The sequence below is a fragment of the Juglans microcarpa x Juglans regia genome, chromosome 8S (genome assembly GCF_004785595.1).
Source record: "Juglans microcarpa x Juglans regia isolate MS1-56 chromosome 8S, Jm3101_v1.0, whole genome shotgun sequence".
Lineage (NCBI taxonomy): Eukaryota > Viridiplantae > Streptophyta > Magnoliopsida > Fagales > Juglandaceae > Juglans > Juglans microcarpa x Juglans regia.
The window spans coordinates 14,544,897-14,611,688 of record NC_054609.1 but is presented as its reverse complement, the minus strand read 5'-3'; the positions used below and the strand labels follow the sequence as shown (position 1 = coordinate 14,611,688).

General features: G+C 34.0%; 5 protein-coding genes, 1 long non-coding RNA gene and 1 other non-coding gene across 11 annotated transcripts in view; 5 read left to right on the top strand and 2 right to left on the bottom strand.

The window, feature by feature from the left end:
* LOC121245126 overlaps positions 1-8,660 on the top strand; it is an 11,858-nt gene extending 3,198 nt beyond the window's left edge. Inside the window, exons 2-5 of the mRNA XM_041143443.1 lie at positions 1,569-1,749; positions 2,311-2,706; positions 7,431-7,845; positions 8,302-8,660. Coding sequence (XP_040999377.1) covers positions 1,569-1,749; positions 2,311-2,706; positions 7,431-7,845; positions 8,302-8,503 — 1,194 coding nt within the window. The 3' untranslated portion in view covers positions 8,504-8,660. The remainder of the gene's footprint in view (positions 1-1,568; positions 1,750-2,310; positions 2,707-7,430; positions 7,846-8,301) is intronic.
* Positions 2,713-4,352, top strand: LOC121245127. Its single transcript, XR_005936543.1, has 2 exons — positions 2,713-3,062; positions 3,648-4,352. It is a non-coding gene; the product is annotated as an uncharacterized LOC121245127 (long non-coding RNA).
* A 5,078-nt stretch (positions 8,661-13,738) lies between the features above and the next one.
* TRNAL-CAG lies at positions 13,739-13,819 on the bottom strand. Its single transcript has one exon. It is a non-coding gene; the product is annotated as a tRNA-Leu (tRNA).
* Positions 13,820-41,669: 27,850 nt separating this feature from the next.
* On the top strand, positions 41,670-46,319 carry LOC121245125 (L-Ala-D/L-amino acid epimerase). Of its 5 annotated transcripts, XR_005936542.1 has the most exons (9): positions 41,687-42,320; positions 43,273-43,383; positions 43,638-43,854; positions 44,026-44,359; positions 44,477-44,538; positions 44,648-44,720; positions 45,514-45,562; positions 45,687-45,948; positions 46,134-46,319. XR_005936542.1 is itself a non-coding variant. In XM_041143439.1 (8 exons), coding segments are annotated over exons 1-7 (1,353 nt in total). In that variant the 5' UTR covers positions 41,670-41,825; the 3' UTR covers positions 45,515-45,562; positions 45,687-45,791. The 5 variants fall into 5 exon arrangements, 3 of the variants coding, with proteins under 3 accessions (XP_040999373.1, XP_040999375.1, XP_040999374.1); XM_041143439.1 differs by lacking the exon at positions 46,134-46,319 and having other exon boundaries at positions 41,670-42,380; positions 45,687-45,791; XR_005936541.1 differs by having other exon boundaries at positions 41,689-42,320; positions 45,514-45,948.
* Positions 46,320-50,448: 4,129 nt separating this feature from the next.
* Positions 50,449-51,135, top strand: LOC121244246. The gene has a single exon (XM_041142263.1). The coding sequence runs from the start codon at positions 50,449-50,451 to the stop codon at positions 51,133-51,135; it is 687 nt and encodes a 228-aa protein (XP_040998197.1).
* A 6,937-nt stretch (positions 51,136-58,072) lies between these two features.
* On the top strand, positions 58,073-58,470 carry LOC121245124 (non-specific lipid-transfer protein 2). Its single transcript, XM_041143438.1, has one exon. The coding sequence runs from the start codon at positions 58,180-58,182 to the stop codon at positions 58,456-58,458; it is 279 nt and encodes a 92-aa protein (XP_040999372.1). The 5' UTR covers positions 58,073-58,179; the 3' UTR covers positions 58,459-58,470.
* A 1,360-nt stretch (positions 58,471-59,830) lies between these two features.
* On the bottom strand, positions 59,831-66,480 carry LOC121245121 (kinesin-like protein NACK1). Its single transcript, XM_041143437.1, has 15 exons — positions 66,265-66,480; positions 64,901-65,247; positions 64,681-64,770; positions 64,497-64,597; positions 63,787-63,903; positions 63,608-63,689; positions 63,446-63,513; positions 63,303-63,362; positions 63,084-63,208; positions 62,333-62,531; positions 62,124-62,234; positions 61,931-62,023; positions 60,845-61,801; positions 60,379-60,701; positions 59,831-60,302 (listed from the first exon to the last, which is right to left on the bottom strand). The coding sequence occupies exons 2-15, from the start codon at positions 65,136-65,138 to the stop codon at positions 59,975-59,977; spliced, it is 2,892 nt and encodes a 963-aa protein (XP_040999371.1). The 5' UTR covers positions 65,139-65,247; positions 66,265-66,480; the 3' UTR covers positions 59,831-59,974.
* Between the last annotated feature and the right edge of the window lie 312 nt (positions 66,481-66,792).

Here is a 66,792-nt window from a genome sequence, read left to right as displayed (position 1 = left end):
ATAAGTTCAGTTATAAAAAAATAAGTTGGATTAAAATTGATTAATATAATTATATACTCATAGCTAGTTATGACACAAATCCAAACCAAACCTAATATTTCTTACAACTAGGAGAGACAGACATGTACTTAAATATTGAATATTATTTGCAAATGATAGACTCTAAAATTAAATATCATAGATTCCCATCATATATTTAAGTATTTCTAATTACACTAGAAAAATAAAATTGTTTATACAGCTACTAATTTCTAATGACAGTTTATTTTTATAATAAGCATATATTTATACTTCGAGGCTACCTAAATTGTAACTTAAAAAAAAAAAAAAGGTAATTAATGTTTAAGGCCTCATTTAGATACTTCAAATATTTTAGAATATCTGCAAATAATAGTGAAATAATTTGAATTAAAATATTTTATTAGGATTTGGGGAATGAGAAAAAAAAGTTTAATAAAAATATTATTTGAATATAATTTTTGAATATTACTTTTGTTTTGAAATTTGAAAAAATTGTATTATTTTTTGTGTTTATTTAGAAGTTTGAAAAAGTTATAATGATTAGGTAATGATAAAATAAAAAATTTGAAAATTTATAATTAAAAAGTGTTATGTATTTTAGTGATGTTTGAGAATGAAATATACGAAAATACCTGAAAATTCCTATGTTCCCAAACCGACCCTCTATGAGATTTTGACTTTTGACTATTACTTGTGGTTAAAAATAAAAATAAAAATGGCCCCTATGGTCAAATTGGTATTTCAAATTGGTTCATCCGTGAAAATTCCATTAGTTCAATGAGCAAAAATTTTTTGGTGTGACACATTATTACCACATCATAACTAATCAAAAGAGGACACATGTCATAATTATGCATTATAATTTATGAGTTTATTTTTGTAAAATTTCTGTCTTTATAGTAATTTTTTTTTTAATTTATGTTTTTGTAATATTTTATGCTGGCTGTGGTTTTATTTTTTAAAATTTATAGAACTAATAGAGTTCTAACAGAGGAACCAATTTAAAATATTATGCTACTTTCAGGAGTAAAATGATACTTAGCATCCTGTTTTACGATCCATTTTGACAATCATCAACACTTTTTTTCAATCTTTTTATAATTTCTAAAAATTATAAGACGAGATTTTTTTTTTTTTAAATATTCGAAATACACTTACAAAAAACTCATTACCGAGAGCTTAATGACTCAAGATTAGTCGAAATTTTATTTTTGGACACAAGCGCCAATAAAAAATAATTACAGGTTCAAAAGATGTAAATAAAATTTAAAAAAAAAAAATTCTCTTCTATTGATAATTTTGTATTATGTTTTTTTTTTTTTTTAATATATATATATATATAAAAAAAAACAGAAAATGATATTTACACCGATAAAATGTGCAAGCGTGCTGTCTCGCTTTACTGAAGACACAAACCCCTTCAGAAACCAAATCAACCTTAAACCCCTCTCCTTAGAGAGATCGATAGAGAGAGAGAGAGAGGAGGAGCAGCCATGAAACGCTTGCTGCTCAGAAATGTCGCATTCTACACTCGCAATATTCTTAAGAACCCAAATCCATGTCCTCTCCTAGCCCCACTCGCGCCGTCGACTACTCGGCCCCGCCTCAGATTCTACTCCTCCGAAAATGACTCGTCCGGTGAAAACCCTACCCCTGCTCCCGAGACCAGCTTGGCAACATCCCAGAACAAGGATAGCTCCATCGCAGTTGAGGACGTCAGCAACAAAGGTAAAACGATAGTTGGGATGCTCTGTTTGGATGCTGAGTAAGTGCAAGAAAACACATACGAAAATTGACGTTTCTATTTGATTTTGATGTTGCTATTGGTGTTTTGAATCCTTGATAGTTTTCTTATAAAAAAAAACGAGGTGCTAATCGTTGTATTGGGATCAGTTAAATGGTGGGATCCAAATTTTGAAGTTCTTTCCGCTCACCTTCAAGAGACTTTTCGATTATGTCCCTGAGTTGTGGGCAATATGTTATTTGGATGATTCTGTATCGGAATGTGGTAATTCTGTTTGAAGGAAATTGTGAATCGTTTTCATTTATTGGTTTCAGGACTTGAACTGTTCGTTAGTTGATGTATAACTTTATCATATTAATTTGGAGTAAAATATTCAAATTTTGATTTTGATTATGCGGTTCCTAGATTTTCTGGAAATAAGGTGGATTTTTGAAAGTTTTGCCTATTTACTTCATCAATAAAATCTTATTTTACCTTTCAAAAGATAAATTTGTGAAAGTTATTTGGTTTTTTTGAGACTTCATATGTAAGTTTTTTGTCCTCAGACCTGAAAACAAGGATAGAGAAGTATTTTAAAGGCGATGAAGAGGCGCTCCCATCAATACTTGAAGCAATCCTACAGAGGAAGTTGGCAGGGAAACATGAGGACACTGATGATGAGCTGATGGAAGAGCTCCGAATGAAACCTCTCGATGATGTTAAGGACAAAGAATTTGAATCAGATTTTGAGGAAATGCATGAAACGGATGAAGAGATTGATGATTTGTACAATGCAAGGGATATAGTGATGAAGAGAATGGTTAAGGACGAGTTCTTCAACATGGATGACCAGAAGTGGGAGGGGCTTGTTAAGGAAGCAATCGACCATCAGATCATGAAGGACACAAAGGAGTGTGAGGAGATTTTAGAGGATATGCTTAAATGGGACAACCTTCTCCCAGGTTTATCTTTTGCCTTAGTTTGCCTCATTTTATTTTATTGTTTATATGATGTATTTTTACCATAAATGATATATTGTTTCACGTTATGCTGTCTGCTTTTATGCTTGATTCATCTTAATCATCACTGTAATTATTTTTCATTTTAGTTTTTGAATCAGAACATCTTTTCCTGAGTAGTGCTAGATACAATCATGGGTTATGCAAGCGTCACATACTCCTTTTAAAAAAGAGTAAGGTCCACCATTAAAAAATTAATTTTTTCATGTGGGTCCCATATTTACTTACTTTTTTCAAAAGGGGTGTGCGGTGTTTGCACATTCCATGACTACAAATATCATTTCTCTTTTCTAAATCTTGTATCATTACTTCTAACTTGATTTCATGCACTGCCATTTGCAAATGCTAATATCACCATGTTGTATTGAGATTCTACTTATGTTTCTAGAATTGTGGGCTGCTTGCTTAAAATCATAGCTTTCAAACCATCCAGTTAATTGTTAGTGCTAATATTGGGAGAAGACTGCATATTCTCAGAAGGCTATAACTTTTTTATTTCTTTAATCGGTAAACAAAATTTTATTGATCATAAGAATAGGCAAAAGCCCAGGCTTACAAGGCTATAGCTGCATTGTCTGTTTTCTTATTTATGATATGAAGGAATCTTAAAGCATCTAAAGACCCAACATTTGAGGTTCTTGTCTTGATTTCTGAGACGAAGTACAACTTGTAACTCCAAAAAGCTACTACATCCATTGTTTTCAATTAATCCAGGTCTATTAGATATAATTTTCTAGGGGTTAATACACACTTTGTTTTGTGTTTGGCTTGGTGTTTTGACGCTGCCATCCTAGGTGGCTAATGTATCACAGGACATAACACGGTTAACACCCCAGTCCCACATTGGTTATAAGAATAAACCAGATAGAGGGCAGGTTATAAAGCTTTTCATGGGTGCTAACTGCTAAGTCCCATGTTGGCTACTTAGTGAAACCGGTTCTATAAATTATTTTAAGGAAGTTTCAAATTGACTAGTCTTGTTGGGATTATAGTGTAGATGTGGCTAGTGCTTTCCCTGCATCATTAAAAATGGTATCAGAGCTAGGTTTCAATCTTGGGATTCATAGATTATGGCCTGTCAAAAAATTTAAGAGGGGGTTTTGTAACACCCTAGTCCCACATTGGGGAGTACAAATAAACCACTTAGAGTCATAAGTTATGAAGGTATTCATGAGTGCTAAGTCTCTCCTTTACTACTTATTAGGTGAAGCTGAAGTTTATAAATGATTCTAGGGAAGTTTCAGATTTGTTAGTCTTGTTGGGTTTATATCATAGATGTGGTTGGCACTTCCCCTGGGTTGTTATATATAGTATCAAAGCTGCCTAGTAAGGCTAGCCATGTGACACTCAAGCTCATATGACATAGCCCTAAAGAGGATGTTAGGAATATAAAGGGGGGAGTTTGTAGCACTCCAATACCACATGAGGAATGTGAATAGCCATATAGGGAAAGTTATAAAGGTAATCATGGGTGCTAAGTCCCACTCTACTTGGTGAATTGGAATTTATAAGTGATTTTTTTTTTTAATAAGAAAGAAATTCCATTGATCGAACAAAACTAGGCAAAACCCATGAACACAGGAAGTATACAAAAGAGAGACACCTAGTTACATTCTAGAAAGTTGAAAAGATAGCAAAAACTCATGAACATTCCCTCCCTTTAAAACTATAGCAGAAAGCCATTGAACCAAAGAAAGTACAAAAAAATTCCATAATTCCCCCATAGCTCTCTCCTTCTTGTTGAAGCACCTCTCATTTCTTTCCATCCATATACACCACAATAAGCACAAAGGAGTCATCCTGTACGTTACAGCCAGATGAGGGCTATGATGATGCCTATTCCAACATGCTAGGAGCTCCACCACACTCTTGGGCATAACCCAAGTCAACCCGGCTCTACTAAATAATATGCCATCCCATAACTCCCTTGCCACCTCACCATGTAGAAAAAGGTGGTCAATCGATTCACCATTGTTCTTACACATATAATACCACTCCATTACGATCATCTCCCGTTTCCTTAAATTGTCAGCTGTCAAAATCTTTCCTAAAGCTGCTATCCAAGTAAAAAATGCAACTTTGGGAGTTACATGAACTCTCCCAATACCCTTCCATGGAAATGCAATGGGCTGATAATTTGTCAGCACCTTATAGAAAGATTTAACAGAAAATCTTTTACTCCCCGAAGGTTTCCACAGCATTCTGTCGCTCCCATTACCTCCTATCCTTTTGGAATAAAGCAAGCTGAAAAAACCTGCTATCACCTCAACTTCCCAATCTTGCGCATTTCTAGAAACGATCATATTCCAGTGCACTGTACCATTGAGTCAACACAGCACATCTGAGACAGCGGCCTGCTGATTTCCAGCCAATGTGAAAACACCTGGAAAAATAGAAACTAGAGCTCTCTTACCACACCATTCATCAAACCAGAACCTAATTCTTGTGCCCTCTCCAACCTCAAAATTGATGTGTTGCAAACACCTTCCACCCCTTTCTAATAAATTTCCAAAGACTCACACCATAAGACCCCCTACCCTCCTTGGAACACCAATCCCCCCAATCACAACCATACTTCCGACCTGCAACCATTCTCCACAACGAAGTCCCTTCCAATTGACTAGTTTTAAGGAAGTTTTACATTGACTAGTCTTTTTGGGGTTATAGCACAGATGTGGCTAATGCTTTTCCTAGGTTTTTACCCATGAGGGATGGATTTGTTATCTGTGAAGTGAGTAGTTGAGGCCAAGCTGAGAGTTTTTTGCCTCTATTTGACGGGTTAAATTTATGGCCATTTATATTAGTTGTTCTCCCTTGGTATTGACTTAAGTGATCATATAACTTTTGATGAGTGGCTGGCATGGATTGTCAGGCTAAGGTTTAATATCTCTTTTAAGCTAATGACCAATTGTAATACCTTAGATTGCGTATAGGAATGTGGTAAATGGGGCCCCACATTGCTTGGGAGGGAGACTTTCAAGCCCTTTATAATGATTCTTAGGGCCTATAGTGACCTTGGTTGGTACTTTTGTAGTATGGACTCAGATGTGGCTTGGGCCTTTCTTGGGTCATTACACCGATGATCCATGTTCACTTTGTTCCTATTTCTATTCAACTGTTTTAAGTGGATTTTGATGGATATGTACGCATAATTTGTGCAAAATATTCTGCTTTGATTCAACACATAAGTAAGTAGTAATGGATATTACGTACAAGATATGTATATGTGTTTTTGTGTTCCTGCTATTTTTGTCTTCCACTTTCTCCTTGCTTAGAACCTTCTATGGAGTCATTGATAGTCTTAGGTTCAGATCTGATTAGTCAAAAGGAAGATTTGGTATCACGAGTGAGAATAATTATCATGGTAATTTAAAAGGGACCTCCAATGGTGACAATAACAATGGACAGCAACAATATAGCTGCTGAGGAGGTTTGGGATTTGAATGCAGGAGATGGTGGGGAGGAAATTATCGGTTTGTCGTTGGTGCCTTGTGAGGAGGAATGCTTAGGGTTGGGAGTGCAGTTGGGAGCTGTGTCTAAGGAAAATGTTGTTCCCCTGGTATCTCTTCCTCCGATAAACAATATAGTGGGTTCATCATCGGATTGGGTTCTGTATAAGGTTAACGAGATTCAGCAGTGTGTGGGGATTTCATATGAAGGATGTGACGACCACTTTACAGCACTACTCATTGCGATTGAGGCTGGCCACTCGCTTGAAATCAAATCAAGATTTAAGAAAAATAGGGAGTTAAATCTTCTTTCTCAAGCAATCAACTACGACGCTGAGAGAGGTAGTTCAAGTCAAAGGAAGACTAAAGGGAGGGCATTATGAAGCCATCTCGTAAAGGGAGTTTCGGGTGGAGTATTAGTCTTACGGGAAACAAGTGGTTGGGGTTGGGGAGGTGTATTCTGTTCCCATTCGGGCTTGGTGTATTTTGGATAAATTTCTAATTTTCATGGCCTTATTGGTCATTAATAGGGGCTCTCTAGTATGGGCTAGGTGTTTCTTGTATACGCCCAGTGTACTTGGTTATTCCTATTGATATAATATATATATATATATAATATTTTTACTTATAAAAAAAAGGAGGTAAATGGGATAGAAAAAACTTGTTGGAGCAGCAGATATGTTATTTGAGCTCGAGTTTTTTGTCCTAGTGGTTTTGGATAAGTGAAATTCAGCATTTCATGATCTTAGTTTGTATGAGATTGATGATAGTTGAAGAGCTATGACCAGAAGCCATGATGTAGGGGAACTCAGCACTGGTTATCAGTTATTTTCGAAGCATAGTTTTGATTACTTGGAAAAGCTGTTCCTTCTAATTAGATTGTCATTCGCTTTCTGTGAGTACTTTTCTAGTTATTGAAAGAGTTTCTCTGATGGAATGCCTGATTTTTCTATGTCAAATATCCAGCTTTCTGCCTACAGACTGTGTAACCTTACATTTCTATTTATTTATTTGTTTGTGCAGTGTGTCTGGTTTCTTAGAGGCCAGATCTTTCGTAACGTTTAGCTCTGAAACAACCAACTGTATATAATCAATCATTAATTTTCTTGGTTGTTTGCATAAATGTATATTGTAGTCAATAATTCTGCCAATCAATGCATCTTATTTTGATGCAAAATGGCATCTACTGGATATTTCTTTAACTGCAGTTTTCTTCAGATGAGATAAAGAAAAAGGTTGAAGAGAGGTTCAATGAGCTAGGGGATATGTGCGAAAGAGGAGAGATTGAGGCTGAAGAAGCTTATGATCTGTTTAAGAAGTTTGAGGATGAGATGGTCACAGAATGTAAGAATATAATGGAAGCCGAGGGCCCCCCCAAATTTGATGAGACTGATGTGCCAGACATGAAAAAGGACTTAGATGACCCACCTGGTGAGGGGCCTATCCTTAGGTGGCAGACACGGGTAGTCTTTGCTCCTGGTGGTGATGCGTGGCACCCCAAAAACAGGAAAGTGAAAATGTCTGTTACTGTGAAAGAGCTTGGCCTTTCAAAGCATCAATTCCGCCGACTCAGGGAACTGGTTGGAAAAAGATACCATCCGGGGAAAGATGAGCTTACAATCACTAGTGAGAGGTAAGATCAACAAACAACAGCATACCATCTTTGTTTTTGTTTTTGGTCCTTGGCCCTTTTCTGAAATTCTAGAAATCACGGAGACGATATGACCAAATAAAAAATGGAATTCTTCAATCTTCTAGTCATGGATATCTAGTCACGAGATGAGGGTTATGTTTTTTACCCATGAACCAACTGTTTCACAACAACCACAATATTTGCATTCTATGCATCAACATTTTTCTGTAAGATATTTTCTTCTAGGAAAATGGAAAAGACTCACATACCCTTTCTTTTTGTAAGGTTTTTTTTTTTTCTTTTTTTTGGGGGGGGGGGGGGGGGGGGGGGGGGGGGGGGGGGGGGGGGGGGGGGTGTATTTGGGTTTGTAACTGTTAAAAACCTAGTTGTGCTTTTCAACTCTTTTTAATTATACATATGCACTTTATGCCATGTGTTTCTTTTTCTGGACTGAAGGTTTGAACATCGAGAGGAGAACAGAAAGGATTGCCTTAGGACTCTCTATTCCCTCATCGAAGAATCTGGGAAAGCAAAGAAGCTGGTGGAGAATGCCCGAACCTCATATGTCAAGGAGAGACTTAGAGCTAATCCTGCATTTATGGAGAGGTTGCGTGCCAAGACCATGAGAACACGAGAATCTTACATTGCGTCCTCTTGAAAATTTGCTTGGAAATTGGCTGGCTCAGGGAATAATAGAATTACTGGTTTGATCGTATGATTCCTTGATATTTGCTTTGTTTCACATGATTGATGACTGCTCCACAAGTATTTTAATTGCAATGGAGTTTGTTCTCAAAAGTTTTGAGGCAAAATAATGTTCCTGTCAGTTGATGACTTTATGTTCCCATTGCTGAAAAAGCCCCTTGGATGCTAAATTATTTCTTGTATCTTGGTTTATGCTGTCAATGCCAAGACTAGGAAGGGACCTATTTTTGCCTGCCCTTGTCGCCAAATATTTTCTCAACTTTCAAACCTTTGGTAGAGTGAAGAAAAGCTTAAAAGTGTAGGCCAAGCCTGTAAGAAAGCAAAGATGCTAACAACCCCTGGTGCTAAGATTCGTCATTCGTCCATAAGAAAACTCAGCCACTGGTCCTGTCTCTCTGGTCCTTGCTGCTTTGCTGGTGGAATCCAGCACCTGCAAGGCATTTACATAATATTCAAGCTTTAGGTTCGAAGTCCGAAAGGCAACACAAGTTGAGAAGAGGGCGGAAAGAATAATTCTATTTGAAAGTCTTTACATCACATATCATTCACGTGACATGATCTGATTTGAAAGATAAATTTTAAAATTTGAATCTTCAAATCAAATTATGCTATACAGATGATGTTTGGTGTAAAGACTTTCAAATAGCACTGCTCGCTCATTTAAATTTTTATAATAAATATTATAAGATTCATTTATAAATCTATTGTAAATCAATTTCTCTCAATGAACTCTTGGGGTTAAGATTTGGATAGGAGTTTAAGAATATTCCGATTAAATAATTATTAAGTTGTTGTAAATTACGAGATACATGATATCTCAAATTAATAAAGGATATCATATCAATAAGACCCACTAATTACATAAATAAGTTCTTATGGACGAGATATATTTATTTATGAAAAAATATTTTTATAAGTCTAATTTTAACTGTAAAAGTTTTCTACGTCAATTATGTTAAGAACTGATAAGTGTTTTGACTTTAAACATTGTAATAAACTCACTTTAAATAATATGTTATTACACTGACTTATGTGCAGTAAAAAAATTTATTTATCGAATTCTTGTCTATTTAATTTGGCTAACAAAGACACGAAATAATATTTTTTTGCACTCTAAAAGTTAAGAGTAATGTTAGATATAATCATAAATTGTGTAAACGTTGCGTATTTTTTTATTATAAAAGAATAGAATTCACTATTAAAAAAATTAAAATTTTCATACGAATCTCATATTTATTCAAGGAAAATAATAGAGTTATCGAGAGTTGGGTCTCGACATGGCTTAACATTTTTTTTTTTTACTTAGTGATTAAAAATGTATTTTTTAATAATGTTGTGAATTTTTATTTTTAAAAAATATTTAAGAATATAAAAAAATTTATAAAAATAAAATAAAAAATGAAGATTTGGCCTTCGGGTGTAGCACTACTCTTTATTCAATTAAATAATTTTATATATAACTGTGAAGTGTGTAAACGTCGTGTAATAACTTTGAAAAAGAGTAAGATCTATTATTAAATTTTTTTTTTTTATGTGAATCTTATATTTTATTTATTTTTTTAAATAATTATTTGACAATTTATAATTATAAATATCTTTTCTGTAAACAATATTAACCATCCCAATCAGACCGCAGCTTATGGGAAATAAAGACGGCAGCTTGACAAGGAACAAAGAGAAAAGTAGAGGCGAGGCATCGTTTATTTTTGTGGTTGAAATGAGTTTATTTTTGTAATTGAAATGTGTTTGAGAGTAAAATTAAAAAATAAATAAAATATTATTAAAATATATATTTTTTAATATTATTATTATTTTAAAATTTAAAAAAATTAAATTATTTATTTTATTTTATTTAAAAATTTAAAAAAATTATAATGATTATATAAAATAAAATAAGATGAATTGAGAGAATTGCGAATACAAACAATTCTTTTATCTGGGGAGGTATGCTTTGATTCAGATTGGTGAATGATGCTCTCATCGGGAGCAATTATAAGCAAGGATTTCTAAGGAAAGTTTCTATTTTTCGTTACAACATTGGGCGTCGTAGGAATTTTGATTCGTTAATCTGTCCGGCACATGTCGAACAGTACGGTCGTGCACTCGTCGGCAGAATGGAAAGCAAGTTCCTTCTCAGAGATGAATCAAAGGCAGTATACCCTCATGCCAATACAAGACATGGTCACATGGAAACAAGGGTTTCCAAGTCCCGTTCCTGTTCAAGTTGCCGTCATCGGGATTCGCAATGCTGCGATAAAACGACGGAGTGTCTCTGCACCGCCTGCTTGCTGTGTGTTTGTTGTCCTCTGGCCGTGGTGTGGGGTTGCATCAAACTCCCGTGCAAGATAGGATTGCATGCTGCCAAACGTGCAAAGCACTGGGCTTGTTGTGGGTCTGACAAGAGGGATTTTGCATCGTATTCTTCGTTTTCTGACATCGATTCGGATGATCTGCCAAGAGATACGCACGGAGGCTCAAAGACTTTGGCTGATCCGAAGAAGAGAACGACACAGACGGCTAATGGATTAGAGTTTTCCAGGACTACATCTGGCCGGAATTCCAGGTAGAAATTCTGGGTGGGTTCTATATTCCTCCAAAGTCACCCAGAAAAATCCGGCTACTTAGTTTATATCTATCAATTCCCGATCTTGATGCCCGATTCTTCATTGTTTCGTGATGTCGGATTGCGTGATACCAAGTATTTGATCCCTGTATATAATTTTATGGGGTCTGTACGAGTGGGGAAACTTTTTGGTTTTTGATTTAGATAATTTTTGCTCCATTCGGGTTTAGATTGCGTAGAAACAATGTGAAAGGTGCATATGCAATTGATACACACTCTTTTCTGCTCATTGTCACAAGTGCGTGTTCTCAAATAATCGATAAATTGCCTGACACCACGCGTTCGAAAGAATGCGAAAGAGGCTTTCAACGGGCTCACCTTGCACTTCAGTTTTATGCGGAATGAGTACATGTATTCGTGGGGCCGTATGTATGAGTGTTTATATGTAAATAGTATGCATTCTGTTATTTATATTGGAAATATATATTATTTTTAGTATATATTCAATTCCATGTCATGGCTAATCAATGTATAACAAACAAACCTTATATACCAATGTATAACTTTTAATAAAGCTGGAAGTGGTTATGGAGGTGTCATCAGGATTGTGAATCCTTATGGAGGGTAGTGTTTGATTCTAAATGTGAGAGTTTTTTGGGGGGAGGGGGGATGGTGATCTCATGAGGTAAGAGGTACTTACGGTGTGGGGCTGTGGAGAAACATTAAGAGTGGTTGGGATGCTTTTGCAGAACATGTTAATTTTGTGGTAGGTGATGGCTCCAGAATTTGTTTTTGGCACAATCCATGGTGTGGTAGTAGGGTTTGTTGTTTTTCCAAACCTTTTTGGAATTACTCAAAATCTGGATGCTTCAGTGGCTGAGGTTTTGGACTGTTCTAGTGGTTCACCCTATTGGAATGTCCACTTTACTAGAGCTGTGCATGATTGGGAAATGGATGTAATTTCTGATTTGTTTGGCTTATTATATGCTACATAGCTTGGTCAGTCTCAAAAAGCATGGATTAATAGTTATCGATTGGTATTTCGTACGTAAAAAATATGGTGAATCGGCTGATCATTCGTTACTTTATTGTGAGGTGGCACGGGTGACGCCTAGGAGGGTGGTGGATCTTTTTGGAATATGATTCCTTTATGTGTGTAGTGTATTTGGGTTAGGCGAAATGGTTGATGCTTTGAAGATAGAGTTTTGTTAGGCACAAGCAAGTTTGCATACTAATCTGCGTACTAATATTATTGCCTTCATATTCTAAATTTAAATTAGCACTGTTTTCAATAAAATCTACTTTCTAACCAATCATATTGAATCGATGCATATATTAGTGCGTAGAACTACTTACAATTAGATTTTTCTTTGAAAGATAAGGGGACGAACTTAGATATTTTTTCGTTAGTACCTTATTTCTGTAGCCTTCTGCCATTGTCTTTAATGGAACTAGTGTCCATGCTTTTCTTGTTTCTTTTTTCACTTCCTGACTTGTAACTAGGTTTCGGTATTTGAATACTTTTTGTGCATTTGGGTTTTGCCTTGTTACTTGTCTTAATAAAATTTTCTTATTCATAGAAAAAAAATATCAAATTGAACAGTAAATGGATCGCATCATATTTTTGGTTCATGTAATTTCTTGTGAAAAAAAAAAGAACTGATTGAAGGGACTTATACAAGAACAACAATTTTTTAGGGTTTATAAAAGGAGAAATGATAGTTGTAGTCGTGAGTATATAAGCGCCGCATCATCATTTTGAAAAAAGTGAATAAATATGAAACCTACATGAAAAGAAAATTAACTTTTTAATAATGAATCACTCTTTTTCAAAGCGACTGCACAACGCATATGCACTTCACGATTGTACATAACATTACTCGATTGTAAAAAATATAGATACATTATATCTATATATATATATTTGTGAAGACTAGAAGATCATAGATGGAGTTAGAAGATGATTTTTAGATTTTGGAACAAGATCAAAAGGTTTTCCTTTTTAAAATCGTTTGAAGAGGTTAAATGGATTTTTTTCTTCCTAATTTTCATTTGAATTAAAAGAGATTTTTAATATCTTTTTAAGAGACTAACTCGTTTGTTTTCGCAGATGAGATGAGATGGGATGAGATGAAAATTGAAAATTGAATAAAATATTGTTAGAATATATTTTTTTAATATTATTTTTATTTTGAGATTAAAAAAAATTGAGTTGTTTATTTTATTTTATATAGAAATTTAAGAAAATTATAATGATTAGATAAAATGAGATAACGAAAAATAAGTTAGTTCCTCCGATGCTATCAATATACATAAATCCAACATGTAAGAATATAGTACAAATTATAAATATATTTTTTATTTAAATCACTGAAATAGAATACTATTTAAAAATACTTATTCTGTGATTATAGATGAAAATCTATATAGCTAAAAATTATATTTTTCTAAGAAAAATGAGAAAAACATTAAATAAGATAATCACTTTTTTAATTTTTTTCATAGGAAAAGTAGTGCCAAGTGTTAGGTGAAAAATGATTTAAAAAAAAAAAAAGTGTTAGGTGAAAAACACAAAAAATAAAAAATAAAAAATAAAAAAGAGAGGAAAAGGAAGTAAAACGGTGTTGTCAAGAATGGGATTCGAACCCATGCCCTTTCGGACCAGTACCTGAAACTGGCGCCTTAGACCAACTCGGCCATCTTGACATTTGTGAAAGGGCTGAACATAAAGTTATACTTAAAAATAAATATTTTTAATTCTATTTTATATAATGCTAAATGCAAATTATTTCTTTATGTTTCTTTTTCAATGGCAATAGACAATAATATTTTAATATCTAAAATAGAGCTGAATTTTGTACGAGCTAAATTATTAAAAATAATTGATAGTAGTTTTGTATCCAAGGAATAAATAATAAATGGATAATATATATAAAATAGCGATATAAATACAATTGTTTATTTATATCGTATGATTCATACCACACAGCATTCACATGATATAATTTATGGTATAATTTGATTTGTAAGATTTAATTTTAAAATCTATCATTTAAATCAAATTATTCTACGAGGATGATATGTGGTGTAAAGCTTTCAAATAGATATATTCTTAATTTTGAGTTTCCACTTGTTCATGATGTTGATTAACTTGATAATTATTTAAAGAAAAATACTTTAGCTACAAAGAGATCTCACAAAAATATACTTTAAATAGCTTATATATAGCGGAAATATATACAAAATAGATTGAACTCCATATACATACATTCAATATACATCTATACATACATACAAACTAAATAAATATATTTATATAAACTCAAAATTAGTTGGTGAAAGTCTGGAGACAAAAGTCTTCAGATATAATTTCAATGTACATACAAAAAGGGAAAAAAAAGCTTCTAAATTTCCCAAAACTACCAATTCTTTTCCTTTCTTGCGTATAGAAAGTAGAGCATTCCTTCTCATTAACCTATGATTTGCTGCAGTGAATTAAATAGGTAAATCTGCAGATACAGTTTAACCCCAGCAGAGATTATGCAGAGGCCAAACTGCTATACTCTTGGCTAGAAGAAAGTATATATAGAAAAGAACAGTAACAAGAAGGTGTAACTGAAGCTGCATGATGATAATATTATTAGAAACAAGCTTCTCCAATTAGAACAAGCATTATAGAGACTACAAAAAACCAATTATAAACAGATCAGTAGTTTAGCATCTAGCTAGGCTAGCTCTCTCCTAAGCTGCTTCAATATCTAATCATGGATATCCAACATCTCCTTTGGTTTTGGGATTGGGAAAGAATAGAGGCAGAAAGGAACTCATCCGCCGCATGCTGCACCGCATCCGGTGGCACATCCGGCGCCATAGAACTCTGTGTCGGTTGTTGAGTTCTTCTCCTTGGAGACACCACCAGCACAGGAGAAGATTATGACTGAGATTAAAGAAAGGGAAACCAGAACAGCCCAGAAGAGTAGGAAAGCATTACAAAAATCACCAACAGTACTACCTCCCTGATCACCAATTAGATCCCTCACCATCTACTTCTCTCTGGTACTCTATCTGTGGTTTACTAAGTTTGCTCTTAGTCCTGGGAAGTGAGCATCTTAATTTTACCAGTACTTGAGCTTCTTTATATAAGCTCCAAGGTCAAACCTTGGTCCATAAACAAGTACTTTGATCTCTCTCTCTCTCTCTCTCTCTCTCTCTCCCTCTCTCTCTCTCCAAGTTCTTCTAAAGTTTAAGACTTTTTTGATCAATGATGCTTTAAAATTTAAAGTTGAGATATAAGAAGATGGGTGTGGTGCCCCATACAAAAACCCTAATTTGTTTCATTAAATTTTTACAACTACTACTACTTAGGCTGTCTTTTTGGCAAGAATAATATAATTTATGGATGTTGCAGTTGATGAATAATATAAAAGAATTTGGTAAAATGACAAGAGAAAAAAGGCATTTTTATTTCCATTATGGGGGTTTGGAGGTTTCCCATATAAGAATTCGACAACTATATATGCTGCCATACGAATTTCCACTAACAAGTAAACACATCTTTAACGATAAAGATCAGAAATTCTGTAGATTATATGCATGCATCTTGTAATCCTCCAAAAAGCTGTTAGAGCAGATGGTTTTGATGATGCTAAATTTCATTGGTTCATATATTTAATTTGCATATTTCTATAAATACTTGATTAAGAGACAACAATATTGGTGATTAAAAAGGTTTAAAGCAGGAGAGATATAAACATATTATATGCTGCCTAAATCATTTTTTGAACACATAATGTTGTCTGATTAGTAATTCATACATACATCGAAATAAATGGTGTATGAACCATGTATTTTATGTATTTATAATTTATCTCGCTGTCTTATAAAAGTCTTAGGCCTCATTTGTTTTCGTAGATACGATAGGATGAAAGTTGAATAAAATATTGTTAAAATATATTTTTATAATATTATTTTTGTTTTGAGATTTGAAAAAATTGAATTGTTTATTTTATTTTGTGTGAGAATTTGAAAAATTAGATGAGATCATGAGATGAGATGAGTAGAGAAGAGTTGTAAAAACAAACAAGGCCTTAAAGTTCATACAAGACATTTAGGACATGATCCCATAAATATTACATGAAATCAAACTCCCATATATGATTAAAGATGGGTGAAAATGAAAATGAAAAACTCCCAAATGAGATGAATGGGACAAGAATTATGTCACATTTATCTTATTAGTGAGTTTTATATATCAATTTCTAGTAGATTTATGTGGTTGTTTTTTTACTTTTCTATTTTAGTTAGTGGTTGGATCTTGACTTTATTTTTACAATACACTAATGGACCACTCATCTAAGTTCAAATTCAAATTCTCTTTCCCATCTTTTGGCTCCTCCTCTATATATATATATATATATATTCCTTCCCACATTTATGCTCTAGACTTCATGTCTTTTCTTTGCACTAGAATTGGCAGGCAAAACCACGAGTTTTGACATAAGAGAATAGTGGGTCAATATTGCCACCACAAACTATAATGGTTGGGGACACTTTCTTGTCATAAAATGGACATGGGTGGATGCAATATGCTAGCATTATTACATAGCAAGTGTCCTTTAGATTGATCCAACGGCCGGATAATGATGGTACTGGTGCATGTCGACCTTTGGTTAAAGAGTCTAGTCAGCACATGCAATTATCAAACTGGCCTTCATGTTTTACATGATGCTCAATAATTCAAGACTTTTTAACTCTCCCCTAGATGTTGATGACTTGGGGAGGCTGGAACTAGTCCTCCAATAGAATCTCTATAAGTGTTCCTAAAGGGATTTTTGAAATATAATTACTAGCAGAAGTGGAGTTTTCTTGCAGCCAGCTTTCTGAAAAAGATAACAATAATAGCACTAAAAAAATAACATTATTATTAGGGTTGCACATTGCCAATTAATTACTAATTAAGGAGATTGTGGAAGCCAATAAGGAATTCATGTCACTAGCAATAATATTTTCAAGACAACTCCACAAAGCTTTAAGGATACTTGTAATTAGTTTGTTGATTTGCCACACATGCAAGATAATCGTAGCTATCTCCTTGTTCTTTGTGAATCTGGTCTTGGTCTCTTTATCTTTTCTCTTCTTTTTTTTTTCCACGTGTTTCTGAATGACTTTGCCTCTTCCATTTTACTTAGCACTCACCAAATAAAGATTTATTTACATGCCCAGCTGATGCAAGGGTTTCCCATTTATCAGGATTTTAATGGGTTATTGAATAAATGCAGTATGAGGTAACCTTTGTGCTGTGATTTTTATCAGCAGATCTAGGTTCAGTTCATGCTGTACGTCAACCAAAATTACCAGTAGATCAGTCTTAAACTGAAGCTACTTTTGTCTTCATGTTCAACCAGATTGATTGAAGTTTTTGCAGAGCAAAGTCTACATGACTACTTTCGGGGAATTAAGCTGCAGATTCAACGTCCACAGAAGACAAAATCAAAAGCTTCTGTTTTGTATATATATATATATATATGCACATTATAAGGAAGCCCCACCCCTCCCAAAAAAAAAAAAAAAAAAGAAGCAAAAGGGTTGAGATCTCATTAGCTGTTGGACAACTTAGACTGTTGGAACTTTTGAGCTCCACTTAAGCAAACACAATCTTAGTGGAACTGTTGCAGCCCGACCAAGTCAGTGGTACTACTGTTTCCAACTAATTAGGCTATATATATGTAATTGAATTATAATTTGCATGCATCGGGCCGGTGGTCTTTAATTTGCATGCATGTGCCAGTGGATCAGGACTGTCTATATGTTATTATATATAGAACATGCAGGTACAAAGGAATGTATATGTGAATGCCGATTGGGGTGAACTATATGCTTTGAAACTCTGAGCCGCTCAACGCCGAGAACCATGGAGAAACTCAGAAATTGTTACAAGGGGCCGGGCTAAACTATTCTAATTAAAGTTTTAACTCGATTGTAACATTATTCTGTCATTTCCGAATATGGCCAATCTGCCTCTCTCTTTTGATGGCCGTTCTACTCACATATCCTTATTCGATGAGTTGACACATCATATATAATACTCATAGGTATTAACTTAGGGTTCGTTAATTGAGGATTGCGATGAGATGAGAATTTTGTGAATATTAGTAAGATAGTTTGTGAATATTAGTGAAATAGTTTGAGTTGAGTATTTTTTAGGTTTTGAAAAATGAGAGAAAAAAATTGAATAAAAAATATTATAAAATTAAAATATTGTAAGAATATAATTTTATAATTTTATATATTTTTGTTTAAGATTTGGAAAAGTTAGATTTTTTTTTTATTTAAAAATTTGAACAAGTTGTAATGATTAGTTTAAAAATTTTATATTTGAATTATGTTTAGAATTATTATGTCTCATTCCATGTCCCAAACCCGACCTCCTATAGGTCGCCTCCTTATTTGTGAATCAAACTTGTAGCGTAGTGTCTACTCCAATGCTATTTGTTAAGCGTCTAAGCATTGACCTAAAAGTCACTATTACAAAAGAATATAAAATACAATAATATCTTTAATTAATTGTAAGCTGCTTAACTGATCTTTTGGAATGAAAATTTTGACATCTCAACAAAAATCAAAATTAATTCCTCAAAATATAAAGAGTTGAAAGTAAAAGAGTTAAAAGGTGAATAATATTTAGCCAAAGATGCAAGTAACAAAGAGTCAGTAGATATCATAAGCTAAATAGTTTTTTCTTTATTAAAAATATAATAATAAAAGGATGAAAGAGTAGTTAAGTGGTAGGGAATAGCTAATGAGAGAAGTAATAAAATCAATTATAGGTACGTACTACTAGAATATAAAAAGTCTTTTTTTCCTCTCTATTATATTACTAACCTTTACACTTGCATATGGTACTGTTTGAGAACATAGTCTTGGACTAATTTTAGGGGTGTACAGGTCATCAATACTGAGTTTCTTGCAAGTACACATAGGGTACTTGATCAAGGGAACGTTTTCTCAGTCTAATGACTCCTAAAAATTTACACTCGAGATTTTGTCAATTTGAACCTTAGGCTTTGTTTGGTTACTAAACTTAGCTGAGTTTTTAAGTTAAGTCTAATATCTAAATATTCAACTCTCAAATTACTAAACTCATTCCAACTCAAAACCTTATTACACATGAAACTCACAACCTTTTTTAACTTAAAACATCTTTATATGTCGTACTCATAAATTTTTTCAATTTCTCATAAAAAGTACTAAACTCATCTTAATATTCAAATACACTTTAAATTCAGTTTAGATGGATCTCACATAATTTTATTTACTACTTAACTTATTATTATTTATAAAAAAACTTAATTCAGTTGACTTCAATTCAACATTCAAACGCAACCTAACTTAGAGAGAGGTGGGTTGAAGGAGAGCATGTGTTCCTTCAACCTTTTGGATTGTTTTGTGGGACATAACACTGTCAAGAGCAATAATTAATACATCCAAATACATTAATTTATGGGATATAATTTTCTTTCCCTTTCCCTTTTTTTTTTTTTTTTTTTGGGAGGGTTCTCAACACATACAGTACTGTGAAAAACAAATCTTTTTCAAAACAATATAATTAATACAAAGATGTTTATCCACAAAACACACACATGCAGTCTTCGTACAAAACACTAACTAGTTTGGACAGATCGAAACTAGCAAAAAGGTTGTTGAGGAAGGGGTTTGTGAGCCAAGTTTCCGGCCCGAAAGGAAAGCCTCAAAGTGTTCATCCACAGTAATAAAAATAATAAAATCTTTGTTTGATTATGTAGTTCAGATGAGATAAAATATTTTATTTAAAATTAAATAAAATATGTTAGAATATAATTTTTAATATAATTTTTATTTTATGATTTGAAAAAATTAAATTATTTATTATGTTTTGTGTAAAAATTTAAAAAAATTATAATAATAAGATAAAATAATTCTGTGTATCTAAATTGGATCTAAATAACGGTCATGGTAATAAATAGAAATATTAACTCTAGCAGAAATTAAGCAAATAATGACCATGCGGTAAAGTTTTATCCAAAGTCATATGCTAGATCAAGAGGTGACAACTGAAAAGTCCTCTGAATTATTATTATTATTATTATTTTTTACCTTTTCTTTTTAAAAACCTCATATTATTTCATTATGAAAAACAAGCTGGAAATTTAGGTTCACATAATTTCTTTATCCCATTTTGAGTGAAAGATTTTTGAAAAAAAGCACCATATACATAGAGGCCGTCAGGTATATTAAATACAATACAAAATAAGTAGCATAAATCTGTAGAGCAAGGAATTATTATGCTTTTTGTGAGTGCATGTAAGATAGGATTTAATTAAAATATATCAGTTAATTATGTCATTACAATTGATGCGGCTAGCACCGATTAACATATATAAGAAAAACTAAAAATTTAGGGGTAATAATATGTAACACGACCCACGAACCCAATGCGAACACGATACAAAATTAATGAATTTGATATAAATAAGTTTGAATCAAAATGGGTTGACTTGTTAAGATAAGATTAATAAACAGGTCAATAACGAGTCAACGCGCTTAATTCGAAATCAACTCGCAATAACTCATTTAAAATTTATTTCAGAATAACAATTTTATGATTTTTGGATTGTAATATTGATATTTCTTAATATACTTATACTTTTATTATTGAGATTGTAATTCTGAACCTATGTTCATATTTATTATTATGGGGTTTGTAATATTGATTTTATTATAGGTTAAAACTTGAAGAATATTGATATTTTTTTTAATAAGTAGTCTTTTTTTTTTTTTAAGATATTGTGCCTACTAATAAATATAGATTTTAAATTTTATGCAAAATTATATTATTCAAGTCAAATGAGTTATTCGTGTTAGTTCAACTCATTTATATGAAATAGTTTGAAATGAGTCGTGTCATGTTAATGTATTGCTAATTAATTATTAAACAGGTCAAAATGAGTGACATGACATGACCTATTATTTATATTGGTCGGGTTAAGATTTGAAAGTTGACACATTTATGTTAATGAGTCGGATTTGAGTTGATCCATATAGTCGTATGTCCATAACTTGACACGACCCAAATACGACCACAAACACGAATTGGCACCCCTATAAAAATTATCCTTATAATTGGTTTAGTCCTATAGATCCATAGCTGGCACGTAGGGGTGAAAATATATGACATGACTTGTAAACCCAATATGAACATAATACGAAATAAGTGAGTTTATGTTTTATATAAATAGATTTGGATAAAAAAAAATTAATCCGATAAGATATGATTAATAAATAAGTCAATTACAAGTCAATACAAGAAACTCACAATTAGCCCATATAGCATGAAGAATTTATATTTTCAAATTCTATAATTATTTAGTTTTATATGTCTTTATTATTGTTGTGATGTAATATAAAATTATTAATGTTAGTATTTGACTACTTACTTATTTTATAGAAAAGTACTGCTATTCTAAGGTCTCTACACTATACATTGCTTAATATATATATATATATATATATATATATATTATTGGTTTAGATATTGATAATAAAATATTTAATCTTGAAACCAGTTGTAATTATGAATGATTTATATAGTTATACATGTATTATATACAAATTGTAGTAACTGGGTCCAAATAAATATATTAGTTAGTTCAACTCATTCATTTGAAAATGATTATACGGGTTGAAATGAGTTAAACAAGTCCTGTTTAGATTAACTCAATAGAAGTTAACTATTATACGGTTATGCGGGTAATGTCATGTCACCTGTTATTTATATTGGTTAAACTAAACAATAACATAAAAAGATAACATGTAACAGATAGCCAAAGCCATCGACAAAAATATGTGACCTTTAGCGATGATTGTGTTAACATGCAGGATCTACATGCCGGCCAGAGGCGGAGAGGTGGAGTCAATTGAGTTTGAGAAGTTCATGGCAGCTACATGTTCTAGTGTGGTGCATGGTAGAAGAAGACCGTTTTTGTCACGATGGAGCATGGATCTCACTTGCAGGTTAAATCGTGCTTGAGTCTTATGCGTTGATCGTTTAGTTTATCTTTCTTTGTTAGTAGAAGGAATGGCATTTTGACAATCTTGTAGAGTGGCGCGTGTAGGTAGGTAGTAAAAATTTGTAAATCAAGTCATCTTCAAACTATAGACAAAAATGGAAAATAAACAAAAAACAAAAAACAAAAGTAGAACCGAATAATATAAAGGCACATGGGGATTGGGGGAAATAGAGGGAGGAAGCGACTCTTACATCTTATGAGGCTCGCTTACTTGGAGAGAGAACATTGGGATGTGTCAAATCTTAGATGAAATAATTAAATTCATCTTTTTTATTAGAAAAACTCTAAACACAAACATGAAACACGTAAGCACCATGCACAACAGTCCATGTGGATTAATGAAACTCGACATTTAGCTCATAGGAGGTTTCAGAAGAAAATTTAAAAGCACGCAGGATAGTCCTCCCTTCTCATGAAATAGTGCTTTTCATTAACCCTAACTCCCCTACCACTACTAAGCCTGTGCCCGACGGTCTCTCCCTTCTCCATTTCCCTTTCCACTACAGAACCCTAACCCTAACTCCCCTGTCACATGCCCTCCATTTTCCTTTGACAGTCCCTACTTCTTATGGCATGTTTTCATTTCTTAACCTTAACCTTAAGCTCCCTGCGAAAGTCCATCTCATTCTTCTTTGTGGATTCATTTTCGTTCGATTATGTTGCTGGCAGACTAAGCTCCATTTGGTTCTATTCACAAGGTTCCTCTTCTTCCTCTAATCGATGAGTTCTCTCTTTCTAACTCTTAACTTCTATAACATCTTCTAAATGTATTTGATACGTTGGAAATGTTGGTATCTCGGCTGTCTTAAGCTCTCATGTATCTCAAATTCTTATTGCCATAAGATAGTGAATCACTTCGTTGTGTATGAGTTAATAATCGAGGTAAATGCGTATAGGAAAAAAGAAATCCTAATAATTACTCAAGTCATTTAACAATAATTGGTGCCTATTATTCACTTTACCCGTCTCCAAAACAATAGCCACTAATTATGCGCTCATTTCTAAATGGTAGCACTCGGTGAGTTAAAGTTATCATGTAATTTATATAAAATACATGTTAATTAATCAAACAAGAGTAGAAAATCATTTGTTTTCAATTACATCTACTCTTTATCAACGAAGAAGGTAAATATATTATGTGGTAAACTCTTGTTGGCAATGTATAAAGCACCTTCATAGTGAATTTTGGAATTAAGAGACAACTATTGTATTTTTTTTTTTTTTTTTTTTGTATATTTATGTAGGCTTTTTTGAAACTTTAGGAGCCATGGTCCCCTAGTCCTCATGGAGAGTAGACTAGTGGGAGGAATCCTAAAAGCCTACTGCTGCAAGAATAAACAATTAAAAGGAAAAAAAAATGATAAAATCTTAATGCAACATAACTTGCATCAAAATTGTAGACCCATTTGATAAAGTTGAGAAGTGAAATACTCTATTCATGGCTTTACAATATCTCCAAAGACTAGCATAACTCTTATTTAGGAAGGTAGAAATAAATCATTGGTTTTTCTCAACTTCAACTTATGCTTAAAAGAAGTAATGCAAAATCAAATTAGTAAATACATTTTAAAAAATTAAAGGTTGTCACATAGAATTCAAATCTCTTACTAAAAATGTAGTTTCAATGTGTTAAGTTTGTTTTAGTTTGTTATTGAAAACTCTTATCTCTCATGGCGCACACAATGTATGCTTTCATGCATCAGTTGATATATAAGGCTTATCTATCGGGCGTTTTTCTCAATCATAGAACATGGGAGATTTCACTTTTACTAATATAAAATGAATAATTGAAAAGAATATATTTCCTCCACAAAATAACTTGTAAATATGTGACTTTGTGAAACTGTGACTTGGTGAATTTGTGAATACGTGCTTGTGATGCAGTTGTTGTAATTCCTTGATAGATTTAGAATGTCATCATCAGTTGCTTCCTGGCTAATTCTTCTAAAACTATAGAATACTTGAAAGTTACATTGTTACAAAACTTTGAAGTTAAATGCCTACGAAAATTCATATAATAGCTAACATACTACTTGGAAATGATAATATTAATTCAAACTAGTCCTTCCTTTAGGAAAGATCATTGATAGCACAAAAAAAGAAAATCTAAATTATAGAAAAAGAAACAAGAAAAGTTTCTTATAATATATATGTATATGTATATGTAGGAGCTGCTAACCTTGTCGAGATTTTTGTGGTTGATTTTGATACTCTTTGGAAGTGTTCATGTAATTACTAAAACCAGCAATATTGAGAATGTCACTGTGAGAGAGAGCTCTAAGACCTAAAAGGTCTCTAGTCAAAACTTCACCACTATAACTCCCACTAGTTTAGTAATTCACAACTATGGTTTAGTGATTCATTTTCTTTAAATTTTGAGGGTGTGATTGTATTCTTATCTTTAGTGTGAATTGCTTAGACTCAATATTTTCTTTCTCTCCTTAAATTCATTGACTTAATAACAAACAACCAACAAATTTTAAAGATTTTTAGTTCCTTTTGTGAAGTATAATTATAATCTAACCATTCATAAGCCGTTGATCATCAAACCCAACCAAGAAGCCTTCTACAACTTAATTTCTTAAAAGGAAGAAGAAGAAATTGGAAAGAGGGAGTTGACACTCCATAACGATTGAGCCCAGCTTCAAAGGCAAGAAGTAGACATGAAACATGCATGCACACTATTGCGTGTGTATTAGCTAATATCCATATTTATCGTATTGTATTTGATACGATCAAAGTGATGGAGACTTTGTAATTTTGAAGTTGTCCACATTGTTTATAACCAACCAGTCGCCATCATTGGTGTTAGGGACTTAGCATTTATGACGGGAATGTTATGTACTTGAGACTTTATTTAGCTTTAGTGATTTTCAATCTTGTTGTAATAAATATTATCATACTTGTATGTGAACAGTTACAATTAGGACTTGTGCTACCCTCACATAGCATGTAAATATTCATATAACGGGGATGAATGCATAACACATAATGAACTTGATTGGATAACACTTGTATAACACATAATGGACCTGATTGATTTTTTAATAAAAATATAAATTATACTAATCAATTCAACCAAATTTACATAGCATGATTGCATGGATACAAAATGTGAGCTCAAATACAATAAAAACTACAAACTTAAATATCCTCATAAACTACAATTTGTTGTAATTTTATCCTTAACAACAATAACAATGTTGATACTAAGTAATCTATAAGAACCATTAACTTTGAATTTTGTATAACTTCGGGTTGAAAATGTTTCCAGTAGTGCTTCATGCAGACCACCATGACACCTAACATTTACTTTCATTGTACTTGATACCATAAAAAAAAAACAGCAACAATCAGTTTGCATGACAATTTGAATTGATTAATTTACAACAATCTAAAGAAATATATGTCCCAAACAACCCACACGCAATATATCATCTCGAGCAACATGCAACATCCAAAACAACTAACACGCAATATATTATCATGAGCAATACACAACATCCCAAACCACCAACATGCAATATATCATCTCTAGCAATACACAACATCTCAAACCACAAATGCACAATATATCACCCATAGCAATACACAATATCTCAAACCGTCAACATGCAACATTTCAAACTACCAATACACAATATTCCAAATCAACTTACAGTCGTGCTCAATATACTCCAATGACGGCAATACACAAAACTACATCAAACAGTCCGGCTACATTCTATCAGCCATCTTAGACTGTGTTTCATCCATATCTAATTGCACCTATGAATGTAATAGAAAAAAGTAAGAGTCACATAAAAACCATACAAATACAATGAAAACTTTAATGCCGTAATTGTACACTTTCTTGCGTTCCATCATTGGTTGGTCAAATTGGTTTCCACTTGTTACTAAAATTTCGATGTGCAATCCACGTTGTTAACAATCCAAAAAAATATTTAGTTCATAAAATAAGTACAAATATAGTACACTAGCAAATACTAAATGATAATAGAAAAGTAATAATTAACATAAATTGCATGATGCCACCACTTGTCTACTTTTTCCCTTATTACTGCGTTTTTTAGCTTTGGTTCTTATTTTCATCATGTGGTCCTTCATCCTTGATATGCTCCTCTTAGACAGATGCATGCCCTTGCCTTTGACACATGAAGACTTAATATTTTTTTAGAATTTCCTTCCATGATTGCATTCACAATACAAAAATCTAACATTAAAAACTATGGGGTGAGGCTTCGAGTTGCTATATACCTCATTTATCGCATACAACTTCGAAACCATATTCTCAATATACCCATCGCATAACGCTGCATTTGTTATCACCTCATAACAAATATTCGATAGATGTTTTTATATGAGAGGTTCTTCCTATGATAAAAAACGTCATAACAATTCGGAATAATAGTATATCTCATTTTATGTCCATCCTCCACTTGTCTAATATGTAATTTTTCGACAACGTACAGACTCGTTTAGTTGAAAAGATAGCAAGAATATGTATACACATTATCCGTCACATCTCAACCAACCTGCAGACACACTTCGCCTGACTCTTAGTTTCGTTAAAGTAGACAATATAAGTAACATTTTTTATGATATCTTAGCTCTAACGTCGTCATTTACATGGTAAGTTGATATTACTTAATCCTGTTTCCAAGATAACAATGACAATACATTATCCTCAATATCTCTCGTTGAACCTTCCTATATTTGGCGTTTGTATACAATTCTTGTAACTTCCTCTCAAGTGCCAAGTCTGAAATGCAAAGAAATGTGAAGTTAAATGAATGATAGTCTGCTTAATTTTCATTTTCAATCTTTTTCTTTTAGTGCATTTTCGAGCTGATCAAGAAATTCTGTTAGGTTTGTTGTAACATGCAATAACGGTCGAAAAAAGCGTTCATGCTCTAACTTCACTGCGTTGTACTCATTTCGGCCCAAACAAATTTTTCAAATATACAGGCACTCAAAACTCTCGCTCTACATATAAATTTTGCAACCATGCATTTTCATGCAAATTAAACCTGGTAATTAGGACCTCTCAAGAGTTATTAAAATCCTCGATACTAAGGGAGTTATAGACGCTAGATAGTAACTTACTTGGGTTAATTTCACTTTACCTCCTCAAACTTTCATGCAATTCACAATGTGCTCCTAAACTAATAATTTCGTCATAGTGGACCCGCTAACTTTTAAAATTTATCAATCCCTAAGTTCTGTCTTCCAACAGAATCAAATGCAACGGAAAGTGCTTTCATGTGCTATTCATGTGCATAACATTCACTGCAAAGACAAAATCATCCCGACTTCTTGGCCCTCGTGCTCCTTATTAGTATCAAAATCTTTAAAAATTTACCGCAGTTTGCATCCAGGCATTTGGGATTCTAGGGCTTGTGACTTGTGGAGAAGTAGAGAAGAAAAGGCACTGACTTAAGATTTTCAAATTTTCTCCTTCAGTTTGAGGGCCATGAAGTCGATGAAGTCAAGGGTTATTTTGTCTTTGCAGTGAATGTTATGCACGTGAGCAGCAAATGGAGGCACTTTCTGTTGTATTTGACGCTGCTAATAGACTGAATGAGGGATTGATAAGTTTTGAAAGTTAGTGGGTCCACTATTAAGGGTGAGAATCGGTCGGTCCGGACCGAAAAAAACCGACCAGACCGAATTGGGAATTGTCCTGATCGATCTTGGTCCGAATTTTATAGGACCGATTTCATTCGGTCCGGTCCACGGTCCAGGGGTTTTTCGAACTGAATCGAATGAAAATTAAAAAAATAATTTATATATATTAAGTATATAATTTGCATTTAACCAATTAACCTAATCCTATCACTAACTCACCGTTAAATATTTATTAACTAATAGTCTAATACTAATATTTATAATTTTATACTAATACAAGTATTATATTAACAGTCTAGACTCTACTTCTAAACTCTAATATGGTATATAAAAAAAATACTATTAGTCTAATATAGACTAAGACTATAGTTATACTTATACTAATATTATAATATAGTTATACCTTATACTAAATCACTATAACTAATATTAGTATATTACTAATAGTCTAATACTAATACTATTATATAGTTATAACTTATACTAATCATGATTCATAATAAGTAATAACTAATCACTATAAGTCTATAGTATTAAGTATTATTATATAATATATAGTATTAGTATCACTATATCATTATAATTTATATATATACACACACAATAAGTCATTATAATATATATAGTTATTACTATTAGTAATTTAGTATTGGTATAGTCTATAGTTATTTAGTATAATATAAGTATTATATTATTCTAAGTACTAACTATATAACTATTATAAGTTATAATGACTACACTCATATAAGAGTTATAGTATTAATAATTTAATAGCATATTATAAAAGTTATAGTATTATAGCATAATATATGTATAATAGTATAGTATTAATATCACTATAAGTTATAAGTTATAACTCTATGTACCTCATAGGTTAATAGCCTAATGGCTAATAGGCTAATAGGCTAATAGCCTAATACAATGATTTATTCATCATATAATGATATACCTAATACAATGATTTATTAATCATATTACAAATTTACATAAACAAAATGTAAAAACTTAAAAGTTTAACGTATGGAAAAATTGAAAATTATGATAAATTTATAATACATTTGAATTTGAGTCATTGACTCATTAACAATGTGACATACTCTAAGTCAGTAACAAATTAGCAATTAACATTTAACATCAAAAATATAATTATCATTAATTATTTTTTTAATGAGTTAATTAAATAATCCACATTAAATAGTTTATTTAATTTTAATTTTACTAATTTAAATAATTTTTTTAATTAATTCATGAGCCAAAAAGATAAAAGACTCACAATAAAGTTACAATAAACTTATAAAGTTACAAAACTTCAGCTGCTACCAGAAACGGCGCCGTTTTAGTCACTGCAGGCGAAAAAAATAACGTAGTCATTTCGCACAACCCAGTTATTTTTTTCCATTTTAACGTTCATAAAACGGCGCCGTTTTAGGGAATAACTTGACTAATGACTATCATCTTCCCCGAATCCCCCCCCCCCCCCGAAATTCATTTCTTGTTCTTTTCAAGTTTTTCCTGATTCCCCTCCCGCGAACCCTACGCACCTCGAATCCCGATCCACCCTCCGTCTCCTCTGTTGCAGCATGCCCCAATTGGTAGTTGGTACTCTCTCTCTCTCTCTCTCTCTCTCTCTCCCCCTCCCTCCCCGAATAGGTTTCCATTTTCTTTTGATAAAAATGGTTTTATTTTGCTCTACAGAACATCTGCTTGGTTACTTGGTAGTTGATGCTCTAGGGACCATCCGTAAATTTTTTTGCCATCACCAACCCACCTTCGTATAAGTCCTTCATTTAGTACATCGTTGAGTTGCATGCCAAATACTTCTTGAAATAAATGAAAGCTTAAATCCCAAAACAACTGAGGTAGCAATAGAGTTATATAGAGATATTGGTTTAATTAATAACTTTCATTTTTCCTTATTGCTAGATTGTTTAACTTGATGAAAAGTGGAAAAAGACTTTATGAACAGTAAACAAAAATTTATGTTTATAGGCAAGTACTAGACATGTAACATTCATGAGTAATGACTGAAAAATAGGAAAAATGATAGACAAAATATAAAGTTATTTACTTCATTTAGTTGATCATGAAAAAATGATAGACAAAATATAAAGTTATTTACTTCATTTAGTTGATCATGAGAACAGATTATATTTTGTATTAAATCTGTAATTTCCTAGGTAGTCCTGTACAAAGTGCATTTGCTTGCATCAACATTAAAGCTGTATTATGAAAAACTCAACGGGGTAATTTCTTATATTTAGAAGTGTCATTTTATTGGTTTATATATAGGAATTGTCTGATAATTTTTTGGCATATAGGAATTGATTTAAAGTGTCATTTTATTGTTGGAAACTGTCCATTGTTTATTGAACCTCCTTAACTATTAATGGAGTCTTCTACAAATGATATTCAAAAGTCAACACCAAACATGCATCCACCCCCCCATCCAATGTAAAAGATCAATCAGTTGGTGGGTTACAAAGGGGTAGAGTTAGGTCTTTTGTTTGGGATCACTTTATAAAAATATCAAAAGGTGATCCAAGTAAACCTAGAGCTTCATATAATTATTGTGGTGCTTCATATGCATGTGATACAAAAAATAATGGTATGAAAAACATGAAGTATCACATTGAGCATCAATGTAAGAAATGTTTGTTTAAGAAGACGGATAAATTCCATACCACTCTATGTTGGAAGGTGGAGGAGGAAGTAGTAGTAGTAGTGGGGGACTTGTGCCTATTGCTTTTAATGTTGAGGCTTGCCGACAAGACTTAACAGAGATGATTATTCTTGATGAGTTGCCCTTTAGGCATGCTGAAGGGGAGAGTTTCAAGAAGTTTATATTTGTGGTTTGCCCTAAGTGGGTAAAGATTCCATCTCGTATGACGGTTGTCAAGGATTGCTTTAATTTATTTTTGAAGGAAAAACAAAAGTTGAGAAATGCTCTTCGAGGGCAGTGAATTTCCCACACTACGGATATATGGACATCTGTGCAAAATCTAAACTGTATCTATCTCACAACATACTTTATTGATGATGACTGGAAATTATACAAGATGATTCTTTCCTTTTGTTTGGTTGAAAATCACAAGGGTGATACCCTTGGTAAGGGCATAGAGATGTCTTTGAATGATTGGGAGCGACCAAAAATACTTGCACTCACACTTGATAATGCAAGTTCTAATAATGAGATTGTTTCTTATTTAAAAAAAAAATAAACCATAGGAGAGACACGATCTTGGAACAAAAAATCTTGTATGTTCGATGTTATGCCCACATTTTAAACTTAATCGTTCATGAGGGGTTAAAAGAGTATGATGAGTCTATTACGAAAGTGAGGGGTGTTGTGAAGTATGTTAAATCCTCCCCTCAAAGGTGGAATACATTTAAGAAATGTGTGGGGTTGGAAGAGATTCAATCTAAAAGCCAAGTTTGCTTAGATGTATCAATTAGGTGGAACTCCACCTATCTTATGTTGGTGTAGGCTTCAAAATTTAAAAGGGATTTTGATCGGTTGGAAGAAGAAGATCCGTACTTCCTTAATAGTATTGGAGATGACAATGATGACGATGACGATGTCGATGATGAAAATGTAGACCATGTGGTGAATATGAGAAAGTCTGGTAGTGGGGGACTTGTGTCTATTACATTTAATGTTGAGGCTTGCCGACAAGACTTAACAGAGATGATTATTCTTAATGAGTTGCCCTTTAGGCATGCTGAAGGGGAGGGTTTCAAGAAGTTTATGTTTGTGGTTTGCCCTAAATGGATAGGGATTCCATCTCGTATGATGGTTGCCAAGAATTGTTTTAATTTGTTTTTGAAGGAAAAATAAAAGTTGAGAAATGCTCTTCGAGGGCAGTGAGTTTCCTTCACTACGGATACATGGACATCCGTGCAAAACCTAAACTATATGTGTCTCACAACATACTTTATTGATGATGACTGGAAGTTATACAAGATGATTCGTTCCTTTTGTTTGGTTGAAAATCACAAGGGTTATACCCTTGATAAGGGCATAGAGATGTGTTTGAATGATTGGGAGCGACTAAAAATACTTGCACTCACACTTGATAATGCAAATTCTAATAATGATGTTGTTTCTTATTTGAAAAAAAAAATAAAGTATAGGAGAGACACGATCTTGGAACATGAATTCTTGTATGCTCGATATTATGCCCACATTTTGAACTTAATCGTTCATGAGGGGTTAAAAGAGTATGATGAGTCTATTACAAAGGTGAATGGTGTTGTGAAGTATGTTAAATCCTCCCCTCAAAGGTGGAGTACATTTAAGAAATGTGTAAGGTTGGAAGATATTCAATCTAAAAGACAAGTTTTCCTAGATGTACCGACTAGGTGGAACTCCACCTATCTTATGTTGGAAAAGGCTTCAAAATTTAAAAGGACTTTTGATCGGTTGGAAGATGAAAATCCGTGCTTCCTTAGTAGTATTAGAGATGATGTTGATGATGAAAATGTAGACCATGTCATGAATATGAGAAAGTCAAAGAAGTTAGGGCCTCCCAATGCATCCGATTGGGTGAAGGTATAGTTGTTTGTGAGGTTTCTTCAATTATTCCATAATGCAACTTTAAAATTCTCGGGAGGTGAATATGTAACTTGTAATATTTTTTTCCCGGAGTTAGTTATTATTAAAGATGCCATTAACATGAAGTGTGAAGAATGAAATCCCGTGGTGGGATTAATAGCCATAAATATGAAGAGAAAGTTTGACAAGTATTGGGATGAACTTAGAAAATCAGAATATGTTGCTATATGTTGGTATTCTTCTTGATCATTGCTATAAGATGCGATATCTTGATTTTGGGTTGGAAAAATGTATGTACATGATCATACAAAAAAAATTGATTTCAGTTGGAATGTGAAAAATACATTTATCCGCATGTATGAGGCATACAGGAAAAATGAATAAGGGCATTCTCCTCAACGCACAAGTTTCCAAAATGAAGATGTAGCTCCTTCAGCTAACAAGGTGGCGAGTAGAAAGGTAAATTTGATGACCGAATTTAAGCAACAGTTGCCGTCAGAAGACAGTTTGGAATGTAAGTCAGAAGTTGATAGATATCTAGCTGAAAGATGTGAGGATGAAGATGATAGTTTTGACCTGCTAATTTGGTGGAAGGTGAATTCAGTTAGATATCGCATACTTTCAAAGGCTGCATGTGATGTACTTGCAATACCGGTATCTACTGTGGCCTCTGAATCTACATTTAGCACTGCGGGTTGTGTACTTAACCCTTTCTGAAGTAGTTTAAATCCAATAAGTGTTAAGGGTCTCATATGTGCACAAAACTGGTTTTGTTTTTCTTTTACTCCAATAAGCCTTATGCCTTTAATGGATGAAGTGGAGGAATTTGATAAGCAGCTGGATATGGGTATGTAATAAAATTACCTTTGATATCTTTTGTGGTTTATTTTGTTTTATCTTCTATGTTATGTAATTTTATTTGACTTGTTTTGTTTTAAATTTTTATAGATAGAACTTGTTGGAACCTGAACTTCGCTGATTCTATGGAGGCGTCAAATTCAATGCCTACTGGCCCTACACCCAATGTTGATTAAAGACTAAAGAGGTGATAATATTGTTGGTAAGTTAGGCTTTGATGATCTCTTTTTGTGAGTTATGATTTATTAATTTGTATATATTTATTTTGTGGGATGCATGTGGGGATTGTGTTCCATGTGAAGTGTTTATTGTTCCTTATTCTTGTTGGTGAGCAAGAATCATGATGTTGCACACTAGGCACTAAATTACTGATCATTGTAGATAGATTGGATACATAATGCAGTATTTTATCTAAACAAGCTATATATATAACCCATTATATATGAGGGTTCAAAACTTAGTATATATGGTTTTTATATACCATATAATATGGTGGATCATGATCTACTTCATTTATTTAGATACGATTGATACTCTTGCACATGACTGCCAATCTTAATGACTAAAACATCAGTTGGGTATGAGTTTGAAAGGAGGCTTAACAAAAGTTGGTGTTAGATCGTATCTTCCATAGTCTTTGGTGTTGGCCCTAAGAAGCCTTTCATGGACAAAAATTTTGTCCTGATCTTCATGTGGTATTTTATAAGAATATTAATGTACCTAGAATGTAATCTGATACCATGATATCCTGTTTCATTTCCTCCTTTAGGCTATAAGTTTATGTAATCTTACTGTTTCTTAAAGGTCCACTATTCTAAATCTTTGCTACCTTTTTTATACTTGATGCCACTGAACTAAGTCCTTTAACCTTACAATTCATTTTCCTTCTTGCATTATACTTCTTTTCTTTCCTGTAGATTGCAACACATCTTATATTTATAGAAATTTTCATATTATGTAGTCAATTGGGATTAAAAAAAGAAATTATGGGTTGGTTTTGGCTATAGTAATTGAGATGAGTTTTTCATAGTTTTTTCATTTTTTTTATGGCACATGTATTCTGATACTTCAGATTGATTCCATATTTGCGTAATGAGGAAATGGTTGTTTTCCCCTTTTGGCGGTCCAATAAGAATTATTTTTCTTGACAAGATTTTATTCTGTTATTGTATAATCAAACCAAAGCATATGAGATAATTTCAATTTGGTTTTTGGTGTTTTTCATTTTGGGTCCTTGGTAACTTTTGCTTTATTGCATAAATTTGGTTGCAGGGATTTCTTACATTGGAACTTGAGCTCCAGTAGTTAAACAGTTATGCACATCACTTCTTTTTAAAAACTGGCTAGAATATCACTAACCAGTTTTGTTGATGCGAACTTTCAACCTTATTCTAATATTTTGGTTTTTCAAAGTTCTGTAAATTACCCATTATATATTAAGTACTTAAGTTGTTAAGTTTTGAATTATAATTTTGAATTTTTAATTTGTAATAACTTTTGTATTATTATTATTATTATTATTATTATTTGGTTTTTTTAGTTTTTTATATAGATTAATTTTTTTTTATCATTGTATTTTTCAAGAGAAAGTTTCTTTTTGTAGTTTTAGCTAAAAAAAATGTACAAAATTTGAAGTGGGCCGAAAATAATTGAAATTGAGAAAAAAAAAATCAGATTTACATAGGCTAAATGGCTCATTTTTGGCATGTCCAGACTGACTGGACTGACCCTAGACTGGACCGGACCGAACCGAAATGGATCAGACCAGGCTAGTCCTATATGTGACTCGATTTGGTCTAGGGTGGAGGATTCTTGGACTGAATAGTTTCGGTCCGGTCCAAAAAATCACCCAAGGCCCGACCATACCGAGATCATCCCTATCCACTATAATGAAATTGTGGTTTTGAAATTCTTTTATTTCAAATAGCTTCCAAAGTTTTAAAAAAAACTGCTAGGAAAATATGTTTTCCAATGAATATGGAAACATAAAACTTAAATTTATTGGAAAACTTGAAAGATTACCACTGAGAAATCTAGAAGAGTATTTTATTTACACAACCCATCTTACAAAAAGCGCTAATGATATGGAATTTCGAGTATAAAATCTATATCATAACATAACACATCTCGAGCAGAACATGAAATTTGCAGATCCCCCATCCATGATTCGTGAAGAGCTGTAGTTGTACAATAATATGATTCTCCTCGTGTAAAAATTTAGGTTGTGCAAAGAAGTACAAGATAACAACACATATGCATCCAAAAAGTAAAATGGAACATGTGAAGATAAATTGTACTAAATTATTGACGTTTCCATTAAAGAATTCCTCTACACCTTTAACAACTTTATTTTTTAATTAATAGGGATTTTCTCACTCTGTTCCAACCAGTTGCTATTACTGGTGTTAGGAACTTAGTATTTGTAACATGAATGTTATATATTTAAGACTTTATTTAGCTATAGCGATTTTCAATCTTGTCGCAATAAATATCATTATACTTACATGTGAACATTAATTAAAATTAAGACCTGTGCCACCCTCACATTACATGCAGGTGACGTAACAAGGATGAATACATAACACATAATGAAACACTTGCATAACACATAATTAACCTGATTGATTTCTTAATGAAAGCATAAATTATACTAATTAATTCAACTAAATTTATATACCATGAGTGCTTGGATACAAAATATGGGCTCAAATACAGCTTCAACTACAAACTTAAAACATCCATATATACTACAATTTGTTGTAATTTTATCCTTGACAACAACAATAATGTTGATACTCAATAATTCATAAGGACGATTAACTTTGAATTTGCATAATTTCGGGTTGGAAATGCTTCTAGCAGTGCTCCATGTTGACCACCATGACACCCAACATTTGTTTTCGTTGTACCTAATACGAAAATAAAACCCCAATTACAAGTTTGTACAACAGTTTCGATTGATTAATTTAAAAGTAAATGAGAAAAGTAAAGAAAAATAAATTGTTTGTAAATGCAATACACAACAATCTAGGAAAATACATGTCCCAAACCATCCATAAACAACATATCATCTCAAGTAACACGCAACATCCCAAACCACTAACACGCAATATTTCATCTCGAGCAATACACAACATTCCAAACCACAAATATGCAACATATCATCCTGAGCAAAACACAACATCTCAAATTGCCAATAAGCAACATCACAAACCACCAATATAAAATATTTCAAATCAACTTCCAGTAGTGCTCAATATATTACAATAATGACAATACACAAACCTACAAAAAGCAATCCAACTACGGTCCATCCCCCATCTCCAGTTGTGTTTCATCCATCCCTAATCGCACTTGTGAATGTAATAGAAAAAAAGTAAGAGTCACATAAAAACCATACAAATACGATGAAAAAATCAATTTGGTAATTGTACACTTTCTTGTATCCCATCATTGGTTGGCCGAATTGGTTTCCACTTGTTACCAAAAGTTTGATGTCCAATTCATGCCGTTAACAATCTAAAAAAATATTTAATTCATAAAATATATGCAAATATAGTACACTAGCAAATACTCAATGATGATAGAGAGATAATAATTAACATAAATTGCATGATGCCCTAACTAGTATACTTGTTCTCTTATTACTGCACTTTTTAGCTTTGGTTCTTATTTTCTTCGCGTGTTTCCTCATCCTCAATACGCTCCTCTTAGACGGGGTCATGCCATTGCCTCTGACAACATTGAGACTTAGTTTTTTTTTAGAACTTCATTCCATGGTTGCATTCACAATACTTACTCCAATATTGGAAACTATGAGGCGGGGCTTCGAAATGCGATATACCTCATTAATCGCATACAACTTTGAAACCATATCCTCAATATACCCATTACATGGCACTGCATTTGTTATCACCACATAATAAATATTCGATATACATTTATATCTGAGAGTTTCTACCTCTAATCAACAACGTAATAACTACTCGGAATAAAAATATATCTGCATTTTATGTCATTCCTCCATTGGTCCAATATGTATTTTTTCAACAACCCACAGACTAGTCTTCCTGAAAAGATAGTAAGAATATGTCTACGCATTATCCATTGCATCTCAAACAACCCATATACACACTTCGCCTAACACTCAGTTTCATTAAAGTAGACAATATAAGTAACCTCTTTAATGATATATTCAGCAGTAATATCGTCATCTACATGGTAAGGTGAGATTACTCCATCCTGTTTCTAGAGATGACAATGACAATATATCGTTCCCCTTATCTCTTGTTGAACCTTCCTAAATTTAGTGTTTGTGTACAACTCTTAAAACTTCCTCTTAAGGGCCGAGTGTGAAATGTAAGGAATTGTGAAATTAAATGAATGAAAATTTGCTTAGTTTTCATTTTCAATCTTTTTCTTTAGTGCATTGTCGAACGGATCAACAAACTCTGTTAGGTTTGTCGTAGCATGCACATAGTCGTTGAAGAAAATGTTTGTGCTCTCACTATGCTGAGTTGTATTCATTCTGGCCTAAAAAGAATTTTTCAAATATACTGGCACCCAAAACTCTCGCTCTGCGTATAAATTTTGCAATAATGCATTTTCATGCAAGTTGAACGTGGTAATTAAGGCCTCCCAAGAGTTCTTAAACTCCTCGACACTAAGGGAGTCATAGACACAACATAGCAACTTACTTTGTAGCCCACATTTATATTGACTATGGACACTAAGCTACTCAGGAACTTTTCACGGTATGTGTTACAATTAATATCTGTGACATGTGTTAGAGAAGACAATGACGATCGCATGTAGCATAATTGTTTTTATTATCAACTTAAACTTCTACAAATAAGTGATAACTTAACACATAATTTGAACAAATAACATTGAATAGATTGATGAATTAATATGGTGTGATATAAATAAGAAAACTGATATAACCACAAAAAATTTTACAAAAATGAACTCATAAATTGACTCAATTCATGTATAAATTAGATTTACCTTACAATAAAAATAATTTTATAATTTATTTTATAATATTAAACTACATCGCTTTGTGAGTTTGAAATTCTTTTATTGCAAATAACTTGCAAAACTTTTTAAAAAAACACTGATGGGACAAGATGTTTTTCAATAAATACAAAAAGAGAAAACTTAATTTTTTTCAAAAACTTGAAAGATTGTACTCAGAAATCTAGAAGAGTAATCTACTTAACCCATTTTACAAAAAGAGCTAATGATATGGAACTTCGAGTATGAAATCTATGCCATGACAGGACACATCTCGAGTAGGAAATTTAGGTTATACAAAATAGCAGAAGACAACAACACATATGCATCCAAAAAACAAAATGGAATATGATAAGACAAACTTTGCTAAATTGTTGACATCTTCATTAAATAATTCATCTACACCTTTAATAACTCTATTTTTTAATTAATAGAATTTTCCTTACTCTGTTCTAACCAATCACCATCATTGGTGTTAGGGACTTAGCGTTTGTAAATGGAATGTTATGTACTTGAGACTTTATTTAGCTTTAATGTTCTTCAGTCTTGTTGCAATAAATATTATTATACTTGTATGTGAACAGTTATAATCAAGACATGTGCCACCCTCATATTGCATGCAAGTCATATAATGGGAATGAGTGCATAACACCTAATAAATCTGATTGGGTAACACTTGTATAACACATAATAGACTTGATTGAATGATAAAAGTAAAGAAAAATAAATTGCTTGTAAATGTAATATACAACAATCTAAAGAAATAAATGTTCCAAACCGCCCATACGCAATATATCATTCCCATCAATACACAATATCACAAACCACAAATACACAACATATCATCCCAAGCAATACACAACATTTTAAATCGCCAACATGCAACATTCCAAACTACCAATACACAACATTCCAAATCAACTTCCAGTCATGCTCAACATACTCCAATAATGGCAATACACAAAGCTTCAAAAAGTAGTCCGGTTACGTTCCATCCGCCATCTTCGGCTATGTTTCATCCATCCTTAGTTGCAATTGTGAATGTAATATAAAAATAAGTTAGATTCACATAAAAACCATAAAAATACAATGAAAACTTCAATGTGGTAATTGTACACTTTCTTGCGTCCCATAATTGGTTGGCTGAATTGGTTTTCACTTGTTACCAAAAGTTCGATGTCCAATCCACGCGGTTAACAATTCTAAAAAATATTTAGCTCATAAAATAAGTGCAAATATAGTATACTAGCAAATATTCAAGGATGATAGAGAGGTAATAATTAACATAAATTGCATGATGCACTCACTGGTATACTTTTTCCCTTATTACTGCATTTTTTAGCTTTGATTTTTATTTCCTTCACATGATCATTCATCCTCGATACGCTCCTCTTAGATGGGGTCAGGTCCTTGCCTCTGCCAACATGGAGACTTAGTAATTTTTTTAGAACTTCTTTTTGAGGTTGCATTCACAATACTTACTCCAACATTGGAAACTATGGGATGGGGCTTCAAGATGCGGTATACCTCATTAATCGCATACAACTTCGAGATCATATCCTCAATATACCCATCGCATGATGCTGCATATGTTATCACCTTATAACAAATATTCGATAGACATTTATATCTGAGAGTTTCTGCCTCTAATCAACAATGTCATAACTACTTGGAATAACAATATATCTGCATTTTATGTACTTTCTCCACTGGTTCAGTATGTACTTTTCGACAACCTACAGACTCATCTTGCTGAAAATAGCAAGAATTTGTCTACACATTATCCATCGCATCTCAAAAAATCCGTAGACATATTTCGCCTAACACTCAGCTTTGTTAAAATAGACAATATAAGTAGTTCTTTGATAAAATTTTCAGCAGTAATATCGTCATCTACATGGTAAGTTGAGATTTCTTCATCCTATTTCTAGAGATGATAATGACAATATATCATTCCCATTATCTCTTGTTGAACCTTCTTAAATTTAGCTTTTGTGTACAACTCTTGAAATTGAAATTTCCTCTCAAGTGCCAAGTGTGAAATGTAAGGAATTGTAAAGTTAAATAAATGAAAATCTGCTTGGTTATCATATTTAGTCTTTTTCTTTAGTGTATTGTCTAACTGGTCAACAAATTCTGTTAGATTTGTCGTAACATGCACATAGCCATCATAGAAGGCGTTCATGCTCTCACTACACTGAGTTGTACTCATTTTGGCCCAAAAAGAGTTTTTCAAATATACTAGCACCAAAAACTCTCGCTCCGCATATAAAGTTTGCAATCATGTATTTTCATGCAAATTGAATGTGGTAATTAGGACCTCCCAAAAGTTATTAAAGTCCTCAATATTAAGGGAGTCATATACACAAGATATCAACTTACTTTGCAACCCACATTTGTATTGACTATGGACACTAAGCTGCTTAGGGACTTTTCGCAGTATGTGTCGCAAATAATATCTATGACGTGTGTTAGGGAAGACAATAATGATCACATGTAGCAGAACTGTTTTTTTTTTCAAATTAAGCTTCTACAAATAAATGATAACTTAACATAATATGAACAAATATCATTGGACATATTAATAAATTCATATGGTGTGATATAAATAAGAAAACTGATACCACCAAAAAAAAATTTCACAAAAATTAACTCATAAATTGACATTATTCATGTATATATTAGATCTACTTTATAATAAAAATAATTTTATAATTTAATTTATTATATAAAACTACATCATTTTGTGAATTTGAAATTATTTTATTCCAAATAACTTCCAAAGCTTTGAAAAAAAATTGATGGGGCAAGATGTTTTCCAATGAATACGAAAAAGAAAACCTAAATATTTTGAGAAACTTGAAAGATTGCCCCTCAAAAATTTGAAAGAGTAATCTATTTATAAACAGTTTTATTATATACAAGTAAATTTACGTACCAATCTGTATATTAATATTATTACTTTTATATTTTAAATTTAAATTAATACTGTTTTTAATAAAATTTACTTTCTGACCAATCATATTGAATGAGTGCACGTATTAATGTGCAGCAGAATCGCTTACAATTAAATTTTTCTATTTATAAAACCTAATTTATAAAAAAGCTAATGATATCAAACTTCAAAGATAAAATTTGTGGCATGACAGAATACATCTTGAGCAGAACTTGAAATTTACAGATCTCCACCCGTGATTGGTGAAGAGTTGTCCTCGTACAGTAATGTGGCTCTTCTCGTGATTGGTTAAGTTGTGCAAAGCAGCGCAAGACGATAACACAGATGCATCCAAAATGTAAAATAGAATATGTCAAGACAAACTCTGCTGCATTATTGACATCTCCGTTTAAAAAATTCTTCCACACCTAATAACTCTATTTTTTTAATTAATAGTTTTCTCGCTCTGTTTCAAACACTTTGTTAACCACAAAGCGGATAACATGGCGGCTCTTCGCATTTCCTTCTACCTTCCAATCAAAAGCTATCGAAGCTCCCCAATCACTTTCAACCCCATCTACCAGTTTCCCACCTGGAGCCAACGGGTGACAGAGACCAATGTTGTCAACTGGGCTCTCTTTGTTTTCACTACCGCGCGCTCCGATCCTCTGTTCTCCCCTGCATCCCACTGAAACCCCTCCAAAATCTCATCCCTTTTCCCAGTTTTCATCTACTCCCACCAAAAAAATGGCGGCCACAACGCCTATTGCGATAACGACTAGCTTCGGGCTCAAGAATTTGATGGAGACATTCACAGTTGATGTGCAGAGAGCAGAGAATAGACCACTGAATGTCCCTTTGATTGCGCCTTTTACGATTTCATCGTCGAGGCTTGAGAGGGTTGAGAATGTGGCAATTAGAATTGAGCTGAGAAATGGGTGTGTGGGGTGGGGTGAGGCTCCAATTTTGCCTTTTGTGACGGTAGAGGATCAGAGTACGGCTATGTCAAAGGCGGCGGAGGCATGTGAATTTCTAAAGCGGAGTCCGGCAATGACGATGGGATTGTTGTTGGCGGAGATTGATGGGATTCTTCCAGGACATGAGTTTGCTTCAGTGAGAAAAATTGAAAACTTAGCTCTTTCTGGAGTTTTTGATCTTCTGTTGGTTGAGTTCGTCAGTACTTTTTTTCCCTTTTAGAAAGAGTTGGTGGTTACTTTGGTTGATCACTTTGTGTAAGAAATTACAGTATTTGGGGGGTTTTAGTGATTGGTTGGTTTTTGGATGTTTAGAGTTGAATTTACTGATGGTCGGTTATTTTGATTTGGACGATTACATTTATGTTGTGCTTACTTTCTGAGAAAACTACTTTTATAAAAAATTTCTGAGAAAAATTCAAATCAGAAAACTTAAAGCCTTCAATTGGGTCTAGTACAAGAACTTTTCTCGGTCAACTTGATTTTTTTTAAACACAAAATTTCAGGTTCCAAAAGAAAAGAAACGAAAACTTTGAAACCTATCTTTCACTTATTTTAAGTTGTTTCTTAGCAACTAAATGGAGGGTTATTCGATGCTGAATGCATACCTTCTCTATGCCAATCTTCCGTTCTGCTTGGTGGATCGAATAAGTTCAAGTGACACTATCATTTTAGGTATCACATTCTGGGTTTATTCAAATGTCCAAAATTGGGCAGCAGATGATGGTAATTGTTTGGCGCATACTTCATGAATTACACTTTATCAATACTTCACATAATTTCTGTGTCCGAATTCAATTAGATGCCACTGAAAGTGAATCGAAGCATGAAAATTAAAATGTAATACTTGTTGAAAAGGTAATTGAAATGTACCACGACAGAATCTTAGTCATTTATGTTGAGAATTTATGCCTTGTTATCATTGATGATTAATCATTGGGTAAAAGGACACAATCATCTGTGTGTTTGCTATTGCACATCCAGTGATGATTTCTATATGTTTATACTTTTGTTCAGAGTTTTTGCAGTGTCAACTTTGCAAATTTATGAAGTATTTTAATATCTTATCAAGTGTCTTCTTGCAACTGAAGGTTAGGGCAGGAGTTGAAATGGCAGTGATAGATGCAGTTGCTACTAGCATAGGCGTGCCTCTGTGGAGACTATTTGGGGGAGTTTCAAACACCATAACAACTGATATAACAGTTAGGTTCCAATCTTAGTGATTGTGGCTGTGTAAAGATAGTCTGCTCTTTTGGTTATTAGTCACTGCATTGGATATTATTGTTTTCTTCTCTCTTGCAACTCTCTTCTGGGAGAAGCCTTCCACTTGGAAGTTTGCGGTTCATTACTGCTGGAGTAATTAAGAAATTTATGTGACTATAATTTAATACTGGACCAATTTAGCAAGTAATACTTTTGTGATCAACTAAGTCTTTAAGCCATTTTATACCTGCAGATTCCAATTGTTTCTCCAGCTGAAGCTGCAGAATTGGCTGCAAAGTATTACAATCAAGGATTCAATACTTTGAAGCTTAAGGTAGGAAAGAATCTGAAAGCAGATATAGAAGTTCTTCAGGCCATACGTGGTGCACATCCTGAATGTTTGTTTATCTTGGATGCTAATGAGGGATACAAACCAACAGAAGCAATTGAAGTTCTTGAAAAATTACATGGTATATAATGTATATAGCTTGCAAAAAACTCGAGTTACCATCCTGTATGCTAGCATGTGCATGGTCAGCCCAAATAAAGAACTTATTTTGTACTTTTCTCAAATTTATGATTAAAATATTCAGGCTTCTTTGGCCACTGAACTATTATTAAAACAATTACTTTTCCTGCAGAAATGGGGGTCACTCCTGTTCTTTTTGAACAACCTGTTCATAGAGATGATTGGGAGGGTCTCGGTCATGTTAATCGTATTGCTAAAAACAAATATGGAGTATCTGTTGCCGCTGATGAAAGCTGTCGGAGCTTAGTTGATGTCAAGAAAATAGTCCGAGGAAATCTTGCAGATGTCGTTAACATTAAACTTGCCAAAGTTGGGGTAGTGGGGGCCCTTGAGATTATTGAGATTGCAAGAGCATCAGGATTGCATCTGATGATTGGTGGTATGGTTGAGACTAGACTGGCCATGGGCTTTGCTGGCCATCTTGCTGCTGGCCTTGGGTGTTTCAAGTAAGTATCATAAATAATTTTTTGTCAGGAAACATTCCTACAAATGTTTATTTACACGCATTTGAGTTATCATCTATACTGGTGTTTTGAGATCTAAGTAGTAATTTGCTGTAACAGGTTTGTTGACCTAGACACACCCCTTTTGCTATCCGAGGATCCAGTTCTTGAGGGTTACGAGGGTAATTTCAGCACAACTCAACACTTCATAATGTTTATATGTTTGCTTGCTGTATTTTTTTAATTATAAAATTTGGCTATTTTTTTCTTTTACAATCATTTCTTTGCTAGTCTCGGGTGCTGTTTACAAGTTCACGAATGCTCGAGGCCATGGTGGTTTTCTTCATTGGGACAATATTGCTTGGTATGCCATTATTAAACCATCTAACAGCTTTTTTTTTTTTCAATCTAATTGCGATGGACAAGCACATCTTATAAATGTTCTGAAGGACAGTGAGTGCTGCACGTTATTGGTGATCATGAGACTAGTTTTGTCATTTACCATGCAATTGTCTTTGTGTATTGAATTACTTCTTGAAGGGTGACTCAAAATATTGTTTATTCATTTCATTGCTTGTGAACAAGCTGTTTAGACCTGAGCTTTATAAAAAGGGCAAACAATTGGAAACTTAAATTTATGATAAAATTCATAGGCGACAGCCATCATTATCTAGAAATAATTGCTCGATGAACTTTTTGTTCTTGTGATCCCCAGCATTGTCATATGAGTCAAGCATCTGCTTCAGTCATTTTTTGTGAATACTCATGTGCCTATCCTCAGATCAAACTCTACTGCAATGCCTTATCACTTTGATTCTTTTACCACATAAATATTCACAAACAGTACGATATCAATGCTGTGACAGTACTACTAGTATTTCTTTGGAACTTTTAAAGCTTCAAATCACAACACTGCACCAATCAGTTTAAAAGTGACCTGACCAAAAACAGTTGGCAATTAGAGGGTGGAAAAAGAAAAGAGAAACAATAATGATGGAAGCATTTGATTCCAAAATTGAGATGAGAACTTAAAATATCGCCCAATAATTTAATACATTGGTTTTTTATCCTGTAGTTTATCAAACTGAGAGCTAATTCAACATGTTATAGTTACTAATTTCAGTATTTATATGCTAACTATACCTACTTATCTGCAGAACTACAACTTTCGTTGCTTCCTTACCTCTGGAACTATGAGTGGAGCTTGTAAGTTTCTGTTGTTTTTGAACCATGCCCCCAAAAACCTGGCAGATCTCCATTTGATAAGATGCTTTCTGATAAATGAGAAACAAGGCAGGACTGATCTCTGCTTAAATTATTGTGTTTTCAGGTGAGACGTATGATAAAAGATTGAAATAATTTTCATTTGAGCAGTGTGCTACACCCGCTGAGGGTGTACCACGAGATGGGTCCCAATAAGAGCAAAAGTTTTTTTATTTTTTGAATTTTTTTCATTCATTTTTTTAATATCCTTAAACATTTTTTTTAAATTCACAATATCATTAAAAAACACTTCCTTAATCACTAAGTTAAAAAAAAATTTAAAAAAAAAATTGTCGGGACCAAACAATCAGTGAGAGTAGATTTGCTGCGTTTGGATGTTGAACTGAGTTGAGTTGAGATGATAAAATATTGTTACAATATTATTTTTTAATATTATTATTATTTTGAGATTTGAAAAAGTTGAATTGTTTATCATATTTTGTATTGGAATTTGAAAAAGTTGTAATGATGAATTGAGATGAGTTGAGATGAGTTTAATAACCAAACGAAGTAGTTTTCATTTTAGCAAATCACTTCACCTTGTGTGAATAGTTGTTTTTGTTATCATTGGAATTCGGAAAGAAATTGTTTCCAGCATTATCAGACAAGTTTTGTACTTGCTAACTGAAAGACTGCATCATCATATGAGATATCCATGTAAATGATCATAAATGAGTTATGAATATCTCCTTACATTTCAGATTTCATGTATTTTTCTTTTTATGTTTTAATATTGATATATATATCTCTACTGTAAAAGTTGAATGAACCAATTAATCTCTTTGCCTAGATTTCACATTGAATTTGGGTGAATGCTATTCCTCTGTTTGTTGGTCACCATGGAGATAGTAGGAAATAGCAAACCTTTGATGACCCTAGTTTTCCCAGATCTATCATTTTCCAGCAACCCAACACCTCTGGATTGAGTAGATTTCTCCATCAAGTTCCCAGTAAGTATGGGATAGAAGGTGAGGTTATTGGCCCCAGAACCGACTGTATGAGAGAGAGAGAGAGAGAGAGAGAGAGTTAATGACCTTTTGTTTATGGCAATTAACTTGTTTGAAAGTTATAGTATAGATAAATTTTATTTGCAGTCTCCAAATGGAGATTGCATGTGCAAGCCTTTCATTAAATAGAAAAAAGTATCATTTTGATAAGGATATTATTATAATTTAAAATAAAATTAAAAATAGAATTAATTAAACTTATAATATAGTCTCTATTTAAGAACTGTACGTAGCATTGCTCTTATAGTATAAAACGATCAATGTAGCTAAGCACAGTTATTTTGGGAAGAGTTCGTGTGAAGTAAAATTACCATATCTATCCCGTGGTTTGCCCGAATTACAAACTAATCCTCGAGTAGAAAGTCTTGCAATTGTTGTAATACCCACGTATCAAATTGGTCCCTCCTTCCATTTTCAAATCATGGACACGTGGACTGTCTGTCACGTCATGACCAATTAGGTAATCATAAATTTATAAAATGTTATTTCATAATGTCACGTCAGCATGAAAACAGTTAAAAAATTTATTTAATATAAAGTAAGATTATAAATGTAAACATTAAAATAAATTAACCAAATAAAAAAAAGACAGGAAGAAGGGTTCCCTTACTCATGGTGTCAGCAGTTACCCACAAGTAGGGGAACGCCACTAAGGTGGGGGGCATGGCCTCCCCACAAAGGGTATAAGACCCCTAGGGAAATGGATGGAGGGACTAACTGCCGTTCTAATTAATGTTTTGAATACCGTATTAGTGACCGTTTTAGTCGAGGTATTAAAAAAAATATTTTAATATTAGTACCGTTTCGAAATAGTCTATATATAAATAAATTATATTTCAAAATAATAATCTATATATGAATAAATTATCTATAAAAATTATAAATAGTTTGGTCTGAATTGGGGAGTCAAAAAATGAGCTTGCAGTTTGAAGAAATGAAAAAAAAAAGAGTAAAGGCCGAAACGGCAAAAATTCTGACCGATACGAAACTATACTCTTCTCTGTATCGGCTACACTACTGAAATAAACTATTTCGGTCATACTGGCCAGTACGGTACGAAATTCAAAATACTGATTCTAACCTGTAACACACCGTATTTTAATGTATTTTCACTGAAAGATTATTTTTAATAATTCAAAAATTTATTCTCTTATTTTATAATTATCGGATATTTTAAATGGGTTATTTTATGATCTTTAAATTGTGAAAATTAAATTATTATGTTTTCTTAATATTTATTTACTGTTGTACATTTAAATTGTTCTTCTTTTAATTTAATTGATTGTAGGATTTAATTATTTTATTTTCATTGTATCATTACGTTTAATATAATTTAATTGATTTGCTGTTTTAAAATCATTTTCGTTGGATCATTTTCTGTGACCCAAGATGTGAGGATTAGACCTCATTTCTTTCCCTTCATTTTTTTCTTTTTCTCCTTTTCTTTTCTTTCTTTTTCTTTTCTCCCCAACTTTCCCCCCTCCCCTCCCGCGCGACTCTCTCTCTTTTTCTCTCCGTCCGGATTCTCTTCCACCCAGCCGCCGCCGTGAGCCGCCGGTGACCGACACCGCCCCCTCCGTCCAACTCCCCACCGGCCGGCGACCCTTCCCAGTAAATCTTAGCTCCTCCATCGCCGGCGTTCTCCTCCATGCACGACTTGAAGCCGCGGCCTTCTCTTCCTTCACGCGCCGCCGTCGCGCCACCTCCAGCCACTATCTCTTCACCACTTCATCCCCGACCTCTTGGCAACCCAATGGACCCAACCTAGGCTCCGATCAGTCACCGGTGAAGCACAACCAAGCTCATCTCCGTTTCAGACTTTTTGGCCTTAAAACCACTCTTTGCGCCGCCGCCCACGGCAAACCAGCACCACCATTGGCTTCACCGACCTCTCTAGGCCCTACCCTATCAATTTCGAGTCTTAGTTTGTCCCCATTCAAAAGTGGGTATTTGAGACCCACGGCCACAGTGTATTTTACACTGTTACATTGCTGAGTCACCACTTCTTGCACCTCCGTGATACTTCGAAAATCATATTATAGCGCTGTAAGTATTTTTCCAAAGAACTTTCTTGATTTAAATGTATTTTTGCACTAACACATATTACTGTGAACTGATTGGTTATGGCGGACTGAGTCCGAGGAGTTCGGAGGTCGGATGGATTGCGGACGGAGTTGATTGTATGTTTGGTTTGTGATTGGATTGTGTTGACATTGTTGGTTGTTGGATATTGGTGTCGTGTTTTATTTACTGCATTTGCACGCATGTTCATGTTTGTAACTGAAAACTGAGTTTTCGCATGATTGCATACATGTTCATGTGTTTATTTGAAAACTGAGTTTTCATGTGAGAAATGACTTTTGGGTGTGTTTGAAACGACTAGATTGACTGGTTTGAGAAAAAGGAAAATGAACTGTAGGGATGGTGGTAAGCAGGGATGGTGGTAGAGTTCCGCCTGCGATTCCCGCCTACGGTGCACGTGGTAGGGATGGTGGTAAGCAGTGATGGTGGTTGTGTCCCGCCTGTGATTCCCACCTACGGTGCACGCGGTAGGGATGGTGGTAAGCAGGGACGGAGGTAGAGTCTCACCTGCGATTCCCGCCTATAGTGTCGGACAATTGGTTTGTTTTGTGTGAATCATTTTCTGGGAAAATGACAGACTATATTTTTGGGCCAAAATGAGATTTTGGCGTGTGTTGGAAATAATTATTTTTTTGAAAAAAATGGTATTTTATGGCTAAGTGTATTTTGTCATATGAATGCATGTTGGTTGCATTAATATGTTTTTATCTCGAAAGTTGTTTGGTTTATACTTACCTGTGGTACCATTTTATGGTATCGCGGATTTTGATGCAGATGAGGATGACGAACCTTAGCTTGGCTCCATTGGTGGAGTGATCTGGGATTGCTCCTGTTTATCGAGTTTCGTTTTTATCAATTTATGTGTTGCCTTTGTAATATATTTGGAATGACTGTATAACTCTTTAAAGGTAATTTGTTTTGAATATTTGTATTTAAATTTCTAGTACTTAGATGACTTATTTATATTACCCGCTGCGATTTTTATTGTGCACTCTTGCATGTTGCACACACTTGAGCACATTTCGTTGGGATGCGATCCCGTGACCAGTGTTGTCATCATCCTGACGTCACGATTCCCTTGTTTTTGTACGTGGGAGTTGGAGCGTCACATAACCCTTCTCAGGGGATTTCATCTACAAACGCAAAGCGTTGGCCTCTATGGTAGAATCAATCGGGTCTGAGAGATGACGATTTACCCTGTGGCAGATGTCAGCAGTTTATGTGAAGATTATCAGAGACTAACAGACAATTTACATTGGCCATTACAATATTTTTCCCTTGAATTTCTACCATTTCTCTATAAATATAACTACAGCAACATGAATAGATCACATTATAGCTCATTTTGGGATTTACTTCTATTCTCATTGAGGCTGGATCTTAGCAATCCAAATCAATTTCTGAGGGGAACTAGCAGTTACCAATTTGGGCTATGGAAATGGAAATGAAGCAAGATTTTGCAAGAGTATGACTCATTCAGTACTAATTTTTACTGTTAGAATCCATCTGAATAATAGATATTAGCTCCACATTTGAATGTTTTTTATTTTTATTTTATTTTTTTTCTTTTGATAAAAAAGATATCTGTTTAACCAACCAAGAGTCATCCTGTATATAAGGCTCAGTAGGAGGTTTGGAAAAGGCTTTGCTTGGTCTCTCTTCTTCCTGCATGAAGTCAATCTTGGCTTAGATCTGCAACAAGGTTTCCTCAAGAGTTTCTTGATCCTTGAGTTTTTCAAAATGCATGCAACTGCCAGAATTCCTTTCACTTTAAAGAACTTGCCTTTCCAAGTGCTTAGAACAATAGTCAGCTCTGAATCTATCCTTCAATTGCTTGTTTATGCAGCAGCAGCTAGCCCTCCCTCCTTACTCCCTGTAATAAAATCTCCATTACAAAACACCAATATGGTCTCCCAAGTTCATGCAGTATTACTCATGTTATCTCTTTCCCTCCTCGTGTTTTCTCAATCTTTTTTACCAGCAAATGCAGCAAAGAACTTTGTTCCAGACGTCTGCAGGGAAACAATAAGCTATGCCGGCTGCATGCATGCGTTGCAGTCTGATCTGCGAGCCAAAACAGCATCCAACTTCATGGAGCTTGCGAAAATTGCATTGGAATTGGGTCTGAACAATGCAATAGGTAGCAAAGTTTATATTGATGGTTTGCTCGAGAAAAACCATGCTGCACCGATTAAGAAGTGCTCCTTTTGGTACGAAGCTGTGGTGGGATCGTTCCGAAGTGCGCTAACTGAGTCAGGGGAGGATGCTTTGACCGCAAATTACGACGTGAAAATCGCCGGCGATGATGCTGCTAGCTGTGAAAACGAGTTGGCTTCCGGTGGGGTTAAAGTTCCGTCGATTTCGACAAGAAACAATGACGTAGCGTTATACAGTAATATTGGGGATGTGATCACAAATAAGCTTTGAGTTTTTTTTTCTTCTTCTTGGAATAAGATCAGAAATTAGTGTCATTTTCTTAGCAAAAATTCCTTTTTTATAAACTTCACATCACAGAGCTAGAGATTTAAAAAAAAAAAAAAAATTGCTTGTTTATGTAACAATTTGCAACAAATCTTCTCCAAAACCTTCAAAATAGACACATCCATAAGAAAATTGATTTAAGCTTTCCATAGGACTTCTGCAAAAGCAACAGCCTGCTCTTCATAGTATCCATATCAATCAACACCATGAAGACTTCCTCTAGTTGCATCCCAGGACCAGTCATAAGTGGCTGACTTCAAAACTTCCCAGGTTAGAGTGAATAAGCTTAATAACCCATGTAATATATTTATTACCAATATAATTTCTGATGTATCAACCTCTTTGTATTCTATTGAGCTAACTCATCACTCCATTTTATTTGCCCATCCCAACCCTTCATATGTTAAAAAATCTTTCATTATTTTGTCTTTATTAGTACCACAATAAACTCACTCGATTTATTGACATTAGTGCATTTGGATGTTGAAGTGAGTTGAGTTGAATTGATAAAAATATTATTAGAATATTATTTATTATTATTATTATTGTTTTGAGATTTGAAAAAATTGAATTGTTTATTATATTTTGTATTGGAATTTAAAAATGTTGTAATGATGAGTTGAGATGAGTTATGTTTCCAAACGAAGCCTAATGATTAAAAAAAAGTTTGAAGACCAAAGTTCCCTACCATTTATAGTTAGGCCTTTTTTTTTTTCATCTTATACTGGTTATTGATTTCCAAGTACTTGTCTCTTTGACTTTCCCAACACTTAACTCTTCTATCATTTTATTATTACTTTTTCAGTTTAAAAAAAAAAAAAATCATCTTAGCCCCTATTTGAATTGAAAATTTATCTCATTTCATCGTTATAACTTTTTCAAATTCTCATATAAAATATAATAAATAATTTAATTTTTTGAAATTTCAAAACAATAATAATATTAAAAATAATATTTTAATAATATTTTATTCAAATCATTTAAAATCATCTCAATCCATCTCTGAATCTAAAATGGCCTTAATGTAACTATTGATTCTTCTCTATTTACCCATTTGACTTTCTCATCTCCTAACTATTCTATTTTAATTATTTGCACACATTAATGCACGGGTCAAAGACTAATTTCTACTGAATCTTAAGCTCAGGTAGGATGACAATTATATCTACCATCTAGAATAACACTTGAAACGGTGGCAGTAATCCAGCTGATTGAGTCATTACACTATTCCTCGACCACATTTCTGCAGCAAATGGTGCCAACTATCATTCCAAAGGAAAGTTGAATTTCCACGCTTTACATTGGCATCGCCAGATCTCCCAGGTCATATGATTTTTCTCCAACTTGAAGAGCATGTAGAGGGAATTAGGAGCATGTTTTGCTGTACATTAGATTGATTAGACAAGGAAATTTCAGTTAGAAAGAGCGTGTTTTGGATCAAATGGTTGCTTACCTAATGGTTCCCTAGTTATACACTATAGCTTTATTTGAAAATTAGAGATTCTACCTTAAATCACTACCCAGTTGAAGCTAGGATATGAAATAAGGTTTTCGGATAAAATTTTCGGATTATCATGCATATGTGCATTATCATTTTGGTGGGTATAACCCCAATGGGTTAGATTAAGTGAAAAAGGCCTTAGTCTTAGAGTATCACTCTCGTCAAGATCTAAGATTCAATACCTTGTAGATGCAAACAATCATTTGGGCCACACTTTCTGATGAAAGTTAACGATTTAATCAATTTTGTATAGAGAAATTTTTAAAGGTGTAATACACGGGATCAGAGTTTACTCTGTAAGAGTGAGTCTGAAAGGCTCTGCTTTGGAGAGGTTCTTCAATATTTAAAAACAAAAAAAAAAAAAAAGCTGGGAAAATGGCCTTTTTGTTTCACATTTAGTTGCATCCTTCGTCCGTTGACTTGAGCATGTTAAAGTGCGATAAATTAAATCGGGTTAACATTATGTATCTCAAACCTACCATTTTAAGAAGCTAGTGCTCAGAATAGTAATTAGAAACTATGATTTTTAAAGGTGCTGTGATAATCTATTATTATTTTTAAATATAAAGCTCCTTAAATTAAATGAAACCCACTTCTCTTTACCATCTGGGGCCACCATTTTCTGCAAAGAGTTGCTGCATAGGCATGCCCAACTAATAACTCTGACCCCAAATTACACAGTACAACATGTGTAGTTCTGTTACTAAGCATGCTTGACTCATTAAGACTGAAACGCTTTATTGGATCCAGTTTTAATAAAACAAGCACAGCATCAGCATATATCATGACTGTTGAGAGGTGACTTCAATTCAAATCTCAATAAAGGATGTAAGCTTTATCGGATTGGACAGTTAACCTCTTAGGGATTGCCTCAAGTGGTAAAGGCTTTCGGTTTGTGGGTATGCTCCCCTAAGTCTAATGTTCAAATTTCTTTAGATGTAAATAATCTTTAGGAGGCATACCCCTTAATAAAAAGTCAACAATTTAACTAATTTCGTATAGGAAAATTTTTAAAAATGCGGTATATAAGACCAGAATTTACTCTATACGGATAGATCCGAAGAGCCATACCTTGGAGATATTCCTCCACATAATAAAAAAATAAGGATTGGACAGTTAGCATGCATGATTTGTGTTACTCTTACTATAAATTTATTGTAATTTGTAGGAGCTTTGTTGTCTTAACAGGAAAGCAGCCAGTGGTGGGTAGTTATGATAGTGAAGTGTTTTTGCAAAATCTTTTATAGTGGGCTTTTTTCGTTTTTTAATTAGACACCGCCCAGCACTGCCATGGAAAAACTTTACTAACTTTATTGATAAAAGATTCATTACTTATCAAGTGAGCATAAAGATTACAGAGATGAAGTACCATGGTTTTAAGGGTCCACATAATGATATCAAGCACTCTAATTTTGACTGAGTAGACTTCTCACTCTGAGTAAGATCAATGATGATCCATTTTCACGCTCTAATGATTTTATTTCACACCCCGATTGGGTTTCTTTTTCAACATGGGAACTTAGCACCAAACAACAAGGTAAAAGTGACCAATTTCTGGCTTAGAAAAATCGAGTTAGAAGGCTAAAGGGATTTTCAGTTCTTGAGTTGGTACATGAAAATGTGTTCTATTTTCTTTTTGGTGTTCACAAGGACAATCTGCAAACTCGTAGTAGACATTTTTCCAAGACACCACACAGCAATACTTCTATTTGTATAGTCGTACAATTTAACTGTAGACTTTAAGACTTGCAGTAAGTATGGAAAAGTAAACAGAAAGAAAATATAAGATAGGTGGAAATGGAAGGATAGAAGCGACAATGAATTTCTGGTACAAAAGTCTATTAGAATGGATGGAACATGTTTTTTCTTCCCTTGGGTAGTAAGTGCGGGAATCAAAGAAAAAGTATTGCATCTTAACTTAAAGAAAAATATTATAGACACAAAAGAATTACATAAAGAAATTTTACACACTGATATGGCACATTGCTTGTGTACCACATCTCCTCCCTATTTTTTTTTTTCTCTTTCTTTCTCTCCCTCCCTTGGTGCTCGCCACCCCTGCCCTCTCCCTGTGCTATCTCTCTGTGTCGGCCATGGTGGTCTGAGACCACCTTAGGGTGGGCAGAAGGCACCTGTGGTCCAAGTAGCATCGGCGGCATGGAGCTCATGGCAGCTTGCCATGCACATTTCACACATTGTGTGCGTGGCCGCCGCTAGGTGGCCGGGATTTGAGTCGATGGCTTCCGTGATCGATGGTCGCCTTCCTTTGACCATCTATGGTGGTCGGAAACCACTTCAGGAGGGAGAAAGAGAGAGGGAAAGGGGAGGAAGGGAGAGGCACGAAGAGGGGGAGAAATAGAGAGAAAAGAAAGAAAGAAAAAATAAAAAAACAGTATATCATATCAATGTATGAGATTCTTTTGTGCCACATAAATGAAGGTTACATGTGATCCACACACATGAGCATTGTATGAATCGCACAAGATCCATTATACATCCCAAGAAAAAGCGGAGACAATTGTTGCAAATATCAAGTACGATGAAAGCTCGCCTGCCAATCGCCTACAGAAAACTGGCAAATGCTTACAAAATAACTCTTCCTTTCACACGTTCCTCCTAAAAGTTTACCTCTAAAATAGTCAAGTCATCTACCACTTACATTTTGACAAAGTATGAAATTTGATGTGTCGTGGGTCCAATTCATCACTTTTTTTCCTTGAGTAATCACCTTTTTTCTTGTTTGTTTGTCCCCATCGCCTGACCAGAGCAAGAGTACAAGGTTTGATAAATGATGTCTGCTACTTGTAAGTCTATCCGCAAACACAACTGAAAAAAATCAGTCGGAAAAATTAACTCAAAATACCAATATTTCTTTATATGTTAAGACTTCCATATCAACAGTATGTTGAGTGTGTCAATAAACAAACTTATAAATAAAGTTTAGAAAAATATTATATATAATCATAAAATATGTAAATACTATACAGTTATTTTAAAAAAAAATAAAATTTATTATTAAAAAATAAATTTTTTTATATAAATCTTATATTTATTTTTTATTTTTAAATAATTACACGGCACGGGCACGGCACTTACATCACTTACATCATTTCTCTAGAATTTATCCTAATAAAATCCTGCTTGACACAAATGTATAACTCGGGTGAAAAACTAAAAACTTCAATATACAAAAGCTTTTATAAAACAAGTATCAGCTGGCACATTTGGTTTTTTTCCTACACAACAAAAGGCTGTAGAATTCTTTCCTCTTTCCATTGTTATTCCACTCGTAGCTAACCAACCCACTTTGACATGTTGGCACCAGAATTAAGGTCAAGGGACTATAACAATAGCATTGCAGATAAAAGGGTTAAGGATGATTAGTGATTACAATCATGATTACACAAAACTCATTAGTGCAGATCAAACTAATGATGACAGCATGCACTTGGCTCAACAAAGAAAACCACTGAAAAAATGCAGCCATTACTCACATCATCAGGACACCAAAGTGGCACTAAGAAGTGGGACACTGCACTTTCATGCACCCAGCAATTGTTATGCATATGTACATGTACATGTACATGTCCATGTGTGTGTGGGCGTGCGCCCCATAATAAGTGGGGAGAGGTCTAGTTCTCTACAGTTAAGATTGTCATGATGGGGGAAACAGTGTTGCTTTTTCACTCTAGAATATGTTAGATTTACTCAGAAAAATAATATATGAGTTGGGTGGATGCGACAATTTCATGCAAATCATTGTTGATTCAGGCCTGCTATTCAAGAAAAGGCCATTCCATACAACACACGAGAACATTGGCTGCAGACCAATCTGGGTACTAGTTTCTGAAGATAAGTGAAAACTTCTGGGTATTGGAAGTTTAAACCAGAGACAGATCAGCTATTTGTGTCTATCGGTAGAGCTTTTGAATCTGGATATGAGATGTGTACATAATTAGTGGACAAGGGAACGTTTAAAGCCTGAGCTAATCAGATTGAGATGACTTTTGGCAGGGAAACAGTCTTCTTGCAGTGTCCCATATGTAACAAAAAAGGAAAAAGTTATTTTGTTTCTCCATTTTATCCGACCGATAGTTAATTTTTTTTTTTTTAATTTAGTGATTAAGAAAGTGATTTTAAATATATTAATATATATATTTTTTAAAAATATTTAAATATTTTAAAAAAATATAAAAAGATAAAAAAAAAAAACTTTTTACAACCCACTGGTCAATATGGGACGGCATAATAATCACACTCAACAAAAAAATAGTTTATATGATACACCTACATCTATAAAAAATTTTATAAAATTAAATTTATAAATTGACGTGGATTTATATGATATATTAAATTTATTTTATTATAAAAATAATTTTATAATTTAATATATCATATTATATCACGTTAATTTATAAATTTATTTTTATAAAAATTATTTATAACTAAAGTATTTCGTTGAATGATGATTGCTCTTGCAACCAGATAAAGCTTACTGACTTTTGTGTAAAAATAATTACAAAAAAAATCTTCCTGCTTGACTTTAATGTGTTATTCGGCTGTTACTTCATAGTGTTGATGTGAATATACTCTCTCTCTCTCTCACACGCATTAGGTGCTTACACAGTTTATTTTGTCATTATCATAAGGGTAAATTAATTACAGAATGAAAACTAAAAAGAAAGTTTTTTTTTTTTTTTTTTCAATTCACTACTTTATTCTGGAATATTCTTTTCAATAGAACATGAAGATGTATTCATCAGGAAGCATCAAACTTAAATCAAGCCGATTTCATACGGGAAAAAAAGGTTTGAAACGTTCCCATTTCCGAGGATTGTAAAAAATCTGGGAAAAAAAGGTTTGAAACGTTCCCATTTTCGAGGATTGTAAAAAACCTGTGGCCTGATTGACATAAATTTCAGCTTTCAAAATGAAAGTTTTGGATTCGAAACCTCCTATCTCCAAATGTTTAAAAAAAGAAAAAAAAAAGCGATACAAAAAATTGATATAAGCTGTTTGTCGAATGGGCTGCACCCTCCTCAAGCATAATGATTTCCCTAAACTCAAATTTTGTGGGCAGAATGCCAAGAATAGAATGTGAGGACAGCTGCCCTCTAAAAAAATTATTAAAATCGGCTGCAATCATTGGATCAAACAGTTTTCTTCGCATGCTAGATCCTTTGGTAGGAAATAATCTCCTTCTTTATGCACTGGATCAACTTTAAAGTAGAGGGCCTCTATTCTTTTGTATTTTTCAAATACAATTCTTTTGGTAACAATTTTCAGATCAGAGATGAATGATATGAAAAATCCCTTTCACTCTAGCTGTTCCTTTTCGATGTTCATTTTACCCACATCTCCTCTATAAATTGAAAGGAAACCCCAGCCAAATGCACCACACACACCCCACCATCTCTCTCTCTCTCTCTCACACACACACACACTGACATACAGACACACATCTTTAGCCACATCCTCAAGTGAGTGAAATGAAGGCATCATACATTGCAGTGTGCACTCTGCTGGTGCTGCTCCTGGCAAAAACAGAGGTAACAATGGCAGTAACATGCAACCCCACACAGCTGAGCCCCTGTGTGGGTGCAATGACATCTTCAAATCCACCATCTTCCCTGTGCTGCAGTAAGATCAAGGAACAGAAACCCTGCCTCTGCCAGTACCTCAAGAACCCGAACCTCAAAAAGTTTGTCGACTCCCCCAATGCAAGGAAAGTTGCTAACACTTGTGGAACTCCTTTCCCCAAGTGCTAGATCCCTAAATCATTCAAGGAAGGACTTCTCCATTCTATATGCATCATGCTTCTTTGATGTATTAGCTTTAGGGTGGAGATTAGAGAGTTAATTTACTTTTAAAGTTGGGTGTGGTCTCTCCTATATCATATGCTAGTAGAAGGTTGTAATAATGCGGGGTCATGCGCACATGTTCCCCTAGTCTGTTGGTGTGATTTTTCATCATATACTTACAAGTTCTTCCAAGGCCACTAATTTATGCATTATCAACATCAATGGTGAATCATGGCAATGTTTCCTAAAGTGCTCTCTCTCTCTCTCTCTCTCTCTCTCACACACACACACACACACACACAGTATTCCCCACTATGGACGAATGGGATGAGTATGGACTCCATGTCTCGGGCACATACATATAAAAATTGAAAAGGGCATTTCACAATTTATTTGGATTAGAAGTTCCATCATGCATATGTGAGACAGATACAAAGATGAAGAGGTACTAATCATGTAAGAAATTGGAAGATAAGTAGATCTTGTCAAATCTGCCAGACCATTTGAGACACAGAGATAAAGAGTTGTCATGCGAAGCTTCTAGCTAGAGATCTTCTTTCCTTTAAAAATGAACACCAAAAAAAGTAGGTGAAATTTAAATATTAGCCTTTTGCTTCATCTGTATTTGCATGGTTACCATGTATGGAAAGTGGACTGCAAAACCACTAGAGAATATACTGATGGTGTAATAAGCTTCAAGTGAATGCAGAAAGCAAAAAAAAAAAAAAGAAAAAAAAAATCCAAATTTTTAGTTCCATGAGAGATGTTTAAACTGCATTCCTCATAAATGGCATTAGCATTTACTGAAGGAATTGGTAAGCCACCATTTCTTATGTTTTTGAACTTTTGAGAACTCCATAGGTCTTGCATTATTTGTAGCTCTGAAGGAGCACTGAAGGTAATGAGAATTACGCACATCTGTCGCTGGTTGGAATCAATAATCCTTCCAATCGACATTCCATGAAAGGATAATTTTATTGCAGTTCTTACAACTGACACTAAAATTGCTGAAGAATGGCAAACCATCAAAGAAGAAAAAATAGAACAGATTCATTATGCTTAGAAGCAAAATAGCCTCTGCATAACATAATTTCTGTTTGCCCCATACAATTTGAATTCATGATTATAGAGAACTTAATCTTGAGCACTCATCCATAAGTGTCATACCATTAATAAAAAGTAATCACAGTAATGGTGCAGGTTTAAGATAGTTATCATTCATGCTGCCAGTAACCTTTTATGGCAAGTATTGCCAGTGCCCAATTTTTGGTTGAAACCTACAAGAAACCTTAAGATAACCAAAAACACTAACTATATCCAAAATTTCTAATCAGATGGATACCGGGGGAATTAATTTTTTTATAATCCTTTGGCTTAATCAGTCACACAAGAAAGAAATAACAAGACATTATGGAGGAAAGCCCCAAAACTCAATTACATGTACAAGAGATAAGAATTTTACTTACAAACAAATGAAATTGTTTCACAAATGAAGAAGGTTTGAAATTTGATTCCAGCCCGTAAGCCATGGCCTCTTATCAGATGGAAGCACAAAATTAAGCTCGAACATCTCCTTTGAAATGTTGCCGCCTTCACAGAACCCTACCAGCTTTGCCACAATTTCAGCACTCTCCTGTACATGATTAGCATCATGGGGATCTGTCCAAAGTTTGTTTATGAACTGCATCTTCCTCTGCTTCCCTTCAAGTGGGACATCCCATTTAATGTACAATGCATCTCTCTCATCTGCAGTCAAATGCGAGGTCACCCTCTTTGCAAGGAACTCCCTTTCGCGCTTCAATGCTCTAATACTGCACATAGAACAAGATATGGAATTTAATTTTTGTTGTCTGGAAAATGGGGGGGGGAGTGAGAGAGAGGAAAAACCTTGATGACAAAGAGATTGGGGGATCATCTCCTATTTGAGCTGGGCTTGCATTCCCAAGTTCTGCTAGGTGCTGCTGCAACCAAGTCAAGCGCCTAAGCTCCACTTCCATGTAAATTTGATCAGCTGGATCCCCTTTAAATAACAAATAAAACTGGGTCCTATGAATGATGGAGACATGGCAGACATCCCACAACTCAATTATCTGCTGCCTTTGCTTCCTGAAAGTTACTTGCCATGGAACCTGTGGCTCTGCTGGCTCAAATGTGTTTTCTTCATCCTCCAGATTGTACCCAGCTGCTTCATTTGCTTCAAGCTCCAGCACCTAGAATACGTAAAAAGATGCATATGAAATGATAGAATGGCAGAAGTGACTATACTCACTACACAAAGTGAATAAAATGAACTTCCCTATCTAGGGGACAAAGTAAGACAAACTTAACAACTATGAAGACAAGTAGGTTGTACCTGGCAAACAAGTAGTTGTTTTTGGTATTGAAGTTTAGCCACACGTTCCTTCAGTTCTGTTACATATGCTCTTATGCTTCTTACATTCTCTTCTGCCGCATTTTGGAACATCTTCTGCATTTTCTTCATGTTCACCGAACTAGAACGTCTATAGCCTGAATTGTTTTCCTTAGATGAGATATCTCCACCTTCTTCACTCTTTGTTGGTGTCCCCTTTTCAGACTCTGTCAGTGTCTCAGTGGACACATGGTCATCATGCTCAGGAGATCTATTTTCAATATCAGGAACCAAAATTTGCCGAGAAGCAGACAAAGGGGAGCAAGGAGATCTTATAAAATTTTGCCGGTTGACAGTATTACTTGAAGCCAAAGGAAGTAACTTCTTCTTTTTTGATTCCTTCTTAGTCTTGGGCAGTGATTCACCGTTATACTGATGGTTATTGCTTGGAAGAGACATTACCAATTTGTCTATTGACTTCTGAACACTTTCAAGCTGCTCCTCAAGGTTGGCAATGGTGCTGCCCTGTGAATGAAGTCTTGTAATCTCTTCCTTCAGATTAGCACTGACACTCTTATTTGGAGCAACCATACTTCCAACTTCAACTTCTTTTGGTTCCGAACGCACAGCACTAATTTCCCTTATTTCTGCCTGCAGTTTTGCAATTGTTTCAGCTGCATCCTGGTTACCCAGTCTATGACAAGCCACTTCCTTTTGCAGTACTTCAAGTGCTCGATTTGCTTCTTCTCCAAGCTGCTCCTGAAGATGTTCTAGTTTGCGAATTTCATGCATAAGGGTGAATGGTGCAGTTGATGATTGCCTCATTGATTGCCTTAACATCATACTTCTTACTTTGTCACCATGGCCTATCTCCTTGCCTTCAAGTTTTGGTGATAGCACACCAGTATAGGAGAGACACTTCTTCACTGATGGACGGGGTGATTCAAATGGGTTTAAACCCTGAACAATAGAAATGTAAGGTAAAGTTGAAACTATTTTTTCCCTTTTGTGAGAAAGTTTAAATAAATAATGTATCTCGTTTATGTGAGTGTGTGTGTGTGTGTGAGAGTGAGAGAGAGAGAGAGAGACCTGCTGGTCCTCCTGAAGTTTTTTTTGTAATTCATCCACCTGAGTTTGTGCAAGATCTCTTTGGCGTCTCAATTCTTCAATTTCCATCTCCATCTGGACGTGGTCAAATAATGTTACATATATCAGGGATTTGATTCCACCCACCGCATTAACTTCAAGGTCAATGTCAATTCAAACATGCTTTGAAATTTACCTGCCGGATTTTCAATTCTTTTTCCTTTGATGGATCAGGAGTGCGCAATTCTGCTTCCAGCCTGGCTACTTCTTTCTGTAAATGTTTCACTAGCTGCTTGTCTGAAACAACCTGATAAGATGTTTAAGAAAAAACAGATAATTGATTGTGTTTATATAAAACCAGTTGGGAGAAGGCAAGTTAACACAGTGAGGACTAAGCAAAGGTACCATGTTAACTCGTGCATTATTCGTTACTTCCTTCGCCCGGGTGGCAAAGTAAAGAGTATTTCGAGATTGTTCAACATGACTCAGTGCTGGACTCAAAGTACATATGATGGCAGTGCGTGCATTCCCACCAAGCGAGTGCTGCAATATACGAGTGAGTTTCGAGTCCCTGTAGGGTATATGGCCAGTTCTTTTGCCAACACTGCGTGTAAATAATTAAAGAGGTGAGTACAGAATATTAACATAACAGACTTATAACAATATAATCAAAACCAATAAGCTGTTTAGCAGAATGTGTACATCATAAAAAATACTTCTTGCACTCTTTGCAGAATGCTCACCAAGTGATCAACTCCTGACTATTTATTTAAGCATTGCATTCCGGGAATCTATATGATTCTTAGGCTTCTATCAAATCACACCTGATCCTATGTTCTGGATCTATATGATCTGAAGGCTTCCATCAAAACATTAAATCACGATGACGTATTCTATTTGGATTCACCACCTATAACTTAAGGAGCATGAAGCTATAGTCGAGATTCTCATGTATGGTAGGAAGATGTGTTTCTTTGCTAGAGCCAAATTGCGACAGGTAAAATTGCATGAGAGAGGAAAAGTCTTGTAAATGCAAAAAAAAGAATAAGAAAATAGTAAGGTTGGAATGGAAGCAGGCTTTTAAACGTCTATTATGTCTCCAGATCAAAATATATGCTCTAGTAGATTCGAAATATATGCTCTAGTAGATTCTGACCTGAGCTTTCTAATTACTGTGGTAAGTGTCATCAAGCTAAGGTTAATATGGCATCCTTCCCTGAGCCTAGCACCATCTGCATGTGTCTGTGAAGCTCTTTCACTCCCAGCCAGATCAACGAAATTCTGCAGATTACAGATATTAATATATTGTAATGAAACTAACTACTGATAAAATTCAAATTAGAAGAAAAAAAATATAAGAATGGTCTATATTTACCAAGCTTGCGACAAAAGACCTCACACAATCAGAATTTTCACGCAGAGTACTTTCAATTGTCTGTTTAAAAAGCCAATGATTAGCATGTTAGAAGAGACTTCATGTAAGAAGCATCAAAAGAAATCAAGATCCACAAGACTTACAAGCCTTATTATCTGGTGTGACCGTGAGCTGTTATCGTTAAGGGCAGTTTCACCAACTTGCCTTTGAGCTACAAAACCAAAGAAAAACTATTAATTCCAACCAAGAAATTACATTTATACGGAAGGTAAATTAAATCACGCACAAGAATAACGCTTATTTACCCTCACAAATACTGATCAATTTTCTCAAGTGCTGATCATCACTTGCTGTTTCCTCTACCAACTTCTCAATCATAGTACCTTTCTGCATGCAGGGAGTGAAAAAAGTTCCACTTGATGAGGGGGGAAACTCTCTCAAAGTCAAAGCACTTGAGTCCTAAAAACAATTGTGGATACATTACCTCTGGATCGTCCAACAGCTTTAGATTGCGACCAGATTCTGAATTTAACAGGTCTCTAACATTCTCATTGTATATTTCGAGTCCAGAAATTTTTACTGTGAAATCTCTCTCAGGGGTCTGCAATCATTTCAAAGAGTAAATCAGTTTCATCAACCAGAGAATCAGTTGTGAAGCACATTGCAGCATCACCTCAAAGGATTTAAACATAAAAAAAATATGTTTAAATTTCTTCCTATCTTTGCCTAACTTACATGTATACCTAGACATGGCCTCCTACTTGAGTTAAGAAATTTATCAAAATTACTTTTGGTATGAACATACTTTAACAGTTTATGCTGGCCGTGTATCAAAACAAAAATTCTCTTTTCAAAAGCCCCCTCCACATTACAGCAGGGGGATTCCACGATCACCTCAAAGGATTTAAACATATTTTATACATGCTTATATTTCTTCCCATCTATGCCCAACTTACACATAGAATTGGACATGGCCTCCTACTTGAGTTAAAAAATTTATCACGTAAGAAATAATTTATCATAGTATAAACATACTTTAACTCCCCCCCCCCCCCCCCAAAAAAAAAAAAAAAAAAAAAAAACAAAAAGCGAGTACAATGCTTCGCACCATATGGAACTCAAGCAACAGCTGAAGGTTTCTCATCAGGAGCCACAATTCCCGGAAATGATTAATAAGGTTCTGACAAAGCTTACATTTATTATATGCCTGTAGATGTCATTAACAGCTTTCTCAGTTATTCCTCTCATTGTGTACGTCTTACCACTGCTAGTTTGTCCATATGCGAAAATAGTTGCTGCAATTAGATATATAATTGGTTATATAATTGAAAACAACACTAAAAGCTAGCCAAGATAAACAAATTAAAAATTTTGCTACCATTGATGCCCATCAAAGCAGATAGGGCAACATTCTTTACTCCTTCCTCATATACTGCTTCAGTTAGGCTCACAGGACCAAAAACTTTATCTGCAAATATAAAAGACTATTAACTGACAACTTTTTTCTTAAGTAGTCAACCAAACATTTTTGAGATAAGAAAAAGGAAAAAAGATTTATAGGTAGTATATATAGGAGAGGAGATAACATCATTAACTACCAAATGTGAATGAGGCTGATTGAGCTGATCGGTCCTGAGGTGGTGGTTTGTACACAATTGTGTGATCATCAATGCACTCCCATGCCACTTGGTCTTTGGCTAACTGCTCCCTTTTGCTTAACGGCCTTAACCGTACTGTAACTACAATCTTCTCTTCCCTAGCTCGTGGCCCTCCAGGGGTTGATGCTGGTGTCCTATCAATTTTTGAAGTTGGTGTTCCTGGTGTTCTGACCGTCATTTTTATTCTTAAGCACTTCTCTTCCCCAAAAAATTTGAACTACCAAGAACACCAAAAAGAAGCGGGAAACTAGGCCTCTACTACAAGAGGCTGTAGAATCAAACTGCCACTGGAATCGACACAAAATAGGATATCAGGAGCTATCAAGTTCGAAAATACTCTGAAAATCCATCGTGGTCAGTCTATGACAACACAATTAGAATCACATAATTATTAAAACAATCAGAATGATGAAGATGATTTGTCGAATGAAATTCAATATTGACCCTCTAAAGGGTACATTAAAACGTAGTGAAGGAAGAAACGAACCAACAAAAAAAGTGGCATGCATGAAAAAAGAAATGCATAATTCTTCATTTGTTTTAAATTTCCTCAGTGTTTTGCTGCCAGAAATCTTCAAATACAACAAAAATATAGCACAATATATAATGAAGACTAAACAAAAATAAAAACTAAAATTTTTTAGTTTTCGAATTTTCGGAAATCAATTCAGTCTTGTACTAACTTATTCCTTATCCTATTCATTCCAGATATTTTCACTCAGGATGCCAATTATTTACTCTCTTCATGGTTTTGTTGTTTTGAACAAAAACGAGGAAAAATTAAACGGGTCGAATAAGTCCAAATAAACTTTTCAAAGTGAGAATTTTGAAGTTATTTCGTTTATTCTTATTTTCAGGAACTACATGAATAAGAACGAAATATCAATTATTATTATTATTATTATTATATAATTTTTTTCTCCAACTTTTTCTACTCGTTTTCATTGTCAGTTGAGATAAAATCGTAAAAAGATTTCCTAATTTGTACACAAATTCCACATAATTCCTAATTTTAACTTCCATATTGTTAAGAGTTTGAAGCTGATGACTTTAAAATCGCCAAAAAGATTCCATTTCCAAACACTGATCAAAGAAGTCGCATTGAGTCATAGAAGGAACCTTAATAAGAAAAACCAAATCTCATGGACTTTATCTTCATTGGCATTAAACAGTAAACACACAAAGAAATAGATAAATATTCTCGATTAGCCATTGGGCTTTCAGCATCGAATGCTGAGATCTAAACAAAATGGATATACCAAAGAGCGTAAATGATTAACAAACGGAAAGAAAAAAACACTTACGGAAGCCTCCAAACTCAAGAATTTCAGTAGGCAACAATCGGATCCGAGCAGGCGAAACCAATCGAATAGATCAACAACCCTCCAAACACGAAGAGCAGAAGTATGTACACACGCAGAGAAAGTGCTGGAGAGGGAAGGAGAGAGGGGAGTGTTAAAGAAAGATTTACCGTGAAATGAAAGACGGTTTCTAGGGTTTAGAGAGAGAGAGAGAGAAGCGCTCTGATATTCTTTTGTCTTACTCTTTATGACCAAACAATTTGAATTTTGGATACCCAACGGCTAGTTTCTATTATTATTATTATTAATTATGAATTTTTTTTGAAAGAATTATTAATTATGATTTAATATTTCAATATCTCTCACCGATTATGATTTTGAATTAAATTATCCAACAAAAAAGGATAAAAAGCAAAAGGTTACATGTTGAGGTGCCCCACGGTTTATTGTTATAATGTTTTTTTTTTTTTTTCCAAGCATAAAATGTGATTTATAGTTTGAGTTCTTATGGATTGTGATTGATCCATCCTG

Excerpts from the sequence above, each read along its gene's own strand:
- LOC121245124 (XM_041143438.1), top strand. The coding sequence starts at position 58,180 with ATGAAGGCATCATACATTGCAGTGTGCACTCTGCTGGTGCTGCTCCTG.
- LOC121245125 (XM_041143439.1), top strand. The coding sequence starts at position 41,826 with ATGTTGTCAACTGGGCTCTCTTTGTTTTCACTACCGCGCGCTCCGATC. Across the intron at positions 42,381-43,272 it reads ATCTTCTGTTGGTTGAGTTC|GTTAGGGCAGGAGTTGAAAT; the intron begins GTCAGTACTTTT and ends TTGCAACTGAAG. Across the intron at positions 43,855-44,025 it reads AGTTCTTGAAAAATTACATG|AAATGGGGGTCACTCCTGTT; the intron begins GTATATAATGTA and ends CTTTTCCTGCAG.
- LOC121245121 (XM_041143437.1), bottom strand. The coding sequence starts at position 65,138 with ATGACGGTCAGAACACCAGGAACACCAACTTCAAAAATTGATAGGACA. Across the intron at positions 61,802-61,930 it reads AACTTCAGGAGGACCAGCAG|GGTTTAAACCCATTTGAATC; the intron begins GTCTCTCTCTCT and ends TCTATTGTTCAG. Across the intron at positions 60,702-60,844 it reads AACAACTACTTGTTTGCCAG|GTGCTGGAGCTTGAAGCAAA; the intron begins GTACAACCTACT and ends TACGTATTCTAG.
- LOC121244246 (XM_041142263.1), top strand. The coding sequence starts at position 50,449 with ATGCATGCAACTGCCAGAATTCCTTTCACTTTAAAGAACTTGCCTTTC.